Here is a 72,089-nt window from a genome sequence, read left to right as displayed (position 1 = left end):
CGTGGTACCTTGTGTTGTTTCTTCTGAGGAACCCTCCTTCTTTGGCTTCAACTCATCTCTGGCTTTTGGCACTGGCTCAATATTCTATAAAAAGTTGAATTCACAGGTTAACATGTTTAATATATTATGACATTGAATCTACAATTCTGGTCTGTTGAGGATAAAGCACAATAGCTTCCATTTCAAATAATGGCATGTTAATGCCTAGTCTGGCATGCCTAGCTTTGGTTTAATTCACATTAGGATGTGGTTGCCTTGTTGTGGTGCCTAACATACAGACATAGCCAATGTTGCATCAGGATAGGCAATAGTTTGGAAAAAGGAAAGTTACTTTACACTTTTTAAATAAATATGTCCCGTATCTTCCCATTTTAACCTTTTGCGACGAGCAATCCCGTATCCGGGAGCGTAATCATAGCCTCAAACGAATTAGCATAACGCAGCGGACATAAATACCCCTAGAAACTTTTCCTATTCATGAAAATCGCAAATGAAACAAATTAAATATATTCAAACACAAGCTTAGCCTTTTGTTAACACAGGTATTAAATCATATTTGAAGATCCAGTATATCCCTGTTAAAGCAGCAGCCATAACATCAAACTGTCCATGATAAACTATTCAACTTTTTCAAAGTGAACCCCTAGAAAGTTCAAGATCTCACCCACTAGACTTAATTAGAGCAAGATCACACAATGTGATCGCACAACAACAGTGGTTGGCTGCACTCTTGGATTTTATGGAAGTAAATATGTTCATAGTAGCCTACACAGCACAACCCCAGTCAACACCCACTTTTAGTTTTCCTTGTTCTCCCTGGTGAATCTTCTCTTCCCAGCCCTTCAGTGGTTTGGAAGGAGATGGAATCTCTGGATGGGGCTTTGGGTCAAGAATACATCCACGAATTAGTGATTTCACTAGATTGAGTAAATTGACTGTTTTATTGTTATTCACTTTACATAGCTTATTTTCAAAATGTATATTACACAGAAACAAGCTGGAACGCAACGTTATATAACATTTAGCTTTGACCTTGAAATGAAACATGTCACATTACAGGAACATGATCAGCATGATCACTGAGGATGTAAAAGTGTGTCTTACACTCTCTGCCTCCTCCTTCTTGTCATTGTGATTCCCCAATACCTCCCCTGCTGCACCTGGAATAGAGGTTGAGATATAATACTTTAGTGATGGCAGTATCTCAGATGCGGAAGGGAGATGCAGTGAGATCAGTGAAACCGTGTTTATGACTCTGGCTTACAAAGCCCTGACCTCAATCCCATAGAAAATTTGTGGGCAGAACTGAAAAAGCGTGTGCGAGCAAGGAGGCCTACAAACCTGACTCAGTTACACCAGCTCTGTCAGGAGGAATGGGCCAAAATTCACCCAACTTATTGTGGGAAGCTTGTGGAAGGCTGCCTAAAACGTTTTACCCAAGTTAAACAATTTAAAGGCAATGCTAACAAATACTATTTGAGTGTATGTAAACTTCTGACCCCCTGGGAATGTGATGAAAGAAATAAAAGCTGAAATAAATCATTCTTTCTACTATTATTCTGACATTTCACATTCTTAAAATAAGTGGAGATCCTAACTGACCTAAGACAGGGCATTTTTACTATGATTAAATGTCAGGAATTGTGAAAAACTGAGTTTAAATTTATTTGGCTAAGGTGTATGTAAACTTCCGACTTCAACTGTACATAGTAATTGCTATTAGCTAATTCATATTGTAGTTTGTAAGCCGAGAGTTAGAAAATATGACCGCTTGTGTTGCTCAATCTTTCCTCAGTTAGCTTTAGGCCAAATGTAGCCTACATTTTTCCGGTTAGGATGATTGTGTTATGCTATAGTTACTTCTGTGAATATCTGAACATTGCATCCAAAAATTAACTGCTCACATTCTGGACATAACTTTGTAAGGACTGTGTTTGTGTAAATAGTTTCTGAAAAAGTGTGGCCAGCTCAAACGCTGATTGTTGCGTCATTCGAAACTGGCCGTTCTAAATAAGAGTTCTAAATAAGTGTCCTAATCACACGGGGTGTGATCATATGCTTCAGGGACCACTGTAGAACGATCACACCCGTGTGATGGTACGTGTGAGAGGGTTAATTAGATACCACTATTACTACCAACTATATACATAATTATATACTACTACTACCACTACTACTACTACTACTACAACTACATAATAATTATTATAATAGTACTACAACTACTAATACATACTAATACTACTACTACCACTATTTAATGATATACTACTACTACTACTACTGCTACTACTACTATATAATTAGATACGATTACTACTACTATTACTACTGTCACGCCCTGGCCTTAGTATTCTGTGTTTTCTTTATTATGTTGGATAGGCCAGGGTGTGACATGGGTGATTTATGTGTCTTGTTTTGTCTAGGGGTTTTGTAGTCTATGGGGTTGTGTTCAGTTGAGTGTTCTAGGTAAGTCTATGGTTGCCTGGAGTGGTTCTCAATCAGAGGCAGATGTTTATTGTTGTCTCTGATTGGGAACCCTATTTAGGCAGCCATATTCTTTAGGTATCTTGTGGGTGGTTGTTCCTGTCTCTGTGTTTTGCACCAGTTAGGACTGTTTCGGTTGTTCCTGTCTCTGTGGTTTGCACCAGTTAGGACTGTTTCGGTTGTTCCTGTCTCTGTGGTTTGCACCAGTAAGGACTGTTTCGGTTTTTCCTGTCTCTGTGGTTTGCACCAGTTAGGACTGTTTCGGTTGTTCCTGTCTCTGTGGTTTGCACCAGTTAGGACTGTTTCGGTTGTTCCTGTCTCTGTGGTTTGCACCAGTTAGGACTGTTTCGGTTGTTCCTGTCTCTGTGGTTTGCACCAGTTAGGACTGTTTCGGTTGTTCCTGTCTCTGTGGTTTGCACCAGTTAGGACTGTTTCGGTTGTTCCTGTCTCTGTGGTTTGCACCAGTAAGGACTGTTTCGGTTTTTCCTGTCTCTGTGGTTTGCACCAGTTAGGACTGTTTCGGTTGTTCCTGTCTCTGTGGTTTGCACCAGTTAGGACTGTTTCGGTTGTTCCTGTCTCTGTGGTTTGCACCAGTTAGGACTGTTTCGGTTGTTCCTGTCTCTGTGGTTTGCACCAGTTAGGACTGTTTCGGTTGTTCCTGTCTCTGTGGTTTGCACCAGTTAGGACTGTTTCGGTTGTTTCCTGTCTCTGTGTTTTGCACCAGTTAGGACTGTTTCGGTTGTTTCCTGTCTCTGTGTTTTGCACCAGTAAGGACTGTTTCGGTTGTTCCTGTCTCTGTGGTTTGCACCAGTTAGGACTGTTTCGGTTGTTTCCTGTCTCTGTGTTTTGCACCAGTAAGGACTGTTTCGGTTGTTCCTGTCTCTGTGTTTTGCACCAGTTAGGACTGTTTCGGTTGTTTCCTGTCTCTGTGTTTTGCACCAGTAAGGACTGTTTCGGTTTTTCCATGTTTTCTTATTTTGTAGAGTGTTCACGTTTTCATCTTTCATTAAAGATGTTTATAAATAACCACGCTGCATTTTGGTCCTCCTCTCGTTCCCAGGAAGAAAACCTTTAAAGAATCACCCAAGGACCAAGAAGTGTGGTAACGGGCAACAGCAGCAGAAGAATCAAGACTCCTGGACGTGGGAGGAGATCCTAGACGGGAAAGAACCCTGGGCACAGCCAGGGGAATATCGCCGCCCAAAGGCAGAGCTGGAGGGAAAATGCAAGTGTCTTACACCCTTGAAAAGATAAGAATCTTGGTAATCAAACTACGTTTTCCAATTTAAAATAGCTATTACAGAGAACAAATCCCATGCTTTTGTTTAAGAGCAATCAAGAACAAACATTTTAAGCCATGACAGTTTTTACACTCACATCTGAAGGTAAAATACGACTTACATTCTGATATCTTGCTCTTATTTCTCTTCCCGAGTGTCCCATTGGTCAAATGAAGTGCCGTTTTCTTTGATAAAATCCATTTTTATAGCCTAAATCGAAATATTTTGAAAACCGTTTGTGACGTGAATTCCATCTCTATCAATTTTTTACGGAGCATTCGGCATGGTGGGTTTCAGTGCATTCCTCTGGATGTTTGCAACAGTCCAACAACATTGTTTTTTTTTGCGGGGAGAATTGACCGAAGTGAGCTGATTTGAAGACAATGATAAATGCCTGCCTTACGCACCAATAATTTTAGCGAAGCTTCATTGATTGACTATATTTCTGCCCAATGACCACTGATCTTCTTGAACTCTAGCTGGGTAGATAGCCAATGAGCTGAGGTAAAAGCCATTATGTAATGGTTTGGGGTTGGACCACAATTCCTTGTTTGTAATCGCATGCGCAGGGAACTCCATTTTCGCCTTGACGATCAGAGGGGTTGCTGTAAGGCTTTTTACGTGCAGCTGTATTTCGGAAAGTTGTAGTTTCAACGATTTCATTGAAGATATCACGGTGAATGAATCATGTAAAGCGAAGTCAAAGTAGAAGTGAAAGTGAGATTTTTTGTTTGAGGAATCTTGGAGTGTTATGATTCAAACGAACTGAGGAGCTGTTTCTGCAAGGACAGTACGTACTTCTGGACGGGTAAGTGCTAATGCCGTTTTATGAAATGTAAAAATCTACATATTATATATACAGTGCCTTGCGAAAGTATTCGGCCCCCTTGAACTTTGCGACCTTTTGCCACATTTCAGGCTTCAAACATAAAGATATAAAACTGTATTTATTTGTGAAGAATCAACAAGTGGGACACAATCATGAAGTGGAACGACATTTATTGGATATTTCAAACTTTTTTAACAAATCAAAAACTGAAAAATTGGGCGTGCAAAATTATTCAGCCCCTTTACTTTCAGTGCAGCAAACTCTCTCCAGAAGTTCAGTGAGGATCTCTGAATGATCCAATGTTGACCTAAATGACTACTGATGATAAATACAATCCACCTGTGTGTAATCAAGTCTCCGTATAAATGCACCTGCACTGTGATAGTCTCAGAGGTCCGTTAAAAGCGCAGAGAGCATCATGAATAACAAGGAACACACCAGGCAGGTCCGAGATACTGTTGTGAAGAAGTTTAAAGCCGGATTTGGATACAAAAAGATTTCCCAAGCTTTAAACATCCCAAGGAGCACTGTGCAAGCGATAATATTGAAATGGAAGGAGTATCAGACCACTGCAAATCTACCAAGACCTGGCCGTCCCTCTAAACTTTCAGCTCATACAAGGAGAAGACTGATCAGAGATGCAGCCAAGAGGCCCATGATCACTCTGGATGAACTGCAGAGATCTACAGCTGAGGTGGGAGACTCTGTCCATAGGACAACGATCAGTCGTATATTGCACAAATCTGGCCTTTTATGGAAGAGTGGCAAGAAGAAAGCCATTTCTTAAAGATATCCATAAAAAGTGTTTAAAGTTTGCCACAAGCCACCTGGGAGACACACCAAACATGTGGAAGAAGGAGCTCTGGTCAGATGAAACCAAAATTGAACTTTTTGGCAACAATGCAAAACGTTATGTTTGTCGTAAAAGCAACACAGCTCATCACCCTGAACACCCCATCCCCACTGTCAAACATGGTGGTGGCAGCATCATGGTTTGGGCCTGCTTTTCTTCAGCAGGGACAGGGAAGATGGTTAAAATTGATGGGAAGATGGATGGAGCCAAATACAGGACCATTCTGGAAGAAAACCTGATGGAGTCTGCAAAAGACCTGAGACTGGGACGGAGATATGTCTTCCAACAAGACAATGATCCAAAACATAAAGCAAAATCTACAATGGAATGGTTCAAAAATAAACATATCCAGGTGTTAGAATGGCCAAGTCAAAGTCCAGACCTGAATCCAATCGAGAATCTGTGGAAAGAACTGAAAACTGCTGTTCACAAATGCTCTCCATCCAACCTCACAGAGCTCGAGCTGTTTTGCAAGGAGGAATGATGAAAAAATTCAGTCTCTCGATGTGCAAAACTGATAGAGACATACCCCAAGCGACTTACAGCTGTAATAGCAAAAGGTGGCGCTACAAAGTATTAACTTAAGGGGGCTGAATAATTTAGCACGCCCAATTTTTCAGTTTTTGATTTGTTAAAAAAGTTTGAAATATCCAATAAATGTCGTTCCACTTCATGATTGTGGCCCACTTGTTGTTGATTCTTCACAAAAAAATACAGTTTTATATCTTTATGTTTGAAGCCTGAAATGTGGCAAAAGGTCGCAAAGTTCAAGGGGGCCGAATACTTTCGCAAGGCACTGTATATATATATATATATATATATATATATATATATATATATAAAAATATAATTTGTTTTGCAATGAAATGTATGGTGTCCTCTCCTTCCCAGGAAGAAAACCGTTACAACTACAATATAATTAAATACTGCTACTTCTACTACTATACAATTAGATACTAATACTACTAGAACTAAGACTATAACATTATATACTACTACCAGTACAACTAAAACTATATAAGTAGATACCACTACTACAACCATTAATACTACTGTATAATTAAATACTACTACTAGTGATACTACTTCTACTACTAATATGTAATTACAAACTACTACTAGAGATTTAGATACTACTATTATATACTACTAATACAAATAATATATCATTAGATACTACTACTATACAATTAGATACTACTATTATATACTACTAATACAAATAATATATCATTAGATACTACTACTATACAATTAGATACTACAATTACTACCACTACTGTATAATTAGATGCTGCTACTATATAAATATGATACTTCTACTTCTACTATTTTTACTACTACTGCATCTTCTACTGCTGCTACTATTACTTATAATGCTACTACTGCTGCTACTACTATTTCTGCCTCTACTGCTACTACTGCAACTTCTACTACTATTACTGCTACTACGATACTACTACTATATAATTAGATACTACTGCTGCTACTACTGCAACTTCTACTGCAACTACTTCTGCTACTATTACTATTATACTATTACTAATGCTACTACGATACTACTACTATATAATTAGATTCTACTACTACTATATAATTAGATGCTACTACTAATATATAATTATTTTCAGCAGCGGTATTACATCACTCCCTTCACACTCTGGAGCTCGGCCATATGAGCCATACACTATAGACATCAGCAGTTTCACTCGGGTCTGGGAAAGGATGTGACATTTAGATTGAATTAAAATCTTGCGTTTATCTGCTGTCTAATGTATGGAGGAAGGGGCTGTAAATGTCGTATCTGGCTGAAACAAACTAGCACAGGCAGCTAGACGATGACGTTGATGAAGCAGTGCTTCTCAGCTTGCAGAGGAGTTTGTGAGGCATAGTGGGCTCCCCGTGCTGGAAGCCATCCAGTATAGCAACCAGGAGACTATCCCACACTGCACGGTGAGGACTCTGCCCTAACACAGGCCGGGTGTGTGTACCTGGGTATACATATACACTGAGTGTAGAAAACATTAAGGACAGCTTCCTAAATTTGAAATTGTATCCCCCCTTGCCCTCAGAACAGATAAATAGATACTACTCCTACTACTACTACTACATAATTAGATACTACTACTACTACTACTATATAAATATATACTACTACTACTACTACTACTACTAATAATAATAATACATCTACTATATAATTTGATACTACTACCATTACTACTACTACTACTCCTATATAATTAGATACTACTACATAATTAGATACTACTACTATATAAATAGATACTACTACTACTACTAATAATAATAATACATCTACTATATAATTTGATACTACCATTACTACAACTACTATATAATTAGATACCACTACTACTACAACTATATAATTTGATACTACTACAATTAGATACTGCTACTATATAATTAGATAATACTACTGCTACTACTTTTAATACTACTGCTGCTACTAAAACTTCCAGTACTGCTACAATTACTTCTAATGCTACTGCTGCTGATACTACTGCTGCTACTATTACTGTTGCTACTACTGCTGCTACTACTGCTACCACTGCTACTATATAATTAGATACTACAACTAATCAATAATGAGCTACTACTACATAACTAGATTCTACTACTACTATATAATTAGATACTACTGCTACTATAACTATTACTACTATATAATTAGATACTTCTACTACTAGTATATAATTATATACTACTACATCATTATATACTACTACTACTACTACTACTACTACTACTATAAAAGTATATACTACTACATAATTGTATAATACTCCTGTCACGTTCTGACCATAGTTTTGTGTTTGTCATGACGTGAGCTGAGTGGGCATTCTATGTTGTGTCTAGTTTTCCCGTTTCGATGTTTGGCCTGATATGGTTCTCAATCAGAGGCAGGTGTTAGACATTGTCTCTGATTGGGAACCATATTTAGGTAGCCTGTTTTGTGTTGGGTTTTGTGGGTGGTTGTCTTCTGTCTTCGTGCGTCTGCACCAGACAACCGTTTCGTTTTTTTCACATTTGTTGTTTTGTATTTTGTAGTGTTCACGTTTATCGTCTTTACTAAACATGATGAACACTAACCACGCTGCGCTTTGGTCATCTCCTTCGTCCACAGAAGAAAGCCGTTACAACTACTACTATATAATTTGATAATTCTACTACTAATATTATATAAGTATATACTACTATATAATTAGATCTTGCTACTACTTTATAATTAGATACTTCTACTAGTATATAATTATATACTACTACCACATACGTATATACTACATAATTAGATACTTCTACTACTAATACTATATAAGTATATACCACTATTACTATATAATTAGATACTTCTACTCCTACTACTATATAATTAAATACTACTGCTACTACATAATTTGATACTACTACTACTATATAATTATATACTACTATATAATTACTGTATATACTACTACTACATAATTTGATACTACTACTACTGATTCAACATTTACTATAATGAGACTCCTACTACTACTACATAACGTTCCATTACTATGCCAACTTCAATAGTTTGAGTTATTACATTGACAAAATGTACATTTGAGTCATTTAACAGACATGAAGTGTAAGGGCAATGAAAGGAGGTGGTATAAAGAACTTTAAAACAGGAGACAATACCTTTGGTTGTTTCTCTGTTTCCTTCTGAAGAGCCATCTGTCTCTGGTTTTGACTCCTCATCGGACAAAGGCTGTTGGACATCTTCCAATTTCTAACAAAACAGTTAAATCAATAAATAACATTGGTTAAACTGAACTTGAAAATAAAAAGGGACATTCCACCACTTTTTAAACTCATTTCCATTTATTAACCATTTACTAATCACTAGTAAAGTGTTTTTGCAACCCCTCATCTAAAGCAATTGCTGTCCATTCTTTATAAATGTTTTGCAAAGTGATGCATTGGTAGACCTGCCATTGGTAGACCAGCTGTACTTGATGCCCCTTTAAGGTGTCAAAATGGCTCAGAACATATCAATGGTAAAATAATAATCACAGAATGTTAAAGGAAACATATCATATAGGTTATATAAAAAAAGAGAGCAGCACACTCTATATAGAAACTCCCAGGGACTCTCTTTATATTTATACCTGAGAGTTTATTGGGCGTTAGTCATCACTACATCAAATATTTTTATCTGGGTGTGCGCCAGCTCATGTATTTTAAAGGAAATATATCAAACATTTTCTATAAATAATTTGCAAATGTTGCGGTAATGGTGAGCAAACTGTTTCTAAATGCTCTATACATAGTTTATTACTGACTGTTAATACAGAGTATTACCCTGTTCTTTCTGTTTATACATGGTTTATTACTGACTGTTAATACACAGTATTACCCTGTACTCTCTGTTTATACATGGTTTATTACTGATGTCTAATACACAGTATTACCCTGTTCTGTCTGTTTATACATGGTTTATTACTGACTGTTAATACACAGTATTACCCTGTTCTGTCTGTTTATACATGGTTTATTACTGACTGTTAATACACAGTATTACCCTGTTCTCTCTGTTTTTGCATGGTTTATTACTGATGTCTAATACACAGTATTACCCTGTTCTGTCTGTTTATACATGGTTTATTACTGATGTCTAATACACAGTATTACCCTGTTCTGTCTGTTTATACATGGTTTATTACTGACTGTTAAGACTGTTCTGCCCCTGAACAGGCAGTTAACCCACTGTTCCTAGGCCGTCATTGAAAATAACAATTTGTTCTGACTTGCCTGGTTAAATAAAAAAATTCAAAGTATAACCCTGTGATCTCTCAATTACTATGAATTTCACAAACATGTAGAGGCCCCTGGATGGCAATTCATAAGGGGTTTTAAATATCAGTTTTAACTTTAGATGACATAATGTGATACTTTCTTAGGACCTTTTCGTCTTATGTAATTGTGTCTTACCATCTCTGCTGCCTCCTCCTTCTTGTCAACGTGTTCACCTAATACCTCCTCTGCTGGGTCTAGAATGGAGGGTGAGATATAGTACTGTAGATCAGCATACATGCAGAAAGTGGTTAGTTTGCAGACTGCTTATGAACTGTTGAATTGTTGTGTATTGTATATTTATACTCAAAGAGCTGCATCTTTTTGATGAACAACTTACCTCGAGACTGAGGAGCTGGTCTTGTCAGAGTGTCTGGGTTTGCTGCTGGTAGAGGGGTCACAACACACTGTTGCTTTGTCTTTCCTTTCTGCACCTCCTCCTGTAGCTGGCTGATCTGCTGCTGCATCTGTTGCTGCATGGATTGCATTGCCTGTTGCATTGACTGCTGTTGCTGTTGCATTGACTGCTGTTGATTTAACATGAAGCCCTGTAGCATGACTCCTAGTGCTGCCATACCATCAGGAGTACCAGTGTTGTGAACAGGTGTGGTGTCTCTTCCATCCCCTTCACCACCTGTTGCACCAGGTGACTCCTCATCATCATTCTTTTCCATCACTAGAACCCCACCAGGAGGGGAATCCCACCACCTAAAGATGGACGGGCTGCAGCAGTCTTCTAAAGTCTGACAGGGGAAACATAATGTTTTTACAGTTTCTCAAAGTAAGGTAAAAAAAAGAAAAAAACATTGTTGGTCCCATGGTTTACTCTCTCTCAAAAAAAGAAAACGAGTGGATGATCAACCAACACTAAGAACAGATCTAAAATTAGTCAAATGTTGGTCTCCTTACACAGGCTGTCAGTGGTATTATTCTCTAGATCACCAACAAAGCATTGCCCCTGAATATTTAGCAACATTTTACTTACATTACAAAATATACTGTCATACGTTGCTAATGCAGATACAAAACAGAGTAACGGAGAACAAGGTAGATATGGAACATTTAGCTAACTAGGCATTTGTGGTAAATGCATGGAGGCTGACATCTTTATGCTAATATGCAATTACATTTTATTTGTATTTTTTTACATTTATTTAACCAGAGAAGTCACATTCAGATTTACATCTCTTTTTCAAGTGAGCCCTGGTCAAGAAACCAGCATACATAGTTACACACGAGACACAACACAACCGCAATGAATGTAAGTTAAAATAGTGCCAAGTGTATAAGAGAATTTTAAAAGAGCAGGTTTAAAAACATGTTCAATCTGTGGTCAACAGCCCTCCAATCTGGGATTTAAATTCATTAAAATATAATACAGATGATGCACTTCTGATGCTGATCTTAGTGTTAGATCACAATGTGTACAGGTTGACGACATGACTTCTGACAAGCTTTCTGGAAATACTGGAGTACTTCAGCATTCCATTCTTGGGTATTTCTCAAACTGCAGGAAGAGGTTTATGTAGCCCAACATTACCTCTTTAATCTCAAATTGGTTTAATGGTGGTAATCAGAAGTTGAAACAATAACAAATCCCCGTCCCTGTTTTGGTATAAAGCTGTGGGATTGAGAATTGTAATTACTCTCAAATTCATCGACAGAGCTATGGATGCAAGGACAGACCATCTATGATACCAACAGTTTTAACTATGTTTGGAGGCAATAGTGTTTGTTTATGTTTACTTTGTTTACAAACATTTTACTAAAATAAGCTTGGATTTGGGGTTTTGAAGGGGTATGACAGTTGAACTAAGCTCGAGGCATTTATACATTATATTCTTCAAGAATCAATGGGTACATATCAATAATTTTGATGTCCAAAAATTGATGTAGCAACCGCTAACTGCCCCTTTAAATGCAGAAAAAAATGATATTCTCAAGAACAAGAAAGCAATCTCCTACACTGTCTCAGATGGTCATTTTGCAAAACAAGCCCAGTTCTTGTTCTTGAGAATAGCATTAGTTGTTCTTACCTGCACACACTAGACACACATTACCATGCTGCTTTAAGATTTGTAACAAACACAAGATATTTTACCACTCTACCTAATATCAGTTAGCAGGAAGGCCATCCTTAACTGTAATACAATAGACTCACTGGTACATGTTTGTCTATAAGACCATCTTAGGGCAGCTGACAACATATTTAAGCACTTTACTCACCCTACAGAGTCATGGGGAGATTCTCAATTGCAAAATCCTTTCATCCTTTCCCCTCTCTCCTTGCCTCCTTTTCAAACCCCATTGGATTAGAGGTCCCGCCCCTCTTACCTTTTCCAAAGGGTTTTGAGAAGGCGGTGAGGAGAAAATATGCAAGGAGTATGCAATTTGAGATTATCCCATGGATGTTACCGTCTGAGATCACAGAACTGTATTTTATATGTTTCCAACACAAGAATTGAGTTTGTTAAGAGTGACTATATTTGCTGCCCCATCTTGAAAAACTTTGGAAAAGGACTTAAAACAAGATCATTTTATTCTGACTAATTGGTTTATTAATATCTTTTCAAGTCCAAAACTGTGTACTCTCCTCAAACAATGGTATTATTTCACTGTAATAGCTACTGTAAATTGGACAGTGCAGTTAGATTAACACACATTTAAGCTTTCTGCCAATATCAGATGTGTCTATGTTCTGGGAAATGTTCTTGTTACTTACAACCTCATGCTAATCACATTAGCCTACGTTAGCTCAACCGTCCCGTGGATGGGACACCGATCCCATTTGTCCATTTGATGAATGGACAAAATGCCTACATCATATTGCATGTGTTGCCTATATTATTTTAATAATCTAGAAATTACACATTTACATCAGTTATTCTTGTTACAATGAACATAAAAACATCTCATTACGCATATTACTCATACAACTTATTACAGAAGTAGTTGTATAAAGTAAACTTTTTTTAATGTCAATTTGGAAATACCAAAAATAGCCATTTGTATTTGCACACACAACAATGTGTTTGGTGTTGAAATAGTACAGTTGTTGTCCTTACCTTTGCCTGCCTGCTGAGTTGGGGACCTACAGTCATATGTCTACAAGTGGAGATGCAGCCGATGTTTTATAGAGATGTGGGCGTAATCTCTGACCAAGAGCAACGTCATCAGAACATGATTAACCCTATCAGTCAAGAGTTCCCAGCAAAAACTGTATTTTCAATGATCTGTATCTTTTCAGGACAACCAGAGCTAAAAGTAGAACACAAACAGTATTCCTATAATATATGCCATATGTCACGATGAGAGTGACAATGAGTCAGTGATATGAATAAGGTTATCTTGTTTTAATCAGGAAAGTATTGTTACTAACTGCAGCAGAGAGCATGATTTACAAGAAATCCCTTGACTGACTAGAAACTGACTTGCTCACACCCCTCCCCCCCTCCTCCTTTTAGTCAGTCAGGGGAATCATGCTCACTGCTAGAGTTACATAATGAGTTACTGATTAGTTACTGATTAAATGGGTTGTTTTCCCAAGGTCATTTTAGGTGACTCAAGCTAACATAGAAAAAATATGATTTAAACTCAATAAAGTAACATATATTGGATGTGTATGATTCAATACATGTTTAGGTAGTATTTGTGTTTACATAAGTGTTGTGCTATTTCTGATCTTCAGATAAAGGAGCGATGGGTGACTTTTTATTTTAACAGGTAAATTGACTGACAAAACATTCTCATTTACAGCAATGACCTGGGGAATAGTTACAAGGGAGAGGAGGGATGAATAAGCCAGTTGTAAGCTGTGGATGATTAGGTGACGGTGATGGTATGAGAGCCAGATTGGGAATTTTTTTATTTTTATTTTACCTTTATTTAACTAGGCAAGTCAGTTAAGAACACATTCTTATTTTCAATGACAGCCTAGGAACAGTGGGTTAACTGCCTGTTCAGGGGCAGAACCTCAGATTTGTACCGTGTCAGCTCGGGGGTTTGAACTCACAACCTTCCGGTTACAAGTCCAACGCTCTAACCACTAGGCTACCCTGCCACCAACCCTACAGGACACACGTTTAACGTCCCATCCAAAAGACAGCACCCTACACATGGCAATGTCCCCAATCACTGGCCTTGGATATATTTTTTAGACCAGAGGAAAGGGTGCCTCCTATTGGCCTTCCAACACCACTTCTAGCAGCATCTGGTCTCCCATCCAAGGACCAACCCCACTTAGCTTCAGGAGCAAGCCAGCAGTGGGAGGCAGGGAGAAAGGTCAGTTCAAGACCAGTTAAACAAACCTGACAGCAGAGAGAGAACAGATGCAAAAAGAGAAGTAACAGCTTCTACTATCATGAAGACAAGAATATATAATGTATTGATAGATTGTAATTTGTGACATTGTATAACATGTTACGAATTTGAAAAACAAATAATATGTTACGAATTTTCGAAACATATGATATGGTATGATTGTAATTTGCTGTGTCTAAAGTTAGCTAGGTGGCTTACGCTAACATTAGCTAGCTGGCTAACATTAGCTGAGCTATGGGTTAGGGTTAAGATTACGAGTAAGTTTAAAGGGTTAAGGTTAGTTCAAAGAGTTAAGGTTAGGGTTAGGGGAATGGGTAGCTAACATGCAAATTAGTAGGTAGTTAAAAAGTTGCTATTTAGGTCAAATGCTCAAGTTGTCCATGAGATTGGAAAATGTAACCTTTGGGTTGCTAGACGTCCACGTTATACGCCCACCCACCCTCATTTCGTTTTTAACTTATTAAGTAACTTTGTCATATGTAACCATACCAAACGTAACATATCATACTAATTTGTGTATCCCGGATTTACATTTACTATGTTACGTCAAGTCTATGAGACCAGAATGGGAACCCAGATGAGAAGAGGAAGTTGTTTCTCATGGTCTGAGGGTCCTTTAGGTGACTCTTGGCAAACTCCAAGTGGGCTGTCATGTGCCTTTTACTGAATAGTGTCTTCCGTCTGGCCACTCTACCATAAAGGCCTGATTGGTGCTGCTGCAGAGATGATTGTCCTTCTGAAAGGTTCTCCCATCCCCACAGAGGAACTCTGGAGCTCTGTCAGAGTGACCATCGGGTTCTTGGTCACCTCCCTGATCAAGGCCCTTCTCCACCAATTGCTCAGTTTGGCAAGGCGGCCAGATCTAGGAAGAGTTTGGTGGTTCCAAACTTCCATTTAAGAATGATTGATGCCACTGTGTTCTTGGGGACCTTCAATGCTGCAGACATGTTTTGTGCCTCGACACAATCCTGTGTCAGAGCTCTACGGACAATTCCTTCGACCACATGGCTTGGTTTTTACTCTGACATGCAATGTCAACTGTGGGAAACAGAATGCACCTGAGCTCAATTTCGAGACTCAGCAAAGGGTCTGAATACTTATGTAAATAATGTATTTCTGTTTTTTTTTTATACATACATTTGCAAAAATGTATAAAAACCTGTTTTCACTTTATCATTATGTGGTATTGTATGCAGATTGAGGAATACATATAATTCAATCATTTTTAGAACAAGGCTGTAACATAACAAAATGTGGAAAAATGGATGGGGTCTGAATACTTTCCCGAATGCACTTTACATGGGACTGAACTAGTAATTTTGTTTGTTGGTAAAATTAAAAGAGAAGATTCTCGAGTCAAGTCAAATAATGGGCAAGTCTCAGGTTCCTGAGCTCAGGTCAAGTCACAAGTCCCTAATATTGGGTTTTGAATGCAATTTTTAAATTTAGGTTATATTTTCTGTTTTCCTTGCAGTAGGACTACTAGTACCAGTGGCTGTTCTAGCTTGTACGGCTCCCTGGGCGAACCCCCACTTCAGCGAGCCCCCAAAAGCACCATTCTGCACTAAATGCAATTTTTATTCACCCCAAAAGACTCAATAAATCACAAAAGATACAAAATATTAGCATAATATAGACGTCTTTTAAGTTATCCTAGAGCATTGGAAATTCCCCTTACTGAGCTCAGGACCTAGTCAATAGAATCACCGAAAACCTTTATGATGTCACCTCAATGAAAGTTAACCAAATCAATCATGTGCACGTTAGGATGTAATCGTTCTGCTGCAGGCCACACACATTATCATGATGAAACTGTGTGAAATTATATCCAATGTTATGGAAGCTAGTTGGACAGAAAACTGAACATTGTCGCCCTATGTGTAATAGCATAGCAAGCAACATAGCAACATAGGCCAACAAACATAAGTGTTTACCACCCTATTTCATTATATGCATAATATTATACTTATAAAGAATTGACATAGCTGCATACCTTTATCTTTTGCGCCTTTCTCATCTTCTTTCCTATTTTTCCTAAACTGGGCACCTGATGGCTTAGACCTTTTCTTATCCATTTGTGTTGATTTGGCACTCGAGCATCAATACGTTACACATCCCCCAACACTGTTAATCAAGAGTCAAGACTATATTACTCATCCCCCAACACTGTCAATCAAGAGGCAAGACTATATTACTCATCCCCCAATACTGTCAATCAAGAGTCAAGGCTACATTACCCATCCCCCAACACTGTCAATCAAGAGTCAAGGCTACATTACTCATCCCCCAACACTGTCAACCAAGAGTCAAGGCTACATTACTCATCCCCCAACACTGTCAACCAAGAGTCAAGGCTACATTACTCATCCCCCAACACTGTCAACCAAGAGTCAAGGCTACATTACTCATCCCCCAACACTGTCAATCAAGAGTCAAGGCTACATTACTCATCCCCCAACACTGTCAACCAAGAGTCAAGGCTACATTACTCATCCCCCAACACTGTCAACCAAGAGTCAAGGCTACATTACTCATCCCCCAACACTGTCAACCAAGAGTCAAGGCTACATTACTCATCCCCCAACACTGTCAACCAAGAGTCAAGACTAAACCAATTCACCTTGGTGGTGTGCAGACTGGTTTTATATTATTCTTAACGATATCACATAAACCAGAAAAAAATGCAACAATATGTCTGAATCTATAAATTCACAGCATTATGAATGAATTGTGGTTTATTAAGTAGCATTTCATAGTGTGAATGAATTTACTAATGCATTAGTACTGAAAAAGTTAGAGGTGCACTATTTGATAGATTCCCTCGGGCTTCCAGTGGGGAGACCTGAGGTCAACCTACCCCCACCCCCCTCCCCATCTCGTACTTCTGAGTGGGAGACCTTCCCAGGCAGTAGCCTGCCTAGCTCACAAACTAGAATCAGGGTGCCCACTCTGACAAGTTTAATTGACCCACAGTCCCACACGGTGACATGATATCATTGACGTGATGTGCAAATGAGCGATAGAAAACCAATGTCACCATTCCACATTTTTTGTGCGGGCGCCCGTGCCGCCCCCGGCAAGATGCCGCCCTGGGCGGATGCCCATGTCGCCTATACCTGAATCTGCAACTGACTAGTACAGTACATACACCTACATATTAAACTTCACAGATCATGAAATAAATGTTTTTTGAATCATCATTACCAATAGCACCATCCAAATCATGATTGGTCTCTTGAGTGGCACAGCGGTCTAAGGCACTGCATCTCAGTGCAAGAGGGGTCAGAGTTGATACTACAGCTACAGTTTGTCTGACATTGTGGAATCTCCAATTAGAATTGAGTGTTGTTTTCTCCCACTAACATGCGTGTTGAGAAGTCTGTGATTGGCTGAGGATAAACATGAATGGAAACTCTTGCTCAGGGCGCATATTTCAAGCTACACGCGTTGGAAATATAGGACAGTGCTCGGTCGATAAATATAGGACAGTGCTCGGTAGATAAATATAGGACAGTGCTCGGTCGATAAATATAGGACAGTGCTCTGTCGATGCAGCGGCACAAGGCAGAACATACTTTTTCTACGGTAATTTCCCATATAAACCGATGTGATTCTCTGCTTTCAGGGACAGAATTGCCATCAATGTATGGTGGTACTCGAGTCACGTCACTGGAGTCCACATCTCCAACAGGCACACAGGTAACAGTTACACATAAACACCACTACATCCGGATAACCATCTTACATTTATGTTATAACGGACACATATAGTTCACTCTGCTCCTTTCTAGTCAGGATTTCTTGTAAATCATGCTCTCCACAGTTACATAATGATACTTTAGTTACTGATTAAATGGGTTGTTTATCCAAGGTCATTTTAGGTGACTCGAACTGAAAAATTATGGCTGTATTATCCATATACAGCAATGCTTCGCCCAGCTACTCTAGCTTCGGCCAGAGTGGCTAGTAATGTGGCTGCTAGCAAACCCACAGCATGCTAGGTAGCGCTAGATATCAACAGCCAATCCAGTTGGTGCTGGAATCTATAGTGAACTTTGACTGGTCAATCGTGCCAAGATATCGCAACGTATTTGCATAAAGTTCAGATTCCCCCAATTTAAGTCCGCCCTGTTCAAGCTCCCACGCCATGTTCACATCGCCCAATGGTTCCCCCGCCCACTTCTGTACTTTATGACATGGTAGTGTGATAGGTCACCCTTATCTAGAATGTTTTAAAGTACACTTAGCTCATCGTGTCCATAACAATACTTTAGTTACTGCTTAAATGGGTTGCCAAGGTTATGACACTCGGACGAAGTTATTAATGAATATATTTGATGGCCACTTTACTGAGATTAGTACAACTGTCTTACATTATAATCACCAAAAAATAAAAGGCTGGGATTCAATCCATTGCAGATAATGACGTTCAAAAGTGAGTTTGTGTCACGACTTCCGCCAAAGTCGGTTCCTCTCCTTTTCGGGCGGCGTTCTGTGGTCGACGTCACTGGCCTTCTAGCCACCGCCGATCCACTTTTCATTTTTCCATTTGTTTTGTCTTAGTCTTACACACCTGGTTTCACTCACCCAATTACCTGTTTATTATTTAACCCTCTGTTCCCCATGTTTGTTTGTGGGTGATTGTTTGTTGTAGTTCGGTCCGTATTCGTGGGCTTGTGATGATACTTTGTATATTTGTCTTTTTCAGTAAAAGAACGTTGATTACTCATATCTGCTGTCCTGCACCTGACTCTCTACACCAGCTACACACAGGACCCTTACAGTTTGATTTGCACAGAAGCATGTCCCGGATTTGACACTTGATTTAGAAGTGACAGTTCCACCAATTCGGGGCAAATTTGGCTGAGAAATTATCCAGTGCAATATGACTGTCCATTTATCTTAATCCAGGAATCAAATGCACTTATTATTAATATTATATATTTTTTACATTATCTAATTTATTATGTTCATTTTTAAAAGCCTGGGTGACAGTTTGTTACTGCTTTACCCAACTTACCTTTCCAAACAGTATAACAGGTAGGTTAATGATTGCAGAAACAGTCGCGTACTCAGGTTTGGTCACAATCATAAACCTGGTAATAGCCTGTGATAGACAAGGAATAGGCTGATAGAAAAGCCCATATCCTTTTGTTGGTCCAAAGTCCTCTGAAGGTTTAACGCCCACTCTTGAATCATGCATGATGCTAAAGAAATAAATAAGTTCAAGCCTTGTGTAAAATCCCATGGGTATGCATAGAACACACAATAACCCACTCATCAGCTGTAGGCCTATGTGGAACATTAGTATCTAGGGCTACATACCCCGCATTCACATCCTATTAGATTTCAAGTTCAAGTGTATTTGTTGTACGTACAGGATACACATGGTATACACCATTCAACGAAATACTTACTTGCAGGTTCACACTCGACAACGTGACGCCATTAAGACATAATAAAATATACAAATAAAACAGTTAAAGTAAATGGGCTAGGTAGAATATAATAATGATTTAGCATGTATAAATACAGGCACGCGCTCAACAATTTATAATACATTTACACGTGTGTCAGGAAAGGGGATTGGTGAGAAAGTGTTAAAATTGTGCAGTACATAAATACAAAGTCCAGTAGCAGCAGTTGTGTCTAGGATGAATGTACACTCAGGTCCATAATTATTGGCACCCTTGATAAAGATGAGCAAAAAATACTATATAAAATAAGTAATACAAACACTTAGTTATATTGTATTCTTAAAAACATTGTAAATTATACAATTTTATACTAATAGAATTTCTCAGAGAAAGAAATACATTCTTTAATGTATACATTGTTTAATGTATTTTTTAAAAATACTCAAAGACAGGGGTCGTTGTTATTGGCACCCCTGTTTTCAATACTCTATCCCCTTGCGAGGATAACAGCACTGAGCCTTTTTCTAAAATGTTTTTATGAGATTGGAGAACATGTTGGAAGGGATCTTAGACTGTTCCTCCATACAGAATCTTTCCAGATCCTTTATATCCTTCATCTGTTTTATGGACTGCCCTGTTCAATTCAAAGCACATGTTTTCAATGGGGTTTGAGCCTGGAGACTGAGATGGCCATTGTCAATTAACCATTTTTTGTGGATTTTGATTAGTGCTTGAGTTTATTGTCTTGCTGGAAGATTCACTTGGGGCCAAGTGTCAGCAAGTGTCAACAAGGTTTTTGGCTAAAATGTTCTTGTACTTGGTAAAGTTCATGATGCCATTTAGCTTGTATGTGTGTGTGTGTGTGTGTGTGGGGTGGGGGTCAATGTGTGGTTGTGTGTGAGTGTGTATGTATGTGTGTGTGTGTGCGTATTTGTGGGTGTGTGCGTGAGGTGAGTGCAGTTGGTCAGTCCAGTTCAAGTGTTCACTCTGATGGCTTGCCGATAGAAATGGTCTCTGTTCTTTTGGGGTACTTGATGATGCTGGAGGACTGCCTCAGGCACCGCTTTGAGTACATGTCCTGACTGGGATGGGAGCAGAGCAGTGATGTACTGGGTCGTCTACACCCACTGGAGGGCCTTGTGGTCGTGGACAGAGCACTTCTTATACCAGGCCATGATGCAGCCAGTAAGGACGCTAACGATGGTACAGAGGTAGAATATGGAGAGGACCCGGGAAGGGGGTCATGACAAATCTCTTCAGCCGCCTTAGGAAGTGGAGGCGCTGTTACGACCTCTTGACAAGAGTGGAGGTGTTGTTGGTCCATGTAAAGTTCTTGGTGATGTGGACGCAGAGGAACTTAAAACTGCTGACTCACTACACTGCAGTCCCATCGATGTGGATCGGGGTGTGTCCTATGCTTCCTGAAGTCGACAATCAACTTCTTTGTTTTGCTGACGTTGAGGGAGAGGTTGTTGTCCTGGCACCACATTGCCAGTTGCCTTACCTCCTCGTCGTACTACAACCGTAGAATCATCAGCAAACTTCATGATGGAGTTGGTGTCGTGCAAAGCCACACAGTCATGGGTGAACAGGGAGTACAGCAGAGGGCTGAGGACACAACCATGGGGGGGGGGGCCCTGTGTTAAGAGTCAGTGTGGGGTAAGTGTTGTTTCCAATCCTCACAGCCTGTGGTCTGCCATTTAGCAAGTCCAGGATCCAGTTGCAGACAGTGGTGTCCAGGCCCAGGGCCTTGAGCTTGTTGAGTAATTGTACTTTAATCCCCCCGCTCCTTTGTTTTTACACTGCTGAGACTCTCTGTTTATTATCTATGCATAGTTACTTTACCCCTACCTATATGTACAAATGACCTAGACGAACTACCCCTGCACATTCACTCGGTACTATAGCCCTGTAATTGTTATTTTATTGTGTTACTTTTCATTTTATTTTTTACTTTAGTTTATTGAGTAAACATTTGCTTAATAAATCCTCTTAAGGATCCACCCCTTTTTTTCAATTTTTACCTAAAATCACCCAAATCTAACTGCCTGTAGCTCAGGAAATTAAGCAAGGATATGCATATTCCTGATACCATTTGAAAGTAAACACTTTGAAGTTAATGGAAATTTGAAATTCATTTTAGGAGAATATAACACATTAGATCGGGTAAAAGATGATACAAAGAAAAAAATAACAGCTTTTTTTTTTTTTTTTGTACCATCACCTTTGAAATGCAAGAGAAAGGCCATAATGTATTATTCCAGCCCAGGTGCAATTTAGATTTTGGTCACTAGATGGCAGCAGAGTATGTGCAAAGTTTTAGACTGATCCAATGAACCATTGCATTTCTGTTCAAAATGTTGTATCAATTGGTTTATTAATAACTTTAAGTTTGAAACTGTGCACTCTCAAGCAATTGCATGGTATTATTTCACTGTAATAGCTACTGTAAATTGGATAGTGCAGTTAGATTAACAAGAATGTAAGCTTCCTGGCAATATCAGATATGTCTATGTCCTGGGAAATGTTCTTGTTACTTACAACCTCATGCTAATCGCATTAGCCTACATTAGCTCAACCGTCCCGCGGAGGACCCACCAATCCTGTAGAGGTCTTAACTCTATGTCTTGAACTGCATTGTTGGTTAAGGGCTTGTAAGTAAGCATTTCACGGTAAGGTCTACACCTGTTGTATTTGGCGTATTTGACAAATACAATTTTATTTGAAATATCAGATCCCAACTTAGAAAAACGTTCATAACAACTTCCAGGTCCTAAACATAAGTTGGAAACTCAGTTATCATCTTTGGACCCTGACTTTCCCCACATGCTGATCTCTGACATCAGCTACCACAGAAATGACTTTGATGGCAGCATTTTCTGCAGCTAAATATAACAACAAAACTTGATTCATCAAAATAAACATAACTATGTTTTTTGAACAGTATAAATTGTTTGTTTACATTCCCAAGTTCTTATTCCAAGTTGACAAGTCGTTGCTCTGATAACTATAAACTGATAGGACTTGAACGAGTTAAAAAACAGGGAAGTGAAAATATACAGTATAAAAGAAAAGTATTACCTGACTAAAAACAAATGGGTGTTGGTAGGGAAGTAGTGTAAATTAAGATGTACTGTAAACTATAGAATCAAGGACTACCTTCTTAATTCAACACAACACTAACTTCTTACACTTGGGCTGTTTCTCAGTCGTCTAAAACTTGTCCCTCTCCTTCACTGATCTGAAAGAGCTGACCAGGTGAAAGTTAAGCCAGTCTAATGATGAGCTTCCTTCCACCATACTGTTTTCACCTGTGAACATTTTTCTAATTAGTGCAGATGAAGGAGAGGAGACAAGGAGAAGATGGATATTTAGACAATTGAGAAAGAGTTTCTGGCCACGTTCAGTAGCGAAACGTGGTTGAAAGATGCAGATAGAAATGCTATGAATAAAGTGGACATGATTCCTTCTTTTCTACATATCAGAGGCATGTTTGTTCTACATAGCACATTTCTATCTGAATGTTCCAGAACATTGCATCCTGCTGAAGGCCCACTTGGTCCGGTCACATGTCCACAGATGACATATCAAGATTACCATCTAGTGGTCAATTCTCATACTGCTGTAACTTTTCTGAGATCGACTATCTATTCAATCTGACCTTTTTTAAAGGGCAATTGCACTTCCTGTTTTGGCTTTTTTTCCATCAATGCTCAATAAGAACTACTAGCGGCCATGACTGAAGGTAAATTAGAGTTGTGTCAGGGGTGTGGTTAGACTTGGGTGTGACTACCATTCAATCACAACAAACAAGTGCGGTAGTGAGTACAGCGAGGTAAATTTATAAGATAGCTTTGCTATGGAGAGAACAATGTTGAGGACTTCTCTCCTCCCGACTGACTCGCCATCTCAAGATGGTCAGCTAATTCAGTTCCATGTGTAGGCTAAAGCTAGTCCTTGATCATGACTATCAGTTCCATGTGTAGGCTAAAGCTAGTCCTTGATTATGACTCTCAGCTATATGTCCTTCCTGTTTGGCCCTGTCCGGGGGTGTCCTCGCATGGGGCCACAGTGTCTCCTGACCCCTCCTGTCTCAGCCTCCAGTATTTATGCTGCAGTAGTTTATGTGTCGGGGGGCTAGGGTCAGTTTGTTATATCTGGAGTACTTCTCCTGTCCTATTCGGTGTCCTGTGTGGATCTAAGTGTGCGTTGTCTAATTCTCTCCTTCTCTCTTTCTTTCTCTCTCTCGGAGGACCTGAGCCCTAGGACCATGCCCCAGGACTACCTGACATGATGACTCCTTGCTGTCCCCAGTCCACCTGGCCGTGCTGCTGCTCCAGTTTCAACTGTTCTGCCTTATTATTATTCGACCATGCTGGTCATTTATGAACATTTGAACATCTTGGCCATGTTCTCTGTTATAATCTTCACCCGGCACAGCCAGAAGAGGACTGGCCATCCCACATATGCTCTCTCTAATTCTCTCTTTCTTTCTCTCTCTCGGAGGACCTGAGCCCTAGGACCATGCCCCAGGAATACCTGACATGATGACTCCTTGCTGTCCCCAGTCCACCTGACCGTGCTGCTGCTCCAGTTTAAACTGTTCTGCCTTATTATTATTCGACCATGCTGGTCATTTATGAACATTTGAACATCTTGGCCATGTTCTGTTACAATCTCCACCCGGCACAGCCAGAAGAGGACTGGCCACCCCACATAGCCTGGTTCCTCTCTAGGTTTCTTCCTAGGTTTTGGCCTTTCTAGGGAGTTTTTCCTAGCCACCGTGCTTCTACACCTGCATTGCTTGCTGTTTGTGGTTTTAGGCTGGGTTTCTGTACAGCACTTTGAGATATCAGCTGATGTACGAAGGGCTATATAAATAAATTTGATTTGATTTGATTTGTAGGCTAAAACTAGTCCTTGATCATGACTCTCAGTTCTATGTGTAGGCTAAAGCTAGTCCTTGATCATGACTCTCAGTTCTATGTGTAGGCTAAAGCTAGTCCTTGATCATGACTCTCAGTTCCATGTGTAGGCTAAAGCTAGTCCTTGATCATGACTCTCAGTTCTATGTGTAGGCTAAAGCTAGTCCTTGATCATGACTCTCAGTTCCATTATATTATTACACAAGAGACATTCGATGAAAGCGTCTTCTGTAGGGGGGAGTTTTGTTTAGATACCTGACACTCGGTCTGAACATTAACATGCATTGCTTGAGGTATGGTTCTGGAAACATAAGGACCTTACCTTTCATATCAGATAGGGGGGCATTGATACACACCTTGATAAGGTTAGGGTTAGTGTTCCCACAAGGCCACATCTCCATGTTACAGGTCTTGTTTATGGGAAACAGACAGAAGACAAGAAGTGACCACCTGTGTATGTAGCATGCTCTGAACACCTGTATGTAAGCATAACTCGTGAAGAGTAGTTTCGTTAGAAGGAGGCGCACATAGCTGAATTAATCCGTGCTAAACTGCTACTTTAGTGTATGTTTTTTATTTGAAGAATTCTTTCTCGCTGATGAAAGATGAAGGCCATATGTTTCGAAAGCCGTGACGTAAACGATGATTATTGTTGTTTCTAAATGTTAAAACACTGAGTCAGTATTGTAGTTCACATGAGGCAGTCGTTGGCTACGCTAACGGCTGAGAACTGTAGGGAGAAGGCAGAATGCTGCCTACAGATTTTGAAAACCAGGCTTAAGCCTGCGCTGACCTTGTATTTAGCCAAGCTGACAGCAGCTAGCTAGCATAGCTTGGTGTTAGCTGCAGCTGGCTATCCTAGCTAGCGGATATTTCTGTCAAAACAGTTTTTACTCAACAAGTCTTTCTGGGTAAGTCTCTAAGAGCTTTCCGCACCTGGATTGTGCAACATTTACCCATTATTATTTTCAAAATTCCTCAAGCTCTGTCAAATTGGTTGTTGATCATTGCTAGACAACAATTTTCAGTTCTTGCCATAGATTTTCAAGTAAGTGTAAGTAATAACTGTACCTCGGCCACTCAGAAACATTCACTGTCTTCTTGGAAAGCAACTCCAGTGTATATTATTGTCCTGCTAAAAGGTGAATTAATCTCCCAGAGTCTGCTGGAAAGCAGAATAAACCAGGATTTCCTCTAGGATTTTGCTTAGCTCCATTCTGTTTCTTTTTTATCCTGAAAAACTACCAGTCCTTAATCTTAAGACTAGGGGGCTGTATATTCGTTTTTGGCAAAAATTACCCATTTAAAACTGCCTATTTCTCAGCCCCCGAAACTAGAATATGCATATAATTGTCAGATTAGGATAGAAAACACTCTAAAGTTTCCAAAACTGTCTTAATATTGTCTGTGAGTTAAACAGAACTGATATTGCAGGCGAAAAACGGAGGAAACTCCAATCAGGAAGTGTCTCTTTTTTTAAACCTCTCTGTTCTTATGCCTGCCTAACGTGCATTTAAAGGGATATCAACCAGATTTATTTTCCATGGCTTCCCTAAGGTGTCAACAGTCATTAGACAAAGTTTCAGGCTTTTATTTTGAAAAATTTGCGTGAAAGATCACATTGCGTAAGTGGGTAGGTGGGGGCTCTCAGAGTGATTGTGCGCAACAGAAAAAGGCGGCCATTGTTTCTCCCGGTCCTATTGAAAAAATAATACTCCCGGTTGATATATTATCGAATATATATTTGAAAAACATCCTGAGGATTGATTATAAAAAACGTTTGACATGTTTCTCTGGACATTATGGATATTATTTGGCATTTTCGTATGTGTTTTCGTGACCGCTCTTTCCGGTGGATTTTGGAGCATAACGCACCAAACGAACAGAGGTATTTGAATTTAAAAGTAATATTTATCAAACAAAAATAACAGTTGTGTAACTGGGAGTCTCGTGAGTGGAACAACCCGAAGAATATCAAAGGTAAGCGATTCATTTGATTGCTTTTCTTACTTTAACGAAGCTAATATAAAGCTAAGCTAATGTAACATAGAAAGCTACACTCACAAAAGCTTGGATTTCTTTCGGTATACAATATATTTTCAAAATCTGACATGATAGGTGGACTAACAAAATCAAATCAAAATGAAATCAAATGTATTTGTCACATACACATGGTTAGCAGATGGTAATGCGAGCGTAGCGAAATGCTTGTGCTTCTAGTTCCGACAATGCCGTAATAACCAACAAGTAATCTAACTAACAATTCCAAAACTACTACCTTATACACACAAGTGTAAAGGGATAAAGAATATGTACATAAAGATATATGAATGAGTGATGGTACAGAGCAGCATAGGCAAGATGCAGTAGATGGTATCGAGTACAGTATATACATATGAGATGAGTATGTAAACAAAGTGGCAGAGTTTAAAGTGGCTAGTGATACATGTATTACATAAAGATGCAGTAGATTATATAGAGTACAGTATATACATATACATATGAGATGAATAATGTAGGCTATGTAAACATTATATTAAGTAGCATTGTTTAAAGTGGCTAGTGATATATTTTACATCAATTCCCATCAATTCCCAACAAGCTAAGCTGTGTTTTGGTATATTTCACTTGTGATTGCATGATTATAAATATTTTTAGGAGTATTTTGAATTTGGCGCCCTGCAATTCAGCGGTTGTTTAGGATCGTGAACCCGTATACGGTATGGGTAGACCAGAAAGGTTAACAATTACAAGACCACCCATAACATTATGGAGCCACCACTACACTTGAAAATATGGAGAGTGGTACTCAGTAATGTGTTGTATTAGATTTGTATTCAGGACAAATGTTCATTCCATTGCCACATTTTTTGCAGTATTACTTATTACTTGCCTTGTTGCAAAAAGGCTGCATGTTTTGAAATAAGTTTTATTCTGTACAGGCTTCCTTTTCTCTCTATTAGATTAGTATTGTAGTGTAACTATATAATGTTGTTGATCCAGCCTCAGTTTTTCTCCAATCACAGCCAATAAACTCTGTAATTGTTTTAAAGTCCCCATTGGCCCCATGGTGAAATCCCTGAGCGGTTTCCTTCCTCTCCGGCAACTGAATTAGGAAGGACAACTGCATATTTGTTGTGACTGGGTGTATTGATACACCATCCAAAGTGTAATTTATAACTTCACCATTCTTGTAGGGATATTCAATGTCTGCTTTTGTTTATTTTGACCCATCTACCAATAGGTGCCCATCTTTACAAGGCATTGGAAAACTTCCCTAATCTTTGAGGTTGAATCTGTGTTTGATATTCACTGCTTGACTGAGGGCCCTTACAGATAATGTGTATGTTATTTTAAACACTTTTATTACACACAGAGTGAGTCCATGCAACTTATTACAGTATGTGACTTGTTTTAAGCACCTATTTACTCCTGAACTTATTTAGGCTTGCCATAAAAAAGGATTATATTCTTATTGACTGAAGGCATTTCAGCTTTTCATTTTAAATTAATTTGTAAAATAACACTCCACTTTGACATTATGGGGTATTGCATGTAGGACAGTGACAAAAACATCTCAATGTAATCCTATTTAAATTCAGGCTCTAAAACAACAAAATGTGGTTAAAGTCAAGGGGTGTGAATACTTTCTTAAGGCACTGTAACAATGTGCAAATATTACACTTGTCTTTCATCTTTACTGTAATTCACAGTCGAAACAGATCAGCATTGTGCCTATGGTGCTGATAGGGTTAATGGCAGGAACCGGGTTACCGAGATTTACCGGGGTTTTCCGCCCAAACCCACTGTAAGGATGATGTTGGAGATGAGAAGCAGGTACAGGGAGTGGACGTTTAATTAATTAATTTAATTGTATGCAGGTCTGTTGGCGATTCTGGTGTGCATGAGTCCCTTACTACCCAGAGAGTGGACCACCTGGTTCTCTGTGTTGTTCAACCACATGATTTGCTTACACTTTACAACAACTCTCATGAAGAGGCCATTATAAATGGTTTATAAATTAATTTGTTATAAATGCTTAGGATGTTTTGTTTAGAAGTGCTTCGTTAATATTAACAAATAATAAAATAATGATGTATTAATAGCATGTACACTTCATGAGTAATTATAAAATACTAACAATTATTTTTAATACTGAAGGATTTTTAGAGCTGATTCTGTTTTAACTACATGTGTAGGAAGAACAACAAACCAAATAAGTTATTTGGCTTGGAGGACTGTGCTATTGTCACCCAAAGGTCATCAGATCCATTGACGAGCTGGAACAGTGTAGGGAGCATTATGAAAATCAACTGGGTCTGTGAGAACCAGACGCACAATCAACTGGGTCTGTGAGAACCAGACGCACAATCAACTGGGTCTGTGAGAACCAGACGCACAATCAACTGGGTCTGTGAGAACCAGACACACAATCAACTGGGTCTGTGAGAACCAGACACACAATCTACTGGGTTTCTAAGAACCAGACACACAGTCAACTGGGTCTCTGAGAACCAGACACACAGTCAACTGGGTCTGTGAGAACCAGACACACAATCAACTGGGTTTGTAAGAACCAGACACACAGTCAACTGGGACTGTGAGAACCAGACACACAATCAACTGGGTCTGTGAGAACCAGACTCACAATCAACTGGGTCTGTGAGAACCAGAAACACAATCCACTGGGTTTCTAAGAACCAGACACACAGTCAACTGGGTCTCTTGAGAACCAGACACACAGTCAACTGGGTCTGTGAGAACCAGACACACAATCAACTGGGTCTGTGAGAACCAGACACACAATCAACTGGGGCTGTGAGAACCAGACACACAATCAACTGGGTCTGTGAGAACCAGACACACATCCATGTTGACCACTAGTTGTAATGGTTATGGGTCCATGGTTAAAGAAGGGTTTGTAAGAACCAGACACACATCCATGTTGACCACTAGTTGTAATGGTTATGGGTCCATGGTTAAAGAAGGGTTTGTAAGAACCAGACACACATCCATGTTGACCACTAGTTGTAATGGTTTTGGGTACATGGTTAAAGAAGGGTCTGTAAGAACCAGACACACATCCATGTTGACCACTAGTTGTAATGGTTATGGGTCCATGGTTAAAGAAGGGTTTGTAAGAACCAGACACACATCCATGTTGACCACTAGTTGTAATGGTTATGGGTCCATGGTTAAAGAAGGGTTTGTAAGAACCAGACACACATCCATGTTGACCACTAGTTGTAATGGTTATGGGTCCATGGTTAAAGAAGGGTTTGTAAGAACCAGACACACATCCATGTTGACCACTAGTTGTAATGGTTATGGGTCCATGGTTAAAGAAGGGTTTGTAAGAACCAGACACACATCCATGTTGACCACTAGTTGTAATGGTTAGGGGTCCATGGTTAAAGAAGGGTTTGTAAGAACCAGACACACATCCATGTTGACCACTAGTTGTAATGGTTATGGGTCCATGGTTAAAGAAGGGTCTGTAAGAACCAGACACACATCCATGTTGACCACTAGTTGTAATGGTTATGGGTCCATGGTTAAAGAAGGGTTTGTAAGAACCAGATACACATCCATGTTGACCACTAGTTGTAATGGTTATGGGTCCATGGTTAAAGAAGGGTCAGTCTGGGATTGTCTAACTGACAGGGTGTCTGGTCGCTTTGTTGTTTGTTTCCCAGACTGACCCTTTATGAAGGTTATCTGATGGAGTTGTGTTGGATATACATGTGGGGTTTTAAGCTGTTTTAGTTTCTATTTGTAAAAAAAAAAATGTCAACATTATATCAGAAATTATCATGAGGTTGCTAGGTGTTGGGTTAAGGTCACTACAGTATAGACCAGGTTATGAGGTTGCTAGGTGTTGGGTTAAGGTCACTACAATATAAACTCAGTATAGACCAGGTTATGAGGTTGCTAGGTGTTGGGTTAAGGTCACTACAGTATAAACTCAGTATAGACCAGGTTATGAGGTTGCTAGGTGTTGGGTTAAGGTCACTACAGTATAAACTCAGTATAGACCAGGTTATGAGGTTGCTAGGTGTTGGGTTAAGGACACTACAGTATAAACTCAGTATAGACCAGGTTATGAGGTTGCTAGGTGTTGGGTTAAGGACACTACAGTATAAACTCAGTATAGACCAGGTTATGAGGTTGCTAGGTGTTGGGTTAAGGTCACTACAGTATAAACTCAGTATAGACCAGGTTATGAGGTTGCTAGGTGTTGGGTTAAGGTCACTACAGTATAAACTCAGTATAGACCAGGTTATGAGGTTGCTAGGTGTTGGGTTAAGGTCACTACAGTATAGACCAGGTTATGAGGTTGCTAGGTGTTGGGTTAAGGTCACTACAGTATAGACCAGGTTATGAGGTTGCTAGGTGTTGGGTTAAGGTCACTACAGTATAGACCAGGTTATGAGGTTGCTAGGTGTTGGGTTAAGGTCACTACAGTATAAACTCAGTATAGACCAGGTTATGAGGTTGCTAGGTGTTGGGTTAAGGTCACTACAGTATAAACTCAGTATAGACCAGGTTATGAGGTTGCTAGGTGTTGGGTTAAGGTCACTACAGTATAAACTCAGTATAGACCAGGTTATGAGGTTGCTAGGTGTTGGGTTAAGGTCACTACAGTATAAACTCAGTATAGACCAGGTTATGAGGTTGCTAGGTGTTGGGTTAAGGTCACTACAGTATAAACTCAGTATAGACCAGGTTATGAGGTTGCTAGGTGTTGGGTTAAGGTCACTACAGTATAAACTCAGTATAGACCAGGTTATGAGGTTGCTAGGTGTTGGGTTAAGGTCACTACAGTATAAACTCAGTATAGACCAGGTTATGAGGTTGCTAGGTGTTGGGTTAAGGTCACTACAATATAAACTCAGTATAGACCAGGTTATGAGGTTGCTAGGTGTTGGGTTAAGGTCACTACAATATAAACTCAGTATAGACCAAGTTATGAGGTTGCTAGGTGTTGGGTTAAGGTCACTACAGTATAAACTCAGTATAGACCAGGTTATGAGGTTGCTAGGTATTGGGTTAAGGTCACTACAATATAAACTCAGTATAGACCAAGTTATGAGGTTGCTAGGTGTTGGGTTAAGGTCACTACAGTATAAACTCAGTATAGACCAGGTTATGAGGTTGCTAGGTGTTGGGTTAAGGTCACTACAGTATAAACTCAGTATAGACCAGGTTATGAGGTTGCTAGGTGTTGGGTTAAGGTCACTACAGTATAAACTCAGTATAGACCAGGTTATGAGATTGCTAGGTGTTGGGTTAAGGACACTACAGTATAAACTCAGTATAGACCAGGTTATGAGGTTGCTAGGTGTTGGGTTAAGGTCACTACAGTATAAACTCAGTATAGACCAGGTTATGAGGTTGCTAGGTGTTGGGTTAAGGTCACTACAGTATAGACCAGGTTATGAGGTTGCTAGGTGTTGGGTTAAGGTCACTACAGTATAAACTCAGTATAGTCCAGGTTATGAGGTTGCTAGGTGTTGGGTTAAGGTCACTACAGTATAAACTCAGTATAGACCAGGTTAAATCAAATCAATCAAATCAAATCAAACACTGGTTATGAGGTTGATAGGTGTTGGGTTAAGGTCAGTATTAACCAGGTGGTGGGGACTGTCTGGTAATTAGTCAAATATTACGTTATTGGTGTAGAAACAGTAAATGATCAGTAGACTGGATTTATTATAAACATTATATTGTGAAGACATGTTTATTTAGTTAATAGCATTACACTGGACCAAACCTGTCTGGCTGTCTGTTGAATTACACTGGACCAAACCTGTCTGGCTGTCTGTTGAATTACACTGGACCAAACCTGTCTGGCTGTCTGTTGAATTACACTGGACCAAACCTGTCTGGCTGTCTGTTGAATTACACTGGACCAAACCTGTCTGGCTGTCTGTTGAATTACACTGGACCAAACCTGTCTGGCTGTCTGTTGAATTACACTGGACCAAACCTGTCTGGCTGTCTGTTGAATTACACTGGACCAAACCTGTCTGGCTGTCTGTTGAATTACACTGGACCAAACCTGTCTGGCTGTCTGTTGAATTACACTGGACCAAACCTGTCTGGCTGTCTGTTGAATTATACTGGACCAAACCTGTCTGGCTGTCTGTTGAATTACACTGGACCAAACCTGTCTGGCTGTCTGTTGAATTACACTGGACCAAACCTGTCTGGCTGTCTGTTGAATTACACTGGACCAAAACCTGTCTAGCTGTCTGTTGAACGTGTCTATGAATAAACATGGAACAGAACACTAGAGTGTGATTTTCAGGAAGGATACTGGAATGTTAAGGTGAAACAGATTCTGGTTCTAGAACCTGGAGTGTATGAAGTTGAGTGTTCTGGAATGCTTTAGCCAGATGTTCTGGAGGAGTGTAATGTTGATTGTGATGTCATCACACCTTGACCACAGCCTTGCCGGTGTTGTCTCCCTGTAGCATGCCCATGAAGGCAGCAGGCATGTTGTTGAAACCAATGGTGATGTGTTCATTGCATCTCAGCTTGCCCTGAAAGATCAACACAAACATTTTATTCTCCTCCTCGTCATCAGCATCATCATTACCGTCATCACCATCATCACCTCTGTCATATTCCTCATCATCATCATGCTTACACAATGTTTGACAACTATTTTCATGGATTCACATGACTCTATAAAACTACCTTCACAAGGAATCTTAACTGGATTGGTTTCGATTGTATCCTGAACACTGGTAATGGAAACACTGGTATTGGAACACTGGTAATGGAACACTGGTATTAAAACACTGGTAATGGAACCCTGCCCCTGTACATCAGTCATCCAGTCCAATATTGTCACAAGTAGCAGGACACTGCTAATAAAACACTGGTAATACAACACTGGTAATACAACACTGGTAATACAACACTGGTAATACAACACTGGTAATACAACACTGGTAATACAATACTGGTAATAAAACACTGGTAATGGAACACTGGTAAAACAACACTGGTAATGGAACACTGGTAATATAACACTGGTAAGAGAACATTGGTAATACAACACTGGTAATGGAACACTGGTAATACAACACTGGTAATACAACACTGGTAATGGAACACTGGTAATACAACACTGGTAATAGAACATTGGTAATAGAACACTGGTAATAGAACACTGGTAATAGAACACTGGTAATAGAACACTGGTAATAGAACACTGGTAATAGAACACTAATTATAGAACACTGGTAATAGAACACTAATAATAGAACACGGGTAATAGAACACTAATAACAGAACACTGGTAATAGAACACTAATAATAGAACACGGGTAATAGAACACTAATAATAGAACACGAGTAATAGAACACTTATTAGAACACTGGTAATAGAACACTAATAATAGAACCCTGGTAACAGAATCCTGGTAATAGAACACTAGTAGTAGAACCCTGGTAATATAACACTAGTAATAGAACACTTATTAGAACACTGGTAATAGAACACTAATTATAGAACACTAATAATAGAACACGGGTAATAGAACACTAATAATAGAACACTGGTAATAGAACACTAGTAGTAGAACCCTGGTAATATAACACTAGTAATAGAACACTTATTAGAACACTGGTAATAGAACACTGGTAATATAACACTAATAATAGAACACTGGTAATAGAACACTAATAATAGAACACTGGTAATAGAACACTGGTAATAGAACACTAATAATATAACAATAGTAATAGAACACTTATTAGAACACTGGTAATAGAACCCTGGTAATATAACACTAGTAATAGAACACTTATTAGAACACTGGTAATAGAACACTGGTAATAGAACACTAGTAATAGAACACTAGTAATAGAACACTGGTAATAGAACACTAATAATAGAACACTGGTAATAGAACACTAATAATATAACAATAGTAATAGAACACTTATTAGAACACTGGTAATAGAACCCTGGTAATATAACACTAGTAATAGAACACTTATTAGAACACTGGTAATAGAACCCTGGTAATATAACACTAGTAATAGAACACTTATTAGAACACTGGTAATAGAACACTGGTAATAGAACACTGGTAATAGAACACTAATAATAGAACACTGGTAATATAACACTAATAATAGAACACTGGTAATAGAACACTAATAATAGAACACTGGTAATAGAACACTAATAATAGAACACTGGTAATAGAACACTAATAATAGAACACTGGTAATAGAACACTAATAATAGAACACTGGTAATAGAACACTAATAATAGAACACTGGTAATAGAACACTGGTAATAGAACACTAATAATAGAACACTGGTAATAGAACACTAATAATAGAACACTGGTAATAGAACACTAATAATAGAACACTGGTAATAGAACACTAATAATAGAACACTGGTAATAGAACACTAATAATAGAACACTGGTAATAGAACACTAATAATAGAACACTGGTAATAGAACACTAATAATAGAACACTGGTAATAGAACACTAATAATAGAACACTGGTAATAGAACACTAATAATAGAACACTGGTAATAGAACACTAATAATAGAACACTGGTAATAGAACACTAATAATAGAACACTGGTAATAGAACACTAATAATAGAACACTGGTAATAGAACACTAATAATAGAACACTGGTAATAGAACACTAATAATAGAATCCTGGTAATAGAACACTGGTAATAGAACACTAATAATAGAACAATAGTAATAGAACCCTGCTAGTAGAACCCTCTCCCTGTACCTCAGTCATCCAGGCCATCAGCCTCCTCAGTGACTGCTGGTGTTTGTTTTTCCAGCGAGCACACAGGAAGCCCTCCATCCTCAGCTGTTTGAAGATCATATAGGTGTGTACATACGGCCCTGAAATATAAACACATACAGTAGCCAAATATTAACATGTACAGATATACGGATCCAGTTCCACAGATACAGTAAGATCACATAGGTGTGTACATATGGCCCAGAAATATAAATAAATAACTGTGGTGTGGACAGTAGACCTGTCTGTGGTGTGGACAGTATGCCTGTCTGTGGTGTGTACAGTAGACCTGTCTGTGGTGTGGACAGTAGAGCTGTCTGTGGTGTGGACAGAAGACCTGTCTGTGGTGTGGACAGTAGACCTGTCTGTGGTGTGGGCAGTAGACCTGTCTGTGGTGTGGACAGTAGACCTGTCTGTGGTGTGGACAGTAGACCTGTCTGTGGTGTGGACAGAAGACCTGTCTGTGGTGTGGACAGTATACCTGTCTGTGGTGTGGACAGTAGACCTGTCTGTGGTGTGGGCAGTAGACCTGTCTGTGGTGTGTACAGTAGACCTGTCTGTGGTGTGGGCAGTAGACCTGTCTGTGGTGTGGACAGAAGACCTGTCTGTGGTGTGGACAGAAGACCTGTCTGTGGTGTGGACAGTAGACCTGTCTGTGGTGTGGACAGTGGACCTGTCTGTGGTGTGGACAGAAGACCTGTCTGTGGTGTGGACAGTAGACCTGTCTGTGGTGTGGTCAGTATACCTGTCTGTGGTGTGGACAGTAGACCTGTCTGTGGTGTGTACAGTAGACCTGTCTGTGGTGTGGACAGTAGACCTGTCTGTGGTGTGGACAGTAGACCTGTCTGTGGTGTGGACAGAAGACCTGTCTGTGGTGTGGACAGAAGACCTGTCTGTGGTGTGGACAGTAGACCTGTCTGTGGTGTGGACAGTAGACCTGTCTGTGGTGTGGACAGAATACCTGTCTGTGGTGTGGACAGTAGACCTGTCTGTGGTGTGGACAGAAGACCTGTCTGTGGTGTGGACAGAAGACCTGTCTGTGGTGTGGACAGTAGACCTGTCTGTGGTGTGGACAGTAGACCTGTCTGTGGTGTGGACAGTATACCTGTCTGTGGTGTGGACAGAAGACCTGTCTGTAGTGTGGACAGTATACCTGTCTGTGGTGTGGACAGAATACCTGTCTGTGGTGTGGACAGTAGACCTGTCTGTGGTTTGGACAGTATACCTGTCTGTGGTGTGGACAGTAGACCTGTCTGTGGTGTGGACAGTAGACCTGTCTGTGGTGTGGACAGTAGACCTGTCTGTGGTGTGGACAGTAGACCTGTCTGTGGTTTGGACAGTATACCTGTCTGTGGTGTGGACAGAAGACCTGTCTGTGGTGTGGACAGTAGACCTGTCTGTGGTGTGGACAGTAGACCTGTCTGTGGTGTGGACAGAATACCTGTCTGTGGTGTGGACAGTAGACCTGTCTGTGGTGTGGACAGTACCTGTCTGTGGTGCGGACAGTATACCTGTCTGTGGTGTGGACAGTAGACCTGTCTGTGGTGTGGACAGTAGACCTGTCTGTGGTGTGGACAGTAGACCTGTCTGTGGTGTGGACAGTAGACCTGTCTGTGGTGTGGACAGTAGACCTGTCTGTGGTGTGGACAGAAGACCTGTCTGTAGTGTGGACAGTATACCTGTCTGTGGTGTGGACAGTATACCTGTCTGTGGTGTGGACAGTATACCTGTCTGTGGTGTGGACAGTACCTGTCTGTGGTGCGGACAGTATACCTGTCTGTGGTGTGGACAGTAGACCTGTCTGTGGTGTGGACAGAGGACCTGTCTGTGGTGTGGACAGTAGACCTGTCTGTGGTGTGGACAGTATACCTGCCTGTGGTGTGGACAGTAGACCTGTCTGTGGTGTGGACAGTAGACCTGTCTGTGGTGTGGACAGTAGACCTGTCTGTGGTGTGGACAGTAGACCTGTCTGTGGTGTGGACAGTAGACCTGTCTGTGGTGTGGACAGTAGACCTGTCTGTGGTGTGGACAGTAGACCTGTCTGTGGTGTGGACAGTAGACCTGTCTGTGGTGTGGACAGTAGACCTGTCTGTGGTGTGGACAGAAGACCTGTCTGTGGTGTGGACAGTAGACCTGTCTGTGGTGTGGACAGTAGACCTGTCTGTGGTGTGGACAGAAGACCTGTCTGTGGTGTGGACAGTATACCTGTCTGTGGTGTGGACAGTAGACCTGTCTGTGGTGTGGACAGAAGACCTGTCTGTGGTGTGGACAGTATACCTGTCTGTGGTGTGGACAGTATACCTGTCTGTGGTGTGGACAGTAGACCTGTCTGTGGTGTGGACAGAAGACCTGTCTGTGGTGTGGACAGTATACCTGTCTGTGGTGTGGACAGTATACCTGTCTGTGGTGTGGACAGTAGACCTGTCTGTGGTGTGGACAGAAGACCTGTCTGTGGTGTGGACAGTATACCTGTCTGTGGTGTGGACAGTAGACCTGTCTGTGGTGTGGACAGTATACCTGTCTGTGGTGTGGACAGTAGACCTGTCTGTGGTGTGGACAGTAGACCTGTCTGTGGTGTGGACAGTATACCTGTCTGTGGTGTGGACAGTATACCTGTCTGTGGTGTGGACAGTATACCTGTCTGTGGTGTGGACAGTAGACCTGTCTGTGGTGTGGACAGTATACCTGTCTGTGGTGTGGTGTCGTTGTACATGGAGATGCTTCCACACACAGCTATTCTGCCATACTCTCTCATCTGAGGCATCACTACACTGGAGAACTTCCCCCCAACCTGGACGGAGAGAGAGAGATTGAGCTTTGATACACACACACACACACGCATGTCCACACACACGCATGTCCACACACACAAAGAGTGCGTGTGTGCGAGTGGTGCAGTGACCTCACGTTCTCAAAGTAGCAGTCGTATCCGTGTGGCGCGGCCTCCCTGAGTGATTCCTCCAGGGAGGTGGCAGTCTTGTAGTTGAAGACCTGGTCAAAACCCAGCTCCTTTAGATAGGACACCTTGGTATCTGTCCCCGCACAGCCCACCACTCTGCAGCCCTGAGGACAGACACACACACACACAGTGTCACGACTTCTGCCAAAGTCGGTCCCTCTCCTTGTTCGGGTGGTGTTCGGCGGTCAACGTCACCGGTCTTCTAGCCACCGCCGATCCACTTTTCATTTTCCATTTGTTTTGTCTTTGTTTTCTACACACCTGGTTTCTATTCCCCAATTACATGTTCATTATTTAACCTCTGCTCCAGCAGGTTTATCTCTCTGGTCACCCCCACAGCCAATTACTCCTTCAAGTTCTCTGCTGCCAATGACTGGAACGAACTACAAAAATCTCTGAAACTGGAAACACTTATCTCCCTCACTAGCTTTAAGCACCAGCTATCAGAGCCGCTCACAGATTACGCCACCTATACATAGCCCATCTATAATTTAGCCCAAACAACTACCTCATCCCCTACTATATTTATTTATTTTGCTCCTTTGCACCCCATTATTTTTATTTCTACCTTGCACATTCTTCCACTGCAAATCTACCATTCCAGTGTTTTACTTGCTATATTGTATTTACTTCTCCACCATGGCCTTTTTTGCCTTTACCTCCCTTATCTCACCTCATTTGCTCACATTGTATATAGACTTATTTTCTACTGTATTATTGACTGAATGTTTGTTTTACTCCATGTGTAACTCTGTGTTGTTGGATGTGTCAAACTGCTTTGCTTTATCTTGGCCTGGTCGCAATTGAAAATGAGAACTTCTCAACTTGCCTACCTGGTTCAATAAAGGTGGGAAAAAAATGAAATAAAAATGTTTGTTTGTGAGTTGTTGTTTATTGTATTACGGTCCGTTATTGTGGGCTCGGTTTATTATGTTGTATGTTGTGAATATTATGAGTAAATATGTGTTTTACTCAATGCGCCTGACTCTCTACACCAGCTACACACAGACCTTATTACACAGACTCACTATACATTATGAAAGTCACTGGTAACACACAGAGACACATGGAATGTAGAACACAACTTGTCCTCATCTTCAGGAAGTAAATAACACTGTTGAGACGTTGTTGGGAACGCTCTGGGAACGTTGGAGGAATGTTGTACCTTGATCTTGGCGATCTGTCCCACCACTGAGCCCACGGCTCCTGCTGCAGCGTTCACCAGAAGAGTCTCCCCCTTCTTTATCTCGCACACCTCCTCTAGTCCATACAGAGCTGTCAGACTAGAGAGATATCATCATCACCATCAGCACTATTATAACCACTACTGTATATCACACACCTCCTCTAGTCCATACAGAGCTGTCAGACTGGAGAGATATCATCATCACCATCAGCACTATTATAACCACTACTGTATATCACACACCTCCTCTAGTCCATACAGAGCTGTCAGACTGGAGAGATATCATCATCACCATCAGCACTGTTATAACCACTACTGTATATCACACACCTCCTCTAGTCCATACAGAGCTGTCAGACTAGAGAGATATCATCATCACCATCAGCACTATTATAACCACTACTGTATATCACACACCTCCTCTAGTCCATACAGAGCTGTCAGACTAGAGAGATATCATCATCACCATCAGCACTATTATAACCACTACTGTATATCACACACCTCCTCTAGTCCATACAGAGCTGTCAGACTAGAGAGATATCATCATCACCATCAGCACTAATATAACCACTACTGTATATCACACACCTCCTCTAGTCCATACAGAGCTGTCAGACTAGAGAGATATCATAATCACCATCAGCACTATTATAACCACTACTGTATATCACACACCTCAACCACACAGGGCAGTCTGCATACAGTGCCTTGCGAAAGTATTCGGCCCCCTTGAACTTTGCGACCTTTTGCCACATTTCAGGCTTCAAACATAAAGATATAAAACTGTATTTTTTTGTGAAGAATCAACAACAAGTGGGACACAATCATGACGTGGAACGACATTTATTGGATATTTCAAACTTTTTTAACAAATCAAAAACTTAAAAATTGGGCGTGCAAAATTATTCAGCCCCCTTAAGTTAATACTTTGTAGCGCCACCTTTTGCTGCGATTACAGCTGTAAGTCGCTTGGGGTATGTCTCTATCAGTTTTGCACATCGAGAGACAGACATTTTTTCCCATTCCTCCTTGCAAAACAGCTCGAGCTCAGTGAGGTTGGATGGAGAGCATTTGTGAACAGCAGTTTTCAGTTCTTTCCACAGATTCTCGATTGGATTCAGGTCTGGATTTTGACTTGGCCATTCTAACACCTGGATATGTTTATTTTTGAACCATTCCATTGTAGATTTTGCTTTATGTTTTGGACCATTGTCTTGTTGGAAGACAAATCTCCATCCCAGTCTCAGGTCTTTTGCAGACTCCATCAGGAGTCTTCCAGAATGGTCCTGTATTTGGCTCCATCCATCTTCCCATCAATTTTAACCATCTTCCCTGTCCCTGCTGAAGAAAAGCAGGCCCAAACCATGATGCTGCCACCACCATGTTTGACAGTGGGGATGGTGTGTTCAGGGTGATAAGCTGTGTTGCTTTTACGCCAAACATAACGTTTTGCATTGTTGCCAAAAAGTTACATTTTGGTTTCATCTGACCAGAGCACCTTCTTCCACATGTTTGGTGTGTCTCCCAGGTGGCTTGTGGCAAACTTTAAACGCCACTTTTTATGGATATCTTTAAGAAATGGCTTTCTTCTTGCCACTCTTCCATAAAGGCCAGATTTGTGCAATATACGACTCATTGTTGTCCTATGGACAGAGTCTCCCACCTCAGCTGTAGATCTCTGCAGTTCATCCAGAGTGATCATGGGCCTCTTGGCTGCATCTCTGATCAGTCTTCTCCTTGTATGAGCTGAAAGTTTAGAGGGACGGCCAGGTCTTGGTAGATTTGCAATGGTCTGATACTCCTTCCATTTCAGTATTATCGCTTGCACAGTGCTCCTTGGGATGTTTAAAGCTTGGGAAATCTTTTTGTATCCAAATCCGGCTTTAAACTTCTTCACAACAGTATCTCGGACCTGCCTGGTGTGTTCCTTGTTCTTCATGATGCTCTCTGCGCTTTTAACAGACCTCTGAGACTATCACAGTGCAGGTGCATTTATATGGAGACTTGATTACACACAGGTGGATTGTATTTATCATCATTAGTCATTTAGGTCAACATTGGATCATTCAGAGATCCTCACTGAACTTCTGGAGAGAGTTTGCTGCACTGAAAGTAAAGGGGCTGAATCATTTTGCACGCCCAATTTTTACGTTTTTGATTTGTTAAAAAAGGTTTGAAATATCCAATAAATGTCGTTCCACTTCATGATTGTGTCCCACTTGTTGTTGATTCTTCACAAAAAAATACAGTTTTATATCTTTATGTTTGAAGCCTGAAATGTGGCAAAAGGTCGCAAAGTTCAAGGGGGCCGAATACTTTCGCAAGGCACTGTATCTATCTATCTATCGAGATAGATCCATCCATCTATCCATCCTACCCAGGCATGCCGATGGCCCCCAGGGCCAGGGAGAGGGGGATGTCCTGGGGCCAGTCGGGAAGCACAGGGGTCAGCTCTGCCCCATCACACACCCAGTGACTCCTCCATCCACAATCACTGACCACATGGCAGCCCACCGGGAAGCTGGGGTTATAGCTCTGGATCACCCTGGAGAGGGGGGGGGGGGGGGGGGGGAGACAGCGAGAAGTGAGTGTGTGTGTCAACATGACTGTCAGTCAGTCTGTAGTATGTCAACATGAGTGTCAGTCTATAGTGTGTCAAGATGACTGTCAGTCAGTCTATAGTGTGTCAACATGAGTGTCAGTCAGTCTATAGTGTGTCAACATGAGTGTCAGTCAGTCTATAGTGTGTCAACATGAGTGTCAGTCAGTCTATAGTGTCAATATGAGTGTCAGTCAGTCTATAGTGTCAACATTAGTGTCAGTCAGTCTATAGTGTCAACATGACTGTCAGTCAGTCTATAGTGTCAACATGACTGTCAGTCAGTCTATAGTGTCAACATGACTGTCAGTCAGTCTATAGTGTCAACATGAGTGTCAGTCAGTCTATAGTGTCAACATGAGTGTCAGTCAGTCTATAGTGTTAACATGTGTGTCAGTCAGTCTATAGTGTCAACATGAGTGTCAGTCAGTCTATAGTGTCAACATGACTGTCAGTCAGTCTAGTATGTGTTTGCATCCACATGCCTGCCTCCCTCCCCCATAATGTACCCTTACTTGGCAACTTGTGATCCAATCATAACGTCTCCCTCCTTCATCATCGTCTGGCTGTAGGGTCTCATGTAAGGGTCCACACTGAGGAACACAGCCTCCAACAGTACCTGAACAGTGGTCTATTCATTAGTACACACCTTAGCGAAACATTTTGCAACTGAAAATATTTTGCTAAAAAAATGTAGAATTTGTTAAGGGGTATATTCATTAGTGGACACCGTTTTGCAAAGAAAACACGTGTTTTTTTTAACACAGATATCAAGTCATTTCACATGCCATGGAACAATGATGCAGTTTCCGGTAGGGCGTCAAGACAATTTTCCCCTCTGGGACATTAAGGGGCAATTCCGCCACTTTCAACTTCATATTCTTTATCTCCAGCAACAATCCAGTGTCTACATGTGAAAACAGTGTGTTTCTGTGATCCGTGGTTAAAAAGAGAAGACGGTCCTCAAAAAGTATTCTCTGTGACATCACAGGGTAGAATTAAAACAGTGATTTCTTGCTCCCCACATCACTTCAAATTTCAGCGTTAGAAAAACACTGTTTTTAAAAATGTTTTAACTTTTGATGAATGGAAAATGAAAGAGACTAGGAGCTCAGATGCAAAAATGTAATTACCAACATTTGGACAGCAAAGCTGTCTTCATCAGGGTATAATCACAAACACTGCAGGATGACTCGTTTATATAGTGTCAAAAGACACAGGTGTCTGTAATCATGGCCAAGAGTGGCCTAATATCATTGGTTAATTCTAGTCACTTTCTATACTTTGCCGAAATTACACAAGAATGTTACAAGACCTCCAGGGCGCCCTATTGTGGCGTGCATTGATGCAGTAACAGTCTCTATTGTAGAGGGCATTGATGCAGTAACAGTCTCTATTGTAGAGGGCATTGATGCAGTAACAGTCCCTATTGTAGAGGGTATTGATGCAGTAACAGTCTCTATTGTGGCGTGCATTGATGCAGTAACAGTCTCTATTGTAGAGGGCATTGATGCAGTAACAGTCTCTATTGTAGAGGGCATTGATGCAGTAACAGTCTCTATTGTAGAGGGCATTGATGCAGTAACAGCCCCTATTGTAGAGGGCATTGATGCAGTAACAGTCTCTATTGTAGAGGGCATTGATACAGTAACAGTCTCTATTGTAGAGGGCATTGATGCAGTAACAGCCCCTATTGTAGAGGGCATTGATGCAGTAACAGCCCCTATTGTAGAGGGCATTGATGCAGTAACAGTCTCTATTGTAGAGGGCATTGATGCAGTAACAGTCCCTATTGTAGAGGGCATTGATGCAGTAACAGTCTCTATTGTAGAGGGCATTGATGCAGTAACAGTCTCTATTGTAGAGGGCATTGATGCAGTAACAGTCCCTATTGTAGAGGGTATTGATGCAGTAACAGTCTCTATTGTAGAGGGCATTGATACAGTAACAGCCCCTATTGTAGAGGGCATTGATACAGTAACAGCCCCTATTGTAGAGGGCATTGATGCAGTAACAGTCTCTATTGTAGAGGGTATTGATGCAGTAACAGTCCCTATTGTAGAGGGTATTGATGCAGTAACAGTCTCTATTGTAGAGGGCATTGATGCAGTAACAGTCCCTATTGTAGAGGGTATTGATGCAGTAACAGTCTCTATTGTAGAGGGCATTGATACAGTAACAGCCCCTATTGTAGAGGGCATTGATACAGTAACAGCCCCTATTGTAGAGGGTATTGATGCAGTAACAGCCCCTATTGTAGAGGGTATTGATGCAGTAACAGTCTCTATTGTAGCGGGCATTGATGCAGTAACAGTCTCTATTGTAGAGGGCATTGATGCAGTAACAGTCTCTATTGTAGCGGGCATTGATGCAGTAACAGTCTCTATTGTAGAGGGCATTGATGCAGTAACAGTCCCTATTGTAGAGGGCATTGATGCAGTAACAGCCCCTATTGTAGAGGGCATTGATACAGTAACAGCCCCTATTGTAGAGGGCATTGATGCAGTAACAGCCCCTATTGTAGAGGGCATTGATGCAGTAACAGTCCCTATTGTAGAGGGCATTGATGCAGTAACAGCCCCTATTGTAGAGGGCATTGATGCAGTAACAGTCCCTATTGTAGAGGGCATTGATGCAGTAACAGTCCCTATTGTAGAGGGCATTGATGCAGTAACGGCCCCTATTGTAGAGGGCATTGATGCAGTAACAGCCCCTATTGTAGAGGGCATTGATGCAGTAACAGCCCCTATTGTAGAGGGCATTGATACAGTAACAGCCCCTATTGTAGAGGGCATTGATGCAGTAACAGTCTCTATTGTAGCTGGCATTGATGCAGTAACAGCCCCTATTGTAGAGGGCATTGATACAGTAACAGCCCCTATTGTAGAGGGTATTGATACAGTAACAGCCCCTATTGTAGAGGGCATTGATGCAGTAACAGCCCCTATTGTAGAGGGCATTGATACAGTAACAGCCCCTATTGTAGAGGGTATTGATGCAGTAACAGTCTCTATTGTAGAGGGCATTGATGCAGTAACAGCCCCTATTGTAGAGGGCATTGATGCAGTAACAGTCCCTATTGTAGAGGGCATTGATGCAGTAACAGCCCCTATTGTAGAGGGCATTGATGCAGTAACAGCCCCTATTGTAGAGGGTATTGATGCAGTAACAGCCCCTATTGTAGCGGGCATTGATGCAGTAACAGTCCCTATTGTAAAGGGCATTGATGCAGTAACAACCCCTCTATCTACTTTTGTTAACTTTTTTATTAGACCACTCGCAGAACAGCTCCCCTCCTTTGTAAAGGACACCAGCAGTATGACCTCAGAACAGCTCCCCTCCTTTGTAAAGGACACCAGCAGTATGATCTCAGAACAGCTCCCCTCCTTTGTAAAGGACACCAGCAGTATGATCTCAGAACAGCTCCCCTCCTTTGTAAAGGACACCAGCAGTATGATCTCAGAACAGCTCCCCTCCTTTGTAAAGGACACCAGCAGTATGATCTCAGAACAGCTCCCCTACTTTGTAAAGGACACCAGCAGTATGATCTCAGAACAGCTCCCCTACTTTGTAAAGGACACCAGCAGTATGATCTCTATCATTGAATCTCTTGATCCTCTCCCTGAGAATACCTTGTTAGTTACTTTTGATGTTGAGTCGTTATACACAAATATTCCATACGAGGGCGGTATTGAAGCTATGGAACATTTTCTTCTGCAACATGACCCTAATGAACTACCTTCCAGTGCCTGCATTATAACATTGGCTGAAATAGTACTCACGCATAACTATTTCATGTTTCTAAATGAGTTATTTATTCAGACTAAAGGTACTGCTATGGGATCCCCCATGGCTCCTAACTATGCTCATTTGTATGTGGGTTACATGGAGAAACAGTATATTTTCAATCCTCTCAAAAAATTTCTTGACTAACATGATTATTTGAAAACGGTATATTAATGATATTTTTGTTCTATGGAGGAGTGATGCAAAACAGCTCCAGGCGTTCCATGCTTTTCTTAACTCCTGTTCTGAGCATCTGAGATTTACTATGCAATCTGATACACGTCGAATCAGTTTTCTTGATCTTCTGATCTTGTGTGAAGATAATGTTCTATACACTGATCTTTACAGGAAGCCTACTGATCCTAACAGTTTGTTGAGGGCTGATAGTTGTCACCCACTTCCCTTGAAAAATAGTTTGCCCTACAGCCAATTCTGTCCAATCAAAAGAATTTGCAAAAAACAATCAGATTTCTGCAGAAATATGGCTGAGACGCAAAGAAAGTTCAAAGACCCTTGCTCCCTTCCGTCTCAACGTAGACTTTGATCTGAAGCCATTCTTGTGATTATTGTGACTTTGCCATTGTAATTGTTTGTAAGCTTGTGTAGTCAAATGAATCTATGATCGTATGCTATCCATTTGTTGTTTGTATGTTGTTGTTTGTGTGCCATTTTAATATTTGAAAATTAACCAATGATATTAGGCCACTCTTGGCCATGATTACAGACACCTGTGTCTTTTGACACTATATAAACGAGTCATCCCGCAGTGTTTGTGATGATACCCCTATTAAGACAGCTTGGCTATTGAAACGTTGGTAATTACATTTTTGCATCTGAGCTCCTAGAGTGTGCGGCTCTCTTTTATTTTCAAGTTTTCTACTCCGCTAGCCAGCACCTCTAGCCAGCACCTCTAGCCAGCACCTCTAGCCAGCACCTCGCCTAAATAGGTGTGCGTTTCTTTTTCTTCTAGATTAACTTTTGATGATGTCATCGAGTAGAACTTTTTAAAGTTGTATTTTTTTCTACAAAACATAGAAATGCAACATTTCCACATATGTAGTAGACACTGTTATTGTGCTGCATATGATGAAGATAAGGTTGGAAAATGGTGGAATTGCCCTTCAAAGTCTATCCTATCCTCACCTGTCCATTCTTGGGCTGCGGCAGCGTCTCCTCCCTCAGATGGAAGTCACTAGCCTTGGGGAAACCCTGGAAGTGCTGGCGTAACGTCCAGGCCTTGGACACAACCATGGTGCTCTGCTCCTCTGGTCAAAAACAGTAGATCTGTAGAGACTGGCTGGAGGCAAGAGGAGGAGACAGAGGTCTGAGTGTATGAGAGACAGAGGGAGATCTAGAACATGTGTTGTGTGTCTTGGGTTGAAATCACAGCGTAAATATTTGCATTCCTTTGTGCATATGCTAATAAACCCTATCACAGCTATGTTTACTCAGGGCAGGTCATGAAAACGACTTTGTCCCAATGTTTTCTCAGGGCAAGTCATGAAAACTATTGTTTAGCCATGTTTACTCAGGGCAGGTCATGAAAACTATTGTTATGACATAAAAACAGATTAAGCTACTTTGGGTTGGGAGCAAAATCCATTTTCATTCACTACTGTAAGATAATGGACAATAAAGTATTATTACTGTAATTCCAATGATTCTACTTGATTCTACCTGAATATGCTGAAACTCAAGGGCGCGACTTTGGTTTTAGAAGTGGGGGGGCATAACAAAACATATATTATTAACAGCCTACTCAACCGCTCGGAGATGTCCGCATTGGTCCTAAAGCACACTTTTGCCTCGTTTTGTATCACATTTCCAATGATAAAACTGGGGTGGAAAAAAATTGAAATATCTGCATGCCCCCATCTGTCCGCAGTGAAAGTTGCGCCCCTGATATTGCTGTACAGGCAGAATGATTGGTCAGGCTGATGGGCCAGACCATGAAGTATGTCCAGCTATCCTAGTCTTCACACTCTACATTTGATTTTCTGGCTAAACCTTTAGTTAACTAGACAAGTCAGTTAAGAACAAATTCTTATTTACAATGATGTTGCTACCCCGGACAACGCTGGGCTGATTGTACGGCGCCCTATGGGGCTCCCAATCACGGCCTGATGTGATACAGCCAGGATTTGAACCAGAGACTGTACTGATATGCAGTGTCTTAGACCACTGCACCACAGCCCATGTACATCGAGTACATTCCTCACCTAGCTATATTTCACTGTGTAAAGCTGATTAAATATTGTCATCTATGTTTTCCATTCAAGCATTTGGTAATTGAATGGAATAGATCTAAGCATTGCCACTGTGGATTTCAGACAGCTTCATTTCAGCTACTTTGCAACAGTGTTGCTATGGGTTACTTTATAGGTGGCTGTAACGACTTTGATCTCGAATGTCCACTTCATACAGAGAAATGACACCTCGGCAATGAACTAAAGCAGCCGTTCAGAATGAAATATAGTTTTGATGAATGGGCTTTTATGGAATGCAATATATGCACGTGTTCAGACAAGACAACTCAACCCAAGGCTGGTCCCAGATCTATTTGTATGCCAACTGTAGCCAACATGCAACCAACTCCTATTCCTATAGTCGTTGTTTGTGGTTGAAGTTGAATTCTTGGTTTGAAACAGACGACCGAGCTACTCTATACTAGCCGTTATGCTTAATGTTAAACTGATCAATATGTGTTGTTAATTCAACGTTTCTCAGGCGTCAACATGCGGAATAGATCTACTTCAGCAGCAACAACAAAAAGGCGATGAGCGGAAGAACCCGCCCGTAAACTACATGCGTGCTGGTAAGCATCGCATCCAAGCAGCCAGATAACGGAATGGGACTAGTCCTACTTTTCGCTAAAGCGAATCCTCACTCGTACGACATCCGTTAATAAACGCGTAATTACGCCACCGCGAAATCGACTGAATGAGTGTAGGCCAACGTCTTATAAACGCGGAACTTGTAAATTCGATAAACATTTGTACAAGACAAACACTGAATATAAACATTTGTACTAGACAAACACTGAATATTAGGGTAGAAAGTGTGGATATGTCTGTTTACTTTACCGTTTGGTCCGTGCTTGCGCGTCTGCTGTTTCAGTTCAGGCTCGCCCAAGTCTGCTGGAGAAAGTTGGCTTGTCGGTGGATCTCAGGATTGGGTATAGTAACCGATCTGTTGCAGTGTCCGGAAGGGAACTGTGGGCGTTGTTACTGGCATTGGAGTTATAACGTTGCCTAACCTTTCACCCTAATATTTCCTCACCGACCGAAAAAGCAGAATCATTGAACAGTGCGATGACAGAAGTTGTAGCCTAATGCTACGTTCATAACCAAGTGGGAAGCTTGTATTTGCCATGTACGACTGGGAAAAACATCCTCTTGAACGTCCCCTCCAACTGGTAATTACTAGAGGAAAACACGTTTATCATCCCTGAGCTCAGACTTCTCCCACATGCTGACCTTTGTCGTCATCTACTAAGAAAATTACTTCCAGAACAGCATTTTCTGCAGTTAAGTGCAACAAAACCTTATTTATAAAAAGTAATCTATTAATATGGTTTTGTAACATTATAATTTGTTTTCAAGCATGATGTCCATGGTTGATGCAGCTTGTTGGCTTTTAGCCAGTTGCAGTTTCTCAAAGAGTTCAAAGCATGTGAATGCATCAACTGGAATTATGACTTCACAACTGGTACTTACCACTTTCCATGAATGCAGCATTACTCCGTCAATTTATGCTGCATTCATAACCAAGTGGGAGGTGGTTATTACTAGAGGTGTGCCGAGTAGTCGAACAAGCAAGTATGGTGAAGGAAATGAGCAATTCTCTTGATACGATTATGATCCGAGTCTTTCTTTATTATCCGTGATCGGAAACGCATCTTTCTCTTGTCAGTCAGTCAAGCAAGGTGCTGCTATATCATCTAAATAGCTCAACTGGCTAGGTTGCCTGTCTGTAAAGAGAAGGGTGGGCTGTATATTGATCCTGCTGTTCTGATTGGATAGAGTAAAGCTGTATGTCTCTGTCCACTCGCTTCATAATTTCACCCGATCACTTTCATTTCTGTTTCGGTGTGGTCATTCACGTTAGCATGCTTCTATGATAAATCACATGGCAAGGACGTTTGCTATCAAGCTATCAATGTGCTTAATATCTAACAAACGGGTGAGGGTAGGAAAAAAAGATGAAACGCCAACTCGCATTCTGACTGATAGCAAAATTGTCCGCCCACTGCAAGTTGAGGAGACACAGGTGGAACACACACCCCTCCGCGGCTCCTACTCTGCAGGTTGTTTGGTCTATAAACGTGCAGGGAGATAGGTATTTGCCAACATCTACTTATCCGACCCAACTGTCAATGTACAGATATGATTACGAATATGAGGATGGCCATGTGAAGTCGTAAATAGCAGTTGGATACATTCGCATGCTTTGACCTCATTGAGAATTGCCGATAAGATAATGGCCAACAAGCTGCTAGGTAATATTTAACTAGACAAGTCAGTTAAGAACAAATTCTTATTTACAATGACTGCCACACCGGCCAAAATCAGACGACGCTAGGCCAATTGTGCACCGCCCTATGGGACTCCTAATCACAGCCGGTTGTGATACAGTCTGGATTCGAACCAGGGTGTCTGTAGTGAGGCCTCTAGCACCGAGATGCAGTGCCTTAGACCGCTGCGCCAACTTGGAAGGCCAAGAGTAAGCCAATTAGTGTTAAAAAAATATTTGTAGATTGTTTTTATAAATAACGTTGTATTAAATTCAACTGCCTAAAATGCACTTATCGAGATCATTTCCTTAGTAGGTGACATCAGAGGTCAACATGTGGGAGAAGTTGGAGCTCAGGGATTTCCCACTAGTAATTACGAGTTGAAGGGGCATTAAAGTGGTGGGAAGGTGGTATTTATGATATTCATGATATTGACTTACATTTGGATATTGTCTTTTTTATTTAAATGTTTATTAATATCACACATTAAGGCATACTATTTATAGGGTTATTGGCAGCATATTGTAGGAAATGTTTCATTTTATTCTTCCACCTCAACATGAATCGATTAATCACTTTTTTTTATTAGTAGCTGTTAGTCATAGGCCTAGCTCTGGTCCAGGGCGTTAGTGCGCGTTTCACTTCATAGATTACGCTTTGAACACACCGACTGTACTTGCGCAAAATAGTAGGCTGCGTCATCTAGATATGTGTGCAACAAAAGTTCAATATTCACCTTATGTTACCATTTCTGTCATCCCCTTTACGCATACAGTTTGACGTATACGTTCGATAAATCCAACGTATAAACCACACAGAACGCACTGAAACAGCCTCTGCAACGCAATTGTGAAAGGCAACGCAGCGTTCCTTTGGAAATGAATGTACCTCTGGTGTCCCAAAACGCTAAAAACTCAGTCAGTGTGTTCAACGCGTAAAATATAAGAGAATGCGCACTAACGCTCTGGACCAGAGCTATGGAAGGACGAACTGAAGTGCAAGCTCCAATCTATTTCGCCAGGTGGCGACAATAGTCCAGACAAAGTATCAATGATTTTCTACACACCCATACACCAAGGCTTTTGCACTATTATTACCAGTACAGCAAACATGGTCTACTGAGCTAAAATATTACCAGTACAGCATACATGGTCTATAGTGGCCCATTATATTACCAGTACAGCATACATGGTCTATAGTGACCCATTATATTACCAGTACAGCATACATGGTCTATAGTGACCCATTATATTACCAGTACAGCATACATGGTCTATAGTGACCCATTATATTACCAGTACAGCATACATGGTCTATAGTGACCCATTATATTACCAGTACAGCATACATGGTCTATAGTGACCCATTATATTACCAGTACAGCATACATGGTCTATAGTGACCCATTATATTACCAGTACAGCATACATGGTCTATAGTGACCCATTATATTACCAGTACAGCATACATGGTCTATACTGACCCATTATATTACCAATACAGCATACATGGTCTATACTGACCCATTATATTACCAATACAGCATACATGGTCTATACTGACCCATTATATTACCAGTACAGCATACATGGTCTATACTGACCCATTATATTACCAGTACAGCATACATGGTCTATACTGACCCATTATATTACCAATACAGCATACATGGTCTATACTGACCCATTATATTACCAGTACAGCATACATGGTCTATACTGACCCATTATATTACCAATACAGCATACATGGTCTACTGACCCATTATATTACCAATACAGCATACATGGTCTACTGACCCATTATATTACCAATACAGCATACATGGTCTACTGACCCATTATATTACCAATACAGCATACATGGTCTATACTGACCCATTATATTACCAATACAGCATACATGGTCTACTGACCCATTATATTACCAGTACAGCATACATGGTCTATACTGACCCATTATATTACCAATACAGCATACATGGTCTACTGACCCATTATATTACCAATACAGCATACATGGTCTACTGACCCATTATATTACCAATACAGCATACATGGTCTACTGACCCATTATATTACCAATACAGCATACATGGTCTATACTGACCCATTATATTACCAATACAGCATACATGGTCTACTGACCCATTATATTACCAGTACAGCATACATGGTCTATACTGAGCCATTATATTACCAATACAGCATACATGGTCTATACTGACCCATTATATTACCAATACAGCATACATGGTCTATAGTGACCCATTATATTACCAGTACAGCATACATGGTCTACTGACCCATTATATTACCAGTACAGCATACATGGTCTACTGACCCATTATATTACCAGTACAGCATACATGGTCTACTGACCCATTATATTACCAGTACAGCATACATGGTCTACTGACCCATTATATTACCAATACAGCATACATGGTCTACTGACCCATTATATTACCAATACAGCATACATGGTCTACTGACCCATTATATTACCAATACAGCATACATGGTCTATACTGACCCATTATATTACCAGTACAGCATACATGGTCTACTGACCCATTATATTACCAATACAGCATACATGGTCTACTGACCTATTATATTACCAGTACAGCATACATGGTCTACTGACCCATTATATTACCAATACAGCATACATGGTCTACTGACCCATTATATTACCAATACAGCATACATGGTCTATACTGACCCATTATATTACCAGTACAGCATACATGGTCTACTGACCTATTATATTACCAGTACAGCATACATGGTCTACTGACCCATTATATTACCAATACAGCATACATGGTCTATACTGACCCATTATATTACCAATACAGCATACATGGTCTACTGACCCATTATATTACCAGTACAGCATACATGGTCTATAGTGACCCATTATATTACCAATACAGCATACATGGTCTATAGTGACCCATTATATTACCAGTACAGCATACATGGTCTACTGACCCATTATATTACCAGTACAGCATACATGGTCTATAGTGACCCATTATATTACCAGTACAGCATACATGGTCTATACTGACCCATTATATTACCAATACAGCATACATGGTCTACTGACCCATTATATTACCAGTACAGCATACATGGTCTATAGTGACCCATTATATTACCAGTACAGCATACATGGTCTACTGACCCATTATATTACCAGTACAGCATACATGGTCTATACTGACCCATTATATTACCAGTACAGCATACATGGTCTATAGTGACCCATTATATTACCAGTACAGCATACATGGTCTACTGACCCATTATATTACCAATACAGCATACATGGTCTACTGACCTATTATATTACCAGTACAGCATACATGGTCTATACTGACCCATTATATTACCAGTACAGCATACATGGTCTATACTGACCCATTATATTACCAGTACAGCATACATGGTCTATAGTGACCCATTATATTACCAATACAGCATACATGGTCTATAGTGACCCATTATATTACCAGTACAGCATACATGGTCTATACTGACCCATTATATTACCAGTACAGCATACATGGTCTATACTGACTCATTATATTACCAGTACAGCATACATGGTCTACTGACCCATTATATTACCAGTACAGCATACATGGTCTACTGACCCATTATATTACCAATACAGCATACATGGTCTATACTGACCCATTATATTACCAGTACAGCATACATGGTCTATACTGACCCATTATATTACCAGTACAGCATACATGGTCTACTGACCCATTATATTACCAGTACAGCATACATGGTCTACTGACCCATTATATTACCAATACAGCATACATGGTCTACTGACCCATTATATTACCAATACAGCATACATGGTCTATACTGACCCATTATATTACCAGTACAGCATACATGGTCTACTGACCCATTATATTACCAGTACAGCATACATGGTCTATAGTGACCCATTATATTACCAGTACAGCATACATGGTCTACTGACCCATTATATTACCAGTACAGCATACATGGTCTATAGTGACCCATTATATTACCATTACAGCATACATGGTCTATACTGACCCATTATATTACCAGTACAGCATACATGGTCTATAGTGAGCCATTATATTACCAGTACAGCATACATGGTCTATACTGACCCATTATATTACCAGTACAGCATACATGGTCTATAGTGACCCATTATATTACCAGTACAGCATACATGGTCTATAGTGACCCATTATATTACCAGTACAGCATACATGGTCTATACTGACCCATTATATTACCAGTACAGCATACATGGTCTATAGTGACCCATTATATTACCAGTACAGCATACATGGTCTATACTGACCCATTATATTACCAGTACAGCATACATGGTCTATACTGACCCATTATATTACCAATACAGCATACATGGTCTACTGACCCATTATATTACCAGTACAGCATACATGGTCTATACTGACCCATTATATTACCAGTACAGCATACATGGTCTATAGTGACCCATTATATTACCAGTACAGCATACATGGTCTATACTGACCCATTATATTACCAGTACAGCATACATGGTCTACTGACCCATTATATTACCAGTACAGCATACATGGTCTACTGACCCATTATATTACCAATACAGCATACATGGTCTATACTGACCCATTATATTACCAGTACAGCATACATGGTCTACTGACCCATTATATTACCAATACAGCATACATGGTCTATAGTGACCCATTATATTACCAGTACAGCATACATGGTCTATACTGACCCATTATATTACCAGTACAGCATACATGGTCTATACTGACCCATTATATTACCAGTACAGCATACATGGTCTATACTGACCCATTATATTACCAGTACAGCATACATGGTCTATACTGACCCATTATATTACCAGTACAGCATACATGGTCTACTGACCCATTATATTACCAGTACAGCATACATGGTCTATACTGACCCATTATATTACCAGTACAGCATACATGGTCTATAGTGACCCATTATATTACCAGTACAGCATACATGGTCTATAGTGACCCATTATATTACCAGTACAGCATACATGGTCTACTGACCCATTATATTACCAATACAGCATACATGGTCTATAGTGACCCATTATATTACCAGTACAGCATACATGGTCTATAGTGACCCATTATATTACCAATACAGCATACATGGTCTATAGTGACCCATTATATTACCAGTACAGCATACATGGTCTATAGTGACCCATTATATTACCAGTACAGCATACATGGTCTACTGACCCATTATATTACCAATACAGCATACATGGTCTATAGTGACCCATTATATTACCAGTACAGCATACATGGTCTATAGTGACCCATTATATTACCAGTACAGCATACATGGTCTATAGTGACCCATTATATTACCAGTACAGCATACATGGTCTATACTGACCCATTATATTACCAGTACAGCATACATGGTCTACTGACCCATTATATTACCAGTACAGCATACATGGTCTATAGTGACCCATTATATTACCAGTACAGCATACATGGTCTATACTGACCCATTATATTACCAGTACAGCATACATGGTCTACTGACCCATTATATTACCAATACAGCATACATGGTCTATAGTGACCCATTATATTACCAGTACAGCATACATGGTCTATACTGACCCATTATATTACCAGTACAGCATACATGGTCTATACTGACCTATTATATTACCAGTACAGCATACATGGTCTACTGACCCATTATATTACCAGTACAGCATACATGGTCTATAGTGACCCATTATATTACCAGTACAGCATACATGGTCTATAGTGACCCATTATATTACCAGTACAGCATACATGGTCTACTGACCCATTATATTACCAGTACAGCATACATGGTCTATACTGACCCATTATATTACCAGTACAGCATACATGGTCTATAGTGACCCATTATATTACCAGTACAGCATACATGGTCTATAGTGACCCATTATATTACCAGTACAGCATACATGGTCTATAGTGACCCATTATATTACCAGTACAGCATACATGGTCTATACTGACCCATTATATTACCAATACAGCATACATGGTCTATACTGACCCATTATATTACCAGTACAGCATACATGGTCTATACTGACCCATTATATTACCAGTACAGCATACATGGTCTATACTGACCCATTATATTACCAGTACAGCATACATGGTCTACTGACCCATTATATTACCAGTACAGCATACATGGTCTATAGTGACCCATTATATTACCAGTACAGCATACATGGTCTATAGTGACCCATTATATTACCAGTACAGCATACATGGTCTATAGTGACCCATTATATTACCAGTACAGCATACATGGTCTACTGACCCATTATATTACCAGTACAGCATACATGGTCTATAGTGACCCATTATATTACCAGTACAGCATACATGGTCTATAGTGACCCATTATATTACCAGTACAGCATACATGGTCTATAGTGACCCATTATATTACCAGTACAGCATACATGGTCTATAGTGACCCATTATATTACCAGTACAGCATACATGGTCTATAGTGACCCATTATATTACCAGTACAGCATACATGGTCTATAGTGACCCATTATATTACCAGTACAGCATACATGGTCTATAGTGACCCATTATATTACCAGTACAGCATACATGGTCTATAGTGACCCATTATATTACCAGTACAGCATACATGGTCTATACTGACCCATTATATTACCAGTACAGCATACATGGTCTATAGTGACCCATTATATTACCAGTACAGCATACATGGTCTATAGTGACCCATTATATTACCAGTACAGCATACATGGTCTATAGTGACCCATTATATTACCAGTACAGCATACATGGTCTATAGTGACCCATTATATTACCAGTACAGCATACATGGTCTATAGTGACCCATTATATTACCAGTACAGCATACATGGTCTATACTGACCCATTATATTACCAGTACAGCATACATGGTCTATAGTGACCCATTATATTACCAGTACAGCATACATGGTCTATACTGACCCATTATATTACCAGTACAGCATACATGGTCTATAGTGACCCATTATATTACCAGTACAGCATACATGGTCTATACTGACCCATTATATTACCAGTACAGCATACATGGTCTATAGTGACCCATTATATTACCAGTACAGCATACATGGTCTATAGTGACCCATTATATTACCAGTACAGCATACATGGTCTATAGTGACCCATTATATTACCAGTACAGCATACATGGTCTATAGTGACCCATTATATTACCAGTACAGCATACATGGTCTATAGTGACCCATTATATTACCAGTACAGCATACATGGTCTATACTGACCCATTATATTACCAGTACAGCATACATGGTCTATAGTGACCCATTATATTACCAGTACAGCATACATGGTCTATAGTGACCCATTATATTACCAGTACAGCATACATGGTCTATAGTGACCCATTATATTACCAGTACAGCATACATGGTCTATAGTGACCCATTATATTACCAGTACAGCATACATGGTCTATAGTGACCCATTATATTACCAGTACAGCATACATGGTCTATACTGACCCATTATATTACCAGTACAGCATACATGGTCTATAGTGACCCATTATATTACCAGTACAGCATACATGGTCTATAGTGACCCATTATATTACCAGTACAGCATACATGGTCTATAGTGACCCATTATATTACCAGTACAGCATACATGGTCTATAGTGACCCATTATATTACCAGTACAGCATACATGGTCTATAGTGACCCATTATATTACCAGTACAGCATACATGGTCTATAGTGACCCATTATATTACCAGTACAGCATACATGGTCTATAGTGACCCATTATATTACCAGTACAGCATACATGGTCTACTGACCCATTATATTACCAGTACAGCATACATGGTCTATACTGACCCATTATATTACCAGTACAGCATACATGGTCTATAGTGACCCATTATATTACCAGTACAGCATACATGGTCTATAGTGACCCATTATATTACCAGTACAGCATACATGGTCTATAGTGACCCATTATATTACCAGTACAGCATACATGGTCTACTGACCCATTATATTACCAGTACAGCATACATGGTCTATACTGACCCATTATATTACCAGTACAGCATACATGGTCTATAGTGACCCATTATATTACCAGTACAGCATACATGGTCTATAGTGACCCATTATATTACCAGTACAGCATACATGGTCTATAGTGACCCATTATATTACCAGTACAGCATACATGGTCTATAGTGACCCATTATATTACCAGTACAGCATACATGGTCTATACTGACCCATTATATTACCAGTACAGCATACATGGTCTATAGTGACCCATTATATTACCAGTACAGCATACATGGTCTATACTGACCCATTATATTACCAGTACAGCATACATGGTCTATGGTGACCCATTATATTACCAGTACAGCATACATGGTCTATAGTGACCCATTATATTACCAGTACAGCATACATGGTCTATACTGACCCATTATATTACCAGTACAGCATACATGGTCTATACTGACCCATTATATTACCAGTACAGCATACATGGTCTATACTGACCCATTATATTACCAGTACAGCATACATGGTCTATACTGACCCATTATATTACCAGTACAGCATACATGGTCTATAGTGACCCATTATATTACCAGTACAGCATACATGGTCTATAGTGACCCATTATATTACCAATACAGCATACATGGTCTATACTGACCCATTATATTACCAGTACAGCATACATGGTCTATAGTGACCCATTATATTACCAGTACAGCATACATGGTCTATACTGACCCATTATATTACCAGTACAGCATACATGGTCTATAGTGACCCATTATATTACCAGTACAGCATACATGGTCTATACTGACCCATTATATTACCAATACAGCATACATGGTCTATAGTGACCCATTATATTACCAATACAGCATACATGGTCTATACTGACCCATTATATTACCAATACAGCATACATGGTCTATAGTGACCCATTATATTACCAGTACAGCATACATGGTCTATACTGACCCATTATATTACCAGTACAGCATACATGGTCTATAGTGACCCATTATATTACCAGTACAGCATACATGGTCTATACTGACCCATTATATTACCAGTACAGCATACATGGTCTATAGTGACCCATTATATTACCAGTACAGCATACATGGTCTATACTGACCCATTATATTACCAGTACAGCATACATGGTCTATAGTGACCCATTATATTACCAGTACAGCATACATGGTCTATAGTGATGTTGTACTGTTAAATAATAAGCTGTTACGTGTCTTTGCTAATACATCAGGAGTTCTATTACTTAAGCTGCTTCGCCAGTCCACTTAAATTCATAACAGTTTCTGATCATATAATGTTGGGATTTCATTACGAAATAAAACATCATCTAGTCACATTGGATATCCAAATGAGAATTTTAGGCTGTAAATGTCGCCGGCTGGGTTTTGAACCAGGGTCATATGTGCAAGAACAGACTGTGTTAGCCCACCATGCTAAAATAAGGGTCAATGTACCTATGTTTTTTTCCCCCCAATCACTTTGCCAAATTTTCACAAGAATGAGCTTAACACAAAAATGTAAAACAGATCATCAAAATGTCTCATGTGTCTTCTCACACATCCAGTGCTTATTCATTGTGCATGGTACGTCGTTCCAACTCTTTAGTGGGTCTGATGCCATCTTTGAGAGATGAGCGCAGTCTTCACCCTGATTTGCATCGTTTGGTTCCCCATTCCTCCAATACCTATAACAAAACAGATGGCAAAAAGTAGTCAAAAAAGCAATAAAACAGGCTACAGCACAGATAGTCAGACGGTAAAAAGTCACCTGGAACAACACCACAGATAGTCAGACGGTAAAAAGTCACATGGAACAACACAGGGAAACAGAAGGTAAAAAGACATCCAACACACATGACATTTACATTTGAGTCATTTAGCAGACGCTCTTACCCAGAGAGACTTACAGTTAGTGAATTCATCTTCAGATAGCTAAGTGGGACAACCACATCTCAGTCATAGTAAGTACATTTTTCCTCAGTAAAGTAGCTATCAGCAAAGTCAGAGCTAGTAAGGTAAGAGCTAGTAAGGTAAGAGCTAGTAAGGTAAGGTAAGAGCTAGTAAGGTAAGGTAAGAGCTAGTAAAGTAAGAGCTAGTAAGGTAAGGTAAGAGCTAGTAAGGTAAGGTAAGAGCTAGTAAGGTTAGGTAAGAGCTAGTAAGGTAAGGTAAGAGCTAGTAAGGTAAGGTAAGAGCCAGTAAGGTAAGAGCTAGTAAGGTTAGGTAAGAGCTAGTAAGGTAAGGTAAGAGCTAGTAAGGTAAGAGCTAGTAAGGTAAGAGCTAGTAAGGTAAGGTAAGAGCTAGTAAGGTAAGGTAAGAGCTAGTAAGGTAAGAGCTAGTAAGGTTAGGTAAGAGCTAGTAAGGTAGGGTAAGAGCTAGAAAGGTTAGGTAAGAGCTAGTAAGGTTAGGTAAGAGCTAGTAAGGTTAGGTAAGAGCTAGTAAAGTTAGGTAAGAGCTAGTAAGGTTAGGTAAGAGCTAGTAAGGGTGGAAAAAGTCAAGTGTGAGTGTTAGTTCATGAAAGGCTTCTGGGTGGGTGTGGTGTGGTGGTGGGGGGGTATGTGGGATGATTTAAGCTACTTTCTGAAGATGTCGGCTTTCAGATGTTTTTTGGAAGATTGTTGTCCTAGCTTCAGGAGGAAGAGATTGGACTGGGCTTCCGTAAAAGGTGGGAGGGCCAAGAGACCAGAGGTGGGAGAACTGAGTGCCCGGGTTGGGAGAGAGTTGGTCAGAGACCGCACGCTCAAGTGTTTTGGACAGAACATTTTTAAAAGGATACCGGTCTGTAGTTTTTGATGTCAGAGGAGTCGAGTGTTGGTTTCTTGAGGAGCGGAGCGGATCGGGCCATTTTCAGGTCAAGAGGGGACGCATTCAGGGATGAGTTGATGAGGAAAGAGAGAAGGTCTCCAGAGATGGTCTGGAGGAGGGGATGGGGTCAGGTTGTCGGGTGGGAGATACATTTTCCTCCTTTTTCACTCAGCTGCCCACAGCCCTGTTCTGTAAGCTCGCAATGAGTCACAGCCACGGGGCAGGAGGGGAGGGCCGAGCCGGCCAGGGAGGAAAGGGGACAGTGTGAGTCATATGATGTGGAAAGGGAGGAGAGTAGGGTCAAAAAGGGAGAATCGGGAGACAGGAGGGAGAAGGGTTTAGCAGAAGGGAGAGATGATAGGATAGAAGAGGAGAGAGTAGTGGGAGAGAGAGAGAGAGAAGATTGTGACGGCGCATGGCCATCTAGATAGGTGCTGAGTGGTTAGGGTTGGAGGAAAGGGAGACAGAAAAGGAAAAAAAGTAGTGATCAGAGACCTGGAGGGGGTTGCAGTGAGATTAGGAGGTGAACAGAGACCTGGAGGGTTGCAGTGAGATTAGGAGGTGAACAGAGACCTGGAGGGTTGCAGTGAGATTAGGAGGAGAACAGAGACCTGGAAGGGGTTGCAGTGAGATTAGTAGGAGAACAGAGACCTGGAGGGTTGCACTGAGATTAGTAGGAGAACAGAGACCTGGAGGGTTGCAGTGAGATTAGTAGGAGAACAGAGACCTGGAGGGTTGCAGTGAGATTAGGAGGAGAACAGAGACCTGGAGGGTTGCAGTGAGATTAGGAGGAGAACAGAGACCTGGAGGGTTGCAGTGAGATTAGTAGGAGAACAGAGACCTGGAGGGTTGCAGTGAGATTAGGAGGAGAACAGAGACCTGGAGGGTTGCAGTGAGATTAGGAGGAGAACAGAGACCTGGAGGGTTGCAGTGAGATTAGGAGGAGAACAGAGACCTGGAGGGTTGCAGTGAGATTAGGAGGAGAACAGAGACCTGGAGGGTTGCAGTGAGATTAGGAGGATAACAGAGACCTGGAGGGTTGCAGTGAGATTAGGAGGAGAACAGAGACCTGGAGGGTTGCAGTGAGATTAGGAGGTGAACAGAGACCTGGAGGGTTGCAGTGAGATTAGGAGGAGAACAGAGACCTGGAGGGTTGCAGTGAGATTAGGAGGAGAACAGAGACCTGGAGGGTTGCAGTGAGATTAGGAGGATAACAGAGACCTGGAGGGTTGCAGTGAGATTAGGAGGAGAACAGAGACCTGGAGGGTTGCAGTGAGATTAGGAGGTGAACAGAGACCTGGAGGGTTGCAGTGAGATTAGGAGGGGAACAGAGACCTGGAGGGTTGCAGTGAGATTAGGAGGTGAACAGAGACCTGGAGGGTTGCAGTGAGATTAGTAGGAGAACAGAGACCTGGAGGGTTGCAGTGAGATTAGTAGGAGAACAGAGACCTGGAGGGTTGCAGTGAGATTAGGAGGGGAACAGAGACCTGGAGGGTTGCAGTGAGATTAGGAGGTGAACAGAGACCTGGAGGGTTGCAGTGAGATTAGTAGGAGAACAGAGACCTGGAGGGTTGCAGTGAGATTAGTAGGAGAACAGAGACCTGGAGGGTTGCAGTGAGATTAGGAGGAGAACAGAGACCTGGAGGGTTGCAGTGAGATTAGGAGGAGAACAGAGACCTGGAGGGTTGCAGTGAGATTAGGAGGCGAACAGCCTCTAGTAAAGATGAGGTCAAGCGTATTGCCTGCCTTGTGAGTGGGAGGGGACTGGGGAAAGATGAGGTCAAGCGTATTGCCTGCCTTGTGAGTGGGAAGGGACTGGGGAAAGGTGAGGTCAAAAGAGGCAAGGAGGGAAAATTAATCGGAAATGAAGGAAAGAAATTCATCAAAGGCCAACGTCAGGAGGTGTAAGTCACCAAATACGAAGAGCGGTGACCCATTGTCAGTAAATTAGCTTTAAGGTGTCAAGCTCATTGAGTAACTCTCTAAGAGCACCTGGTGGGCGATAGATAACAACAATGTTAAACTCAAGTGGACAATTGACAGTGACAACATGAAACTGAAATGAGGAGATGGACAGGTGAGAGAGGGAGACAAGAGAACATCTCCACTTAGGAGAACTGAGTAGTCCTGTGCCATCACCACGACGACCAGATGCTCTCGAACTATGAGAGAACACGTAGTCAGATGAAGAGAGAGCAGCTGGAGTAGCAGTGTTCTCTAGGGGTGATCCTTGTCTCTGTCAGGGCCAAAAGGTCAAGGGACTGAGAAGCAGCATAGGCTGAGATGAACTCTGCGTACTTGACCGCAGATCGGAAAACCAGGAATTCCACATGGGTTGTGCGTGCAGGGTACACTACATTAGAAGGGCTGTAGTGGAAGGGTGGGGAGTGTCTGTAAAGCCTACAGGGAGAGCAGTGAACAGGTATAGAACACACTAATAGTCGCCAAATCTACAAAAGAGCAAAATGAGTTCATCAGAAAGGAGCTGGGTAAGACACTCAAGTGAGAGAGTGGTGTGGAGCCTTCCTTGAACAACTCGGCAGGACAACTCGGCAGGACAACTCGGCAGAACAACTCGGCAGAACCGCCTTTGTTTCGACGACCATCTTAGTTTTGGCAACAAGACCACCACTGACATGACAGCTGCCGCTGAGGAAACAGGGGAGACTGAAGTACTAACACTAAATGCTAATTGCCTTTCAAAGGTGAAGAACACACCTCCCGGTGCTCATTTCTGATTGCCTAGGAGAGGAGAAATGGCCCTGCCCCTTAATCCTGGTTGATGTGTCAACAATCATCTGGAAGTTATGAGCAGTCAGCAGTTCACGCACCAAGTAGACTACTGGGAAGACAGGCAGCACTTAAAGTAGATGGCCCTAACTATAGAAGCACATAGAAACAGACAGTAAAAAGTCATCCAATACCAACACAGATAATCAGATGGTAAAAACGGAATTTGTTAGGAATTAGACTGTAAAATATCATCCAGAACAGGTCCACTCACGTAGTGACAGGAGCTGATGATTGGTCTAATGTGCCATCGTTAATCCACTCCCAAACCCCCTCTGTATTGGTGTCATGGAAACCAAGATAGATTTCCAGGCATCCACTCCATTCATGGATAAATTCCTATTGTTTTGTCACAAAGAAAAGGTCTTGAATCACATACAAACATGCTTTTCTGTCAGGATTATTCACGTTTTATTGTGGAGGGGGGGCTTGCAAACATTGGTTAAAGATAGCGACATGATAAAGTGAAAAACAAACAGGAGTTGAAATAGAAACAAAATGTTGAAACTATCAAAAATATAATTGACTAACTCCCTCTCACCTGTTCCTCTCTGCTGTTAATGATCACCAGGTGTGCTCCTCGTCCCAGACAGTCCTGTCTGCTCTCTGTCCAGGATTTCTTCTCAGTAGAGAGGTAGTACAAACTGGACTTAAACTTCTTCCATCCTTGGGGACAGGAGCGTAGAGGTTATTTCATGACAAACCCATGATAGCGATCACATTTGTCTACACCAGGGACAAAATAGCACCTTATTCCCTGCGTAGTGCACTATTTTCCACCAGGACCCAAATGGCATGGTGGTTTAGAAACAACAGCGTCCTTGGTGACTTTCAGTGGGAATGGAAGCTTGTCCTTTCAGTTCCCCAAAATGTTTTGACCTAGATTCAATCAGATCAAGTGTTAAGGCGACAGCAGACTGCTGCATAGCGGATGTTTTGGTGGTGTTGGAGGTTGAACTGTGTTAGATCCGTGAGTGGCTGCTCTTGCGATCAATGTCACGAAGCCACACACTTGTGTTAGAAGTTCAGAACGAGAAAGTGTAGACTATATAGAAATGACGCTCAAATGGAAAAATCATTCAAATAAATCATGTGGATTCTATCATCCTAATCATTCCTGGGTTCGAAAGTGTAAACAAAGCTGCATGGGATCTCTTAATGCAAATCTGTGTAGCCAATGGCAATGTCTGCATTAGGTACACTGAGTGTACAAAACATTAGGAGCACTTGCTCTTTCCATGACATAGACTGACCAAGTGAATCCAGGTGAAAGCTATGATCTCTTATTGATGTCACCTGTTAAATCCACTTCAATCCGTGTGGATGAAGGGGAGGAGACGGGTTAAAGATGTTTAAGCCTTGAGACATGGATTGTGTGTGTGTGCCATTCAGAGGGTGAATGGGCAAGACAAAAGATTTAAGTGCCTTTGAACGGGGTATGGTAGTAGGTGCCAGTTTTGAGTGTGTCAAGAACTGCAACGCTGCTGGGTTTTTCGCACTCAACAGCTTCCTGTGCGTATCAACTGTGCATTGTAGTCAGCATGGGCCAGCATCCATGTAGAATGCTTTTGACACCTTGTAGAGTCCATGCCCTGAGGAATTGAGGCTGTTCTCTGGGTTAAAGAGGATGCAAGTCAATGATAAGGAGGTGTTCCTAATATTTAGTACACTCAGTGTACAATGCCAGGAGCTGCTTGTGGATTTGACAGCTCTAACGCAGTTCCACCTCTGACACCATCAAAACAACTGCTATGTGGATGCCGGCTAAACCGGATCTGATTAAATACACCCCTTACTGAACATGAACTGATCTGCTCTAGTCTATTTGAAATATCCAAAACTCCAAAAATATGCTTTCATTGGTTGCTTTACTTGGTTGCTTTCCACAAAAAAACTTTTTTTTTAACAAAAAAAGTCTGACCCCTACTTACTGAGAAATTAACTCTCACATCAAAAGGTTGTTTTTAATTCATCAACACAGCTGCATCCTGTTTAATTTCCAAATACTGGGAAGACACACATGACAAACCAGATGCCTACTCAGCAGCCTGGTTTCAACTGATAAGCGTCCACAGCCAGCTTCCTTCTCAGAAGCCTGGTATCAACTGATAAGTGACCAGAGCCATCTAAGTACGCAAAAATCTGTCTTTGCTGACAGATCTACTTGTTTTTGCCAACTCTTTGAATAATCTACATCAAGGGTTCTTTAACTTTTTCAGCTCAAGATCCAAATTAGAAATTGGCCTTACTCCCGTGACCTAAATTGTCCTCCAATGACCCAAATTATGAAGAAACAGTGTGTAGACGTACTCATAACTTGCAAACCACCTCCCACATGCTCAGGGCCCACTTTCGGTCCCGAGCCATAGTTTAAGAAACTCTTGTCTACATGCAGAGTATCGCACAATTGATCATCTAACTAATGAGATGATCAGATTTATCTTGTATCCGTTACATGTCCGTTTAGGTTAAAAATCCATTGTGTTGGATGGGAACAGCATATGTTAAAAATGAAATAACACTTATTTCGAGGTAATCCAATGGATTACATTAAATGACTTGTATTGTAATCCGTCCAACCCCGATCTGTAAAAATACAGTAAATCAAGCGCACCTAAAATATATATTTTTCAGAAAACAATTAGGCTACTATTTGGATCAAGCCAGGCCCCCAGTGTCCGGTTTGGAGCATGAAGTCAAGTGCTCTGTTGGTCGCCCACTGCATAGCAAACTAGCGGTGCCCAAAAAAGCCTAAATCCATTACGATCGCTAGAACGGACCCATTTTTTAAAGATACTGTTTTGGGCTCAACAATTTGTTTACTAAGATCAAGTTTGATCCCCTATGTGAATTATTTTAAAATTCTCTACAAATCGGGATATTTAATTAAATAGTGATAAATTCTGATCACTATATTGTCGTCACACAGGACCACGTCCTGACACAGACCAATCACGGGCCGGCAGGCTTAGCGGAGGCTCACGCCCTCATGTACGTGCTCTCAGGCAGGATGAAAACGACTACATCGACCATGATGCTTTGCTAGTGACGGCTGCTTTCAACATGATCCTTAGCGATTTTCTGGGTAACATTCAGTCCCATTCAGCAATATGGCACGCTTCAAATTAAAATACTTCCGGAATCATTCGGCATCGGCACTTATCCATAAGAAATAAGTGGACGACGTCAGCGTTATCACTATGTACTGGTCTTAATGTCTATGGATCTAGCAGATCTGGCGTACAGTGAAACAGTCAATTGATCTAGCACAGTGGTTCCCAAACTTTTTATAGTCCCGTACCCCTTCAAACATTCAACCTCCAGCTGTACCCCCTCTAGCACCAGGGTCAGCACACTCTCAAATGTTGTTTTTTGCCATCATTGTAAGCCTGCCACACACACTATACGATACATTTATTAAACATAAGAATGAGTGTGAGTTTTTGTCACAACCTGGCTCGTGGGAAGTGACAACGAGCTCTTATAGGACCAGGGCACAAATAATAATATAATAATAATAATCGTTTTGCTCTTTATTTAGCCATCTTACATATAAAACCTTATTTGTTCATCAAAAATGGTGAATAACTCACCACAGGTTAATGAGAAGGGTATGCTTGAAAGGATGCACTTAACTCTGCAATGTTGGGTTGTATTAGAGAGAGTCTCAGTCTTAAATACTTTTCCACACACAGTCTGTATTTGGTTTTCATGCTAGCGAGGGCCAAGAATCCACTCTCACATAGGTACATGGTTGCAAAGGGCATTCCTGTCTTAACAGCACTGTTTGCCAAGGCAGGATACTCTGAGCGCAGCCCTATCCCAAAAATCTGGCAGTGGCTTTTAATTAAATTCTATTTTCACAGAACTGCTTGTTGCAATTTCAATGAGGCTCTCTTGTTCAGATATCGGTAAGTGGACTGGAAGCAGGGCATGAAAGGGGTAACGTATCCAGTTGCTTGTGTCGTCCTTTTCGGAAAAGTACCTCCGTAATTGCACACCCAGCTCACTCAGGTGCGTCGCTATATCACATTTGACATTGTCCATAAGCTTTAGTTCATTTGCACACAAAAAAAATCATACAATGATGGGAAAGACCTGTGTGTTGTCCTTGTTAATGCAGACAGAAAATAGCCCCAGCTTCTTAATCATAGCCTCAATTTTGTCCCGCACATTGAATATAGTTGCGGAGAGTTCCTGTAATTCTAGATTTAGATCATTCAGGCGAGAAAAAACATCACCCAGATAGGCCAGTCGTGTGAGAAACTCGTCATCATGCAAGCGTACCTCCGACAGCATTGCGTGTTCCCCAGTTTGGGAATACCTAATCTAGCAGATCTGGAGTACCACAAAACAGTCAAGTCATTTTCCAATTTCTTACCACAGCTCTGTTTGTTTAGCTCTTCCTTCAAGTGGTCTCTCTCTTCAGTCAGGTTGTTGTAACTGGTCTGTAACTGGTCTCTCTCTTTAGTCAGGGTGTTATAACTTGTCTGTAGCTGGTATTTCTCTTTAGTCAGGGTGTTACTACTGGTCTGTAACTGGTCTCTCTCTTTAGTCAGGGTGTTACTACTGGTCTGTAACTGGTCTCTCTCTTTAGTCAGGGTGTTATAACTGGTCTGTAGCAGGTCTTTCTCTTTAGTCAGGGTGTTAGAACTTGTCTGTAACTGGTTTTTCTCTTTAGTCAGGGTGTTGTATCTGGTCTGTAGCTGGTCTCTCTCTTTAGTCAGGGTGTTGTATCTGGTCTGTAACTGGTCTCTCTCTCTAGTCAGGGTGTTGTAACTGTTCTGTAGCGGGTCTCTCTCTTTAGTCAGGTTGTTGTATCTGCTCTGTAGCTGGTCTCTCTCTTTAGTCAGGGTGTTGTAACTGGTCTGTAGCTGGTCTCTATCTTTAGTCAGGGTGGTGTAACTGGTCTGTAACTGGTTTCTCTCTTTAGTCAGGGTGCTGTAACTGGTCTTTAACTGGTTTCTCTCTTTAGTTGGGGTGGTGTAACTGGTCTTTAGCTGGTCTCTCTCTTTAGTCAGGTTGTTCAAACTGGACGTCTGGAATCTCTCTGCAGAGCAGTAATGACCAATGACTCGGGTATCTGTCAAAATAAAAACATATAGATTTTTATTTTTTTAACAATTTTATTAAACAAAATTAGGCCACACAAGTGGATATAGTATACACATGTGCTTACATCACTGAGGACAAAACAGTAATTTCCCCGTTGTAAAATCCTTTGTTGTACCAATCCATCATTATAAATCTCCTTTGAACATCTAAGTATTAAACTACTGATGATGAAGAATGTAAACTCAGCAAAAAAAGAAACGTCCTCTCACTGTCAACTGCGTTTATTTTCAGCAAACTTAAAATATCTGTAAATATTTGTATGAAAATAAAAATATTCAACAACTGAGACATAAACTGAACAAGTTCCACAGACATGTGATAAACAGAAATTGAATAATGTGTCCCTGAACAAAGGGGGGTCAAAATTAACAGTCTGTATCTGGTGTGGCCACCAGCTGCATTAAGTACTGCAGTGCATCTCCTCATGGACTGCACCAGATTTGCCAGATAGCCCTCACCCTCCAATCCAACAGGTCCCAGATTTGCTCAATGGGATTGCGATCCGGGCTCTTCGCTGGCCATGGCAGAACACTGACATTCCTGTCTTGCAGGAAATCACGCACAGAACGAGCAGTATGGCTGGTGTCATTGTCATGCTGGAGGGTCATGTCAGGATGAGCCTGCAGGAAGGGTACCACATGAGGGAGGAGGATGTCTTCCCTGTAACGCACAGCGTTGAGATTGCCTGCAATAACAACAAGCTCAGTTCAATGATGCTGTGACACACCGCCCCAGACCATGACGAACCCTCCACCTCCAAATCGATCCCGCTCCAGAGTACAGGCCTTGGTGTAAACGCTCATTCCTTCGACGATAAACGCGAATCCGACCATCACACCTGGTGAGACAAAACCGCGACTCGTCAGTGAAGAGGACTTTTTGCCAGTCCTGTCTGGTCCAGCGACGGTGGGTTTGTGCCCATAGGCGACGTTGTTGCCGGTGATGTCTGGTGAGGGCCTGCCTTACAACAGGCCTACAAGCCCTCAGTCCAGCCTCTCTCAGCCTATTGCGGGGACAGTCTGAGCACTGATGGAGGGATTGTGCATTCCTGGTGCAACTCGGGCAGTTGTTGTTGCCATCCTGTACCTGTCCCGCATGTGTAATGTTCGGATGTACCGATCCTGTGCAGGTGTTGTTACACGTGATCGGCCACTGCGAGGACAATCAGCTGTCCATCCTGTCTCCCTGTAGCTCTGTCTTAGGTGTCTCACAGTACGGACATTGCAATTTATTGCCCTGGCCACATCTGCAGTCCTCATGCCTCCTTGCTGCATGCCTGAGGCACGTTCACGCAGATGAGCAGGGACCCTGGGCATCTTTCTGGTGTTTTTCAGAGTCAGTAGAAAGGCCTCTTTAGTGTCCTAAGTTTTCATAAACGTGACCTTAATTGCCTACCGTCTGTAAGCTGTTAGTGTCTTAACAACCGTTCCATTAATTGTTTATGGTTCATTGAACAAGCATGGGGAACAGTGTTTAAACACTTTACAATGAAGATCTGTGAAGTCATTTGGATTTTTACAAATTTTCTTTGAAAGACGGGGTCCTGAAAAAGGGATGTTTCTTTTTTTACTGAGTTTATTACTGAAAACATAATAAACGTATAAACTTACAGTAGACAGACAGGCCTATGATCCCAGCCAATAGGAGGACACACAGCAGCCCCAGACACACTGCAGCAACTCCGGATGGTCTCTTCCACCACTGAAAGTTAGCTGAATCTCAAGGTATTATAAACTCTCTCGGGTAATGTTACATTTTTTTATATCATCCAGAATTGTGAGGGGACTAATAGGTACTCGTCTGAGAAAGTGGTTTGTGTGTGTGTGTGTGTGTGTGTGTGTGTGTGTGTGTGTGTGTGTGTGTGTGTGTGTGTGTGTGTGTGTGTGTGTGTGTGTGTGTGTGTGTGTGTGTGTGTGTGTGTGTGTGTGTGTGTGTGTGTGTCTGTACTTGCATTGATACCTGAAAATGTAACACCGATGTAATCCTTTTTTCTGGGCTTGTTGGCATATGTGTCTTTGTCAATATCCATGGTCTGCATTGTTGGATTCTCCACCTGTGTTTGTATAGATTGTCTCTTACATTTTTACACTCAAAATGTGTATCTGTGCCTTATGTATCGTTATTTGAAGTACTGGAGGTGAGCTTGACGTAGTTGATTTACCACAGAGGAAACAATGGGATAGTCCCAAACGTACAAACTCAATTAGTGATTACTCTGCTTAGGTCAAATATTAATATTTGAAACATAAAGTTGTATATATCTAAACCCCCCCCACACAGACAGTACATAACAGTAGCATGTATTAATCAGGTGAAATGAGGAAGAAAATCTTA

The 72,089-nt window shown here is 40.9% G+C and overlaps 3 protein-coding genes across 4 annotated transcripts in view; all 3 read right to left on the bottom strand.

Moving 5' to 3' along the window:
* The window catches only part of LOC116360068 (uncharacterized), a 13,507-nt gene extending 18 nt beyond the window's left edge, over positions 1-13,489 (bottom strand). The window contains exons 1-7 of the mRNA XM_031814576.1: positions 13,357-13,489; positions 10,632-11,034; positions 10,430-10,488; positions 9,137-9,227; positions 1,105-1,160; positions 796-879; positions 1-84 (exon numbers count right to left, since the gene is read on the bottom strand). The exon at positions 1-84 is cut by the window's left edge and continues 18 nt beyond it. Coding sequence (XP_031670436.1) covers positions 1-84; positions 796-879; positions 1,105-1,160; positions 9,137-9,227; positions 10,430-10,488; positions 10,632-11,034; positions 13,357-13,392 — 813 coding nt within the window. The 5' untranslated portion in view covers positions 13,393-13,489. The remainder of the gene's footprint in view (positions 85-795; positions 880-1,104; positions 1,161-9,136; positions 9,228-10,429; positions 10,489-10,631; positions 11,035-13,356) is intronic.
* A 19,173-nt stretch (positions 13,490-32,662) lies between these two features.
* Positions 32,663-50,432, bottom strand: LOC109880166 (prostaglandin reductase 1). Of its 2 annotated transcripts, none has more exons than XM_031814676.1 (9): positions 49,375-50,432; positions 47,435-47,588; positions 43,021-43,124; positions 42,284-42,451; positions 39,883-40,000; positions 38,666-38,821; positions 38,444-38,549; positions 35,741-35,859; positions 32,663-33,499 (listed from the first exon to the last, which is right to left on the bottom strand). In XM_031814676.1, the coding sequence occupies exons 2-9, from the start codon at positions 47,540-47,542 to the stop codon at positions 33,389-33,391; spliced, it is 990 nt and encodes a 329-aa protein (XP_031670536.1). In that variant the 5' UTR covers positions 47,543-47,588; positions 49,375-50,432; the 3' UTR covers positions 32,663-33,388. The 2 variants fall into 2 exon arrangements, with proteins under 2 accessions (XP_031670536.1, XP_031670537.1); XM_031814677.1 differs by having other exon boundaries at positions 47,435-47,584; positions 49,375-49,505.
* Positions 50,433-60,124: 9,692 nt separating this feature from the next.
* Positions 60,125-72,089, bottom strand: part of LOC116360098 (C-type lectin domain family 4 member K-like) — a 12,151-nt gene continuing 186 nt past the window's right edge. Inside the window, exons 2-7 of the mRNA XM_031814674.1 lie at positions 71,715-71,808; positions 71,366-71,467; positions 69,022-69,723; positions 65,182-65,306; positions 64,855-64,979; positions 60,125-60,733 (exon numbers count right to left, since the gene is read on the bottom strand). Coding sequence (XP_031670534.1) covers positions 60,580-60,733; positions 64,855-64,979; positions 65,182-65,306; positions 69,022-69,723; positions 71,366-71,467; positions 71,715-71,808 — 1,302 coding nt within the window. The 3' untranslated portion in view covers positions 60,125-60,579. The remainder of the gene's footprint in view (positions 60,734-64,854; positions 64,980-65,181; positions 65,307-69,021; positions 69,724-71,365; positions 71,468-71,714; positions 71,809-72,089) is intronic.

This window comes from Oncorhynchus kisutch, unplaced genomic scaffold (genome assembly GCF_002021735.2).
Source record: "Oncorhynchus kisutch isolate 150728-3 unplaced genomic scaffold, Okis_V2 Okis07a-Okis12b_hom, whole genome shotgun sequence".
Classification (NCBI taxonomy): Eukaryota; Metazoa; Chordata; class Actinopteri; order Salmoniformes; family Salmonidae; genus Oncorhynchus; species Oncorhynchus kisutch.
This window is presented reverse-complemented; position numbering and strand designations above follow the sequence as displayed.

Coding starts and splice junctions, on each gene's coding strand:
- LOC109880166 (XM_031814676.1), bottom strand. CDS start 47,542: ATGGTTGTGTCCAAGGCCTGGACGTTACGCCAGCACTTCCAGGGTTTC. Junction 43,125..47,434: donor CGCAGCCCAAGAATGGACAG/GTGAGGATAGGA, acceptor ACCACTGTTCAG/GTACTGTTGGAGGCTGTGTT. Junction 35,860..38,443: donor CGACACCACACCACAGACAG/GTATACTGTCCA, acceptor TTTATATTTCAG/GGCCGTATGTACACACCTAT.